General features: G+C 49.7%; 1 pseudogene; it reads left to right on the top strand.

The window, feature by feature from the left end:
• Positions 1 to 16876: 16876 nt before the first annotated feature.
• LOC148161602 (acrosin-like) lies at positions 16877 to 56624 on the top strand (annotated as a pseudogene).
• Positions 56625 to 72089: the final 15465 nt, after the last annotated feature.

Here is a 72089-nt window from a genome sequence, read left to right as displayed (position 1 = left end):
TTTCCAATTAATTGTTTCTTAGCTATTTTTGGAGAAGTTGGGGGGATATTGGGCTCCATTCAGCTTGAATTTTCAGAATTTAATGGCTTCAGCTGGACCCAGGGAGCGAGCAGGTGCTTCCATTGAGCAGGGAGCTCACCTTGTCCTGCACTGCCTCCCCCGCCTGCAGAGGGCGCACGACCCCAGCTCCCGCCCGGAGCCCAGAGCCCGGCCTGCGCAGCCGCCGGGACAGGGGCGGACCTCCTCAGAACCTGAGGTGGAGGCTTCTGGGGGCCGTGGGGCGCGTCCACGCTGACAGGAGCCCGGCCTCCTCAGGACCCGCTCTGGAGGACGTGGGGTCGCGTCCACACGGACAGGAGCCCGGCCTCCTCAGGCCCCGCCGCGGGAGGAGAAGGTGAGGAGAAGCCGTCTGAGCGGGGACCGCGGAGGGGGCCCGAGCTCACAGGACTCAGCGGAGGAAGGGCGGGTGCGCAGACCGTGGGGTGTCCGTGGCTCTGTGTGCGGTGACGTGGGGTCCCCGCGGTGCCGTGCGCGGGGCTGTCGGGGCTCCCCGCTCCGGCCTCCCTGCTGGCGTCCCCAGTCCCCTCTCCTGAGGTGCCCGTCTTGCATTTTCACAGTTCTAACCAGGTTTTGGGGGAGGGTTGAGGAAAATGGGAATTCCAGATCCCACTGCTTCTGCTGCACCCGAGACACTGGGGCTGCTGATTGAATCCTCCCGCGAGTCTCTCGCTACCACGTGGCCTCCTTCAAGGGCCGGTGGGCTCTCCGCGGTGGGGGAACCGGGTCTGGGAGGGCGCGGCCTCCGTCACAGTCTGGTGTCGTCTCTGCTTCCGTGACCTGGTGCCGCCGTGGTGGTTTGAGGAGTCGTGGACTCTGCGGTGATTTCAAAGCGCGGTCAACCGGTCACCGCAGCGCAAATACGCTTTACCTCCACACTCAGACCCCAGCTGTCGTCTCCTTACCACATTTACCACACGGGGTGCTTCAGGGCGTGTTACCCCCGACGGGGACACTGTCCCGCGGAACCACCACATACCCGTAAATGAGGAAACCATTACACTCTCCACATTATAACCCAGACCACAGGCCCACTTCCACTGCCACCACCTGCCCCACATCCGAAATGGCCTTTTCCATTCAGATCCAGTTTTCTTTTTCTGGAACTGCTCCGAGACTTTCCCTTATTTTCACAACCCTGATGGGTTTAAGGATTTAAGGATGGATTTCGAGCCAATTTACAGACGGCGCTAATCTGAGTGGCATTTTCTGTCTGGCTTCTGTCACTTGGGCTGTTTTCAGTGTCCATCCACGTGGTGACATGCATCAGTCCTTCGTCCACTTTTCCACCGTGACTAAACATAAATAACCTTTACCACCTAAACATTTCAGGTACACAATGCTCTGGCCTTAGCTGAGTTCCCACGGTTGTACCTCATTCTCCAGAACATGTTCATTCTCCCCGAGGGAGACTCTGTGTGCATTAAACACCCAACTCCCCGTGATTTCTCTGGAGAAGGGTCTATCCAAGTCCTTTTTCTATTTTAAAATTAGGTTGTCTTTTTGTTGAGGAGTTGCAAAAGCTCTTTACATATTCTGGACAACAGACTCTTACTAGATACATCATGTACAGATATTTCCTTCTGGGGGCTGTCTTTTCACTTTCAGGATAGTCACTTCTGATGTACCAAGATTTGTAATTTTTTCCAACATTTGTTTTAATAGTGAGGGAGAGAGAGTGTGCGAGCGGTCGGGGGCAGAGGGAGAGGGAGAGAGACTTTCAAGCAGGCCCTACCCTGACATGGGGCTTGATATCATGACCTTGAGATCATGATCTGAGCCAAAATTAAGTTAGATGGTTAACTGACTGAGCCAGCCGGGCCTGCTGAAGAGATTTTTAATTTTGAGGATATTATTTTATCTATTTTTTCTTTCTTTTCTTATGCTTTGGTGTCAGAGCTAAAAGCATTGCTAAATCCAAGGTTATGAAGATTTATCCCCATTTATTTCTTCTAGAGTTTATAATTTTACCTCTTACATTTAAGCCTTTACTTATTTTGAGCTAACGTTTCTATGTGGAATGACGTAAGGGTCCAGTTTCATTCCTCTGCACATGGATAACCAATTGTCCCCCAATGTAATGTTGTCCACCCTTGTCAAAATTCAGTGGACCATAGAAGAAGGGGTTTATTTCTGGTCTCACTTAAATCCCACTGATCTGTATGCATACCTTTTTAAAAGGGTATGCAGAACAATAAAAATTGTTATTTTATTTATTTATTTAAAACATTTAATTCAATTAATTAACATATAATGTATTATTTGCTTCAGGGTGAATGCATACCTTTACAACAGTATCACAACGTTTTCTTGACTATTGCTTTTTTATTAGATTTGAACTTTGGAAGTATGACCTTTCACCTTTGATTATCTTTTTCAAGATTGTTCTGGCTAACTTGTGGTCCCTTGAAATTCCATATGACTGTTAGGATTAGCTTGTGCATTTCTTCCCAAAGGCCTTTGTGAATTTTGTTGGGAACACATTGAATTTCCACATCGCCTTGTGTTCTACTGCCATCTTATCAATAGCATGTTTTTTCCTCACCATGGGGTGTCTTCAGAATTATTTAGGTTTCCTTTACTTTCTTTCAGCAATTTTTGTAACATTCAGTGTACAAGATGTGCACCTTGATTACTTCTATACCTAAAAATTTGTTAATGTTGATGTTCCCTAAAATGGAATTGTTTTCTTAAATTCCTTTTCAGATGATTCATTGCTAGTGTATAAAATAAGAGAGATTTTTGTGTATTGATATTTTGTCCTGTAACTGTGCTGAATTAGGTAACTGGCTGTAATCATTTTTGTTGATTATTTAGGAAGCTCTATGCAAGATGATGTTATCCCTGGTCTCTGATTAGACAGAGTTCTAGTGTTTCCTTTCACATGTGGATGCCTTCTTTCTTGGCTTATCCTTCTGGGTAGAACTTTCAGTACAACATTGAGCAACAGGTGAAAACCAACAACCTGTCCTTGTTCCTGATTTCAGAGTAGAGCTGTCCATCTTCAGACTTAAGCATGGTGTTTGCTAGAGATTTAATGAGAAAATTACTCCTTACTCCTGCTTTCGTGAGTATTTATATCAGCAACAGACTTTGGACTTTGGTTAGAACATTTTCTGCATCAATTAATATGACCACATGATTTATTAAAAATTCATTGTGCTGTATAACATTGCTTGTTTCACTCTATTGAATAACCTTTGAGGTGTTTGTGCAGAGCCACTTGCTTAGGGTGCACAGTCTGTTTATGAGCTCTTGGTTTTGCAATTCTTCTGATCTAGCTTCTTACATCTCTTTTAAGAAAGGTACAGGAATGTATTTTGCTGATTTTGTGGGGTTGGTAATAGTGGTTAGGGTTAGGAGTTAGGGATTAGGTTTAGGGTTAGGTTCTCCCTCTCCTCTGCTGCACAGAACCCATTCTCCTCTGTAACTAGAGTGATATTTTCAGAACATAACCTTTGGGCCTTTCTGTGGTCTGCTCCCCTCCTGCCCATCCTCTCCAGCCTCACCTCTTCCACCACAGCCACCCTTCTGTGGGCCACCCAAGTGTGTGGTCGTCCCACATGTGCCCTGGGCCTGACTACAAGCCTTTGCTTTTGCTCTGCCCTCTGCCGGGATCCCTCTTCTATCCCCCTGCTTCATATCTGGCTTGTTCCCCCATTGGCTGGGTCTGGGCTTGCCCTCTGGTGACCTGACTCATGTCTGCTGGTTGAGTGTGCTTATCCCCTATTTAAATGTAGTGCCCGCCTTCCCTGTGTGAGTGATTTACTAACCTGCTGGGTGTGGGGCAGGCACAGGGAAGTAGCCTTAGCGCCTATGCAAAAACATCAGTCTCAGAGGGGCTCACAACGCTTGCCTATAATGGGGGACCTGCTGTCCTCACAGGGGGGAGCAGGTAGTACCCTTAAAGGGCGACCAGCCATGGAACGTGGTTGGACAAGACTTCCAACCTTTTGGGGCCGGGGAGATGTAGACTGGACCTGGAAACTTACACCCTTGGATTCAAGCCTGGGACCAAAGCAAGCCCCCTCTTCTTCCTGGTGTCGTCTTTTGCCTTCCCTGTCCACGGGCTGGACCTGATTCCTGATGTGGCAGAGTTTGAGGGTGACCCCTCCTAGGAATACCAGTGGCTTACTGAGCACCTTGTCAGCAGGATGCCCAGTAGCCTTCCAGGGAGGACCCTACAGGAAGTGGAGACATGTCTGCGGGGGCCAGCGGCAGCCCACTCAAAGCAAAGTGGGACTGGTGTCCGGCCCTGCTGATCCTAGCCGCTCTGTAAGACATAGAAATGAGGGCTGTGCCCAAAGGTGCTTCCTTCCTGGAAGGTGGGGATGGGATTTGCAGGGGGGTGGCCAGTGGAGGGCACCTGCAGGGTTTGCCCAGGAGCTCAGCACAGGCGGAGTGTTCCTGGCTCCAGCATGCTGACTGTGGGGCTGCATGGGTTTCCAGCCTCCAAAGCCTCAGGCTCCCCTTTGGAAGACAGGCTGCTGATGACCCCCATCTCGGGGAACAGATATTAGGGAGGTACTGCTGGCAGATTCCATCAGGAAGGTCAGGAGTTGGCTGTTGCTTAAAGCAGCCCAGGGCCCACCCCCTTGAAGAAGGTGCACATGTCCATGGCCCCCAACTCTGGTGTCCTGCTGCCAGCCTCTTGCAGTGACCCTCTTCCTGCCCTGTCCACTGCCCCTGTGGATACGTGGTCTTCCTGGAGCTGTTCCTGCAGACACCAGAGAAGGACCTCATGGTAGGGCACGGGGTCAACTACTAGGTTTTCACCAATCAGCCGGCTGCCGGGCCCCGTGTGCCCCTCCAGGTAGGCCGAAGGGTGGTGTTCCTCATGGTGGACACAGGGTCACTTACTACGTCTTCACCGACCAGCTGGTTGCTGTGCCCCGTGGGCCACTCTGGGAGGGCCGGAGAGTAGTGGTCCTCGAGGTACACGGCATCCTGCTCTGGCAGGATGTGTCCATGCAGCACAGAGCAATAATCAGCCGCTTCCACGAGCAGCGCTTCTTCTGTGACGTGGAAGACCAGGTGTGCGTGGACGTGGATGCGGGAATGAAGTTCTGGGACCATGTGGGCATGGAGATCCTATCCCCCCTCTTTGGCACCCCACACCCCGTTTTCTACTGGGCAGCCCATGAGGACTTGAGCTACGAGCGCTGGACACAGTCCCAGAGCCACATCCCCAGGGACCAGGGCAACTTTTACTACATGGGGGCCTTTTTTGGGATTTGGTGGTGGAGGTTCCCCGACTGACCTCAGCCTGTCACCAGGTGATGGGGGTCAACTGGCCCAATGGCACTGAGGCCGTGTGGTCCGATAAGTGCCACCTCAAGAGGTACCTGCCAGGCCACAGGCCCACCAAGGTGCTGTCCCTGGAGGACCTGTGAGACCCACGGCTGTTGGGCTGGCCGCCCCATCATTCCCCGGGTCATGAAGAAGCTGAGATCCATGGCTGTGCCCAAGAATCACCAGGACACCCAGAACTCATGAGGAGCTGTCCCCAGAGGAGCTGTGGGACCTGCGGTATTGGGCTGTCCCCTGAAGGACCTGTGGGACCTGCGGCTGATAGGCTGGCCCCTGTCATGAAGAAGCTGAGATTCAGGCCAAGCCCAAGAATCACCAGGACAAACAGAACTCATGAGGGGCTGCCCCCAGAGACCATGCAGGACCCATGGCTGCTGGGCTGGCCCCAGAGGACCTGCGGGACCCGAGCCTGCTGGGCTGGCCCCCCATCATTCCCTGGGTCATGAAGAAGCTGAGATTTGGGCCATGCCCAAGAATCACTAAGATACCCGGAACTCATGAGGGGCTGCCCCCGTCTCCATCAGGAGGTGCTGCCTTGAGCGGAGCCATCAGAGCAGATTCCTACTTCTGTCCCCTTGAGGGAAACAGTGGAACCCAGCACTGCTTGCACGGGCACGCCAGCGCCCCAACCACTCCTGCGCACAGGAGGCCTGCTTGGGGGCATAAGTTCCTCTCTTTGTGGTCACTACATTTTGATCATTTCTGTGTCCTTTACAGCTGTGAACGGCTCCAGTTTTATATCAGATGTTTTTCTGTGTCAATGCTGAGCAACCATCTTAAAAAGAACAATTGAGGGAAAAGGTTTTCTCCGTGGTTCTAAACAGAAATCTCCTGTTGGGGCTGGGAGCAGTCCTGTAGCAGCCATGGACCAGAACAGGTGCTGGCCGGGTCTTCCCTCCCAGTCCTTACACCTCACCGCGGCCATGGGGCTTCAGGGTCAGGGTGCGCCGAGCCACCTCTCAGACCCCCCAGTGCCCTCGCCACCAGAGTCCTTGGCCGTGGCCACTAGCACGGCTTCCAAGAGCGTGGAGTCCCCTGGGCAATATAAGGTTCCCGCCTTGGTTTAAATGGCTATTTCTGTGCTGGTGTTTGTGAAATGTGGGCACTCGCTCCGTCTGGATGTGCGTCCCCTTGGGATTCCTCAGTGCCCACCAGTGGGTTTGCACTTGTGCACTTTCTCTGGACCAGCTGCCTGCACTGTGTCTTAGCAAGCATTTACTGAGCTCAGTCACCCAACAAGGGGCAGAGCATGAGAGCGAGAACTAAGATACAGGCTCCCTGCTCCTGGGCCCTCCAGGGACTCGCGATGGCCTCGACTTCCTGACTCCTTTTGTATTGTGGTATAATGGACATACAGCTGATACCATGAAGCATGTTTCAGTGGCAATAAGTATATTCCCTGTTCTGCACTGGCTACCTCTGTCCATCGCCACAATGTTTTCATCATCCCAAACTGAACCTCTACCCACGAAAGCCTAAACCCCATTCTCCTTCCCCAGCCCCAGCACCCAGCAGCTCCTTCCACCTCTGTGAATGGGAGTGCTCTCCATCCCTCCCAAGTGGGGTCCTCCGGTGTCGGTCCGTTAGGGACTGGCTTATTTCACGTAGCATAATGGCCTCAAGGTCTGTCTCTCTGAGCCTGAACCTGACCCACTTTCCCCCAAAAAGTGTGGCTCAGCCCTCTCCTGTCTGAGCCAAACTTCCTCAGTCCCCTCTGCTCCCCTCACTTTCCTCCTCAGCCTGAAGATGATCCCAGCCAGTCTGCAGCTCTGAAGACCTGTTCAGTCCAGATGCCAGGCACATAACCCGGGGGCCCCGGTCCTCACCTATACCCCATCTGTCTATGTCAGGTTCCTGCTGCCCTCCCCCAACTGACCAGCTGCACCTCCCACAGGTGTCCCCATCTCAGGAGAGGGAAACACCAAGTCCAGACCCTTGGAGTCCTCTGGGACTTCTTGCTTGCTACCAACTCTCCCAGTAGTGAAGTGGCTATTGGAGGACATTCAATGTCCAAAACATTTAAAGGCATACGTGAGTCTCTGCTGCCTAAGGCAATGGATAACAGTTGGGGCAAATAGAAACCAGGCAGAATCACCGGAAGAAAGGCTGAGGAATGAGGAGCTTTAGGGAAGAAGGGTCTGGAAGCTCTGACGGCCCCTACCTGACCTTCAGATGCTCCTCAGTTACTCCTGTGCCTCTGGTATCTTCCTGGAACCCTGACATGGCTGTTTTCAGACAGCTCGTCCAGCAGCACCCTCAGTTTCTGGGAGGTGAATTTGCTGGAATCCACAGTGTGTCCTGCTGCCCCACCGGGATCGCTTTTTGAAGGTGCATCGTCCGGGCCATCTGAGGAGCCAAGACTGTGGGTCTGTGACCTGGAGGGATTCTGAGCAGAACTGGTGGGATGGGAGGGCTGCAAGGCCCAGAGGCAGGTTTCCCGAAAGCCGACTGGGGTCCCCGGCATCCTACTGTTTTCGATTCAAAGCCCTGAGATCTTTAAAATGCCAGCAATGTTACAGCATGGGCCAGAGAAGCAAATGTCCCTGTGCACCCAACACCACCTAAACTATTGGGCATTTCTTGTCACTTGAGCTGAGCACAAAGGATTGGGAGTTGGGGCTTGAGGAGGGTCCTGGGCCAGACTTTGTATTTGGGAGACAAAGACCATCCAGACAAGCTTGTGCTGAGCCTGAGGAGGGGGTCTGTTTGGAGACCCCAGTTGCAGGCACGGCTGTCCACGGATGAGCCCTCAGCCTGCCCCAGTGCACCTGCTGCTGGGGGAGAGCCTGCCCCTCCTCTCTGCCTGAGGGCTCTCTCCTGCACCAGGTGCCTCTTTCCCTGCGAGCCACTGCCATCCTGCAGCCTGGGAGGGTGGATACCCTGAGTTCCTCCAGCTGCTGGGGGGGCACCTGCCCCCTCCTCTCTGCCTGAGGGTTCTCTCCTTCATCAGATGCACCTCCTCTCCTGCCAGTCACTGTCAGCCTACAGCCTCGGTGGGTGGATACCCTGACAACCCCCAGCCCGGTGGCCAGAGCCAGTGTGACATTGTTTCCCAGCAGGCCTTTATGCCATGTCGCCACAGTGCTCACTCTCCTCCTGCAGGCTCACTGTGCCACATCCTCCCTCAGTCTCCCTGGGCCCAAGTCTTCTTCTGCTCGTGGACCATCCTTGACCCAGGCTCTACACGCTGGGACTGGGAGCAGGTTTCTGGACCTTCTGGAATCTTGCTTCCATGCCCATGACATGGGCACAGTCCATCCTCACAGACTGCGCAGAGGAGACCCAGCGCAGGAAGAGGCAGGCCACTACAAGGGAGATGGCAAGTGACCCAAGAGGGAGCACACAGTCCTTGCAAAAAGCACCAGGCTCACAGGACCCAGCATAGGATGTGGGTGTCAGGCCAGAGGGCACAGGGAATCCTGGAGGGGGTGACCCTGTCGGGGAGGCCATGGAAGGGTCCCAGAAGAAGCAGGAGACAAGGAAGACGACAGGACAGAGCTTCCCAAGGAGTTTGTTGGAAGGATCAGAGAATTGCAGAGACCCTTGGGAAAACTCAGACCCTGGAGATGTTGGCTGAAATGCTGGCATTTGGTCCGAAATGTTGGGTCACAACACCGCAGTCGACACTGGATGATTTAGTCTTTGTTGGTTCTAGGAATCAGTAGGTACCTGCCAGTGGAACTCACATTGCATGAAGTCTAAGATATACTTACTTTTCATTACTTTTCAGGACTAGACTTTTCTAGAGGAAGTTCTAAGTTTGGGTCTTCCATTCTTTTCTTTGTGCAACTGGCCTGTGTTTTCAGGAGCCGATTCCTGGTGCTCATCACCACTGCTAGCCCTGAGGACTGCCCCCGTCACCTCCCACAGGGGACGTGACCATGTGGTTTGGGGGGTGCTCACTGATGAAGCCCCAGTGCTCAGTACACAGCAGGGACCCCAGATCCTCTGCTGAATGAGGGAGGAAGGAGGGAGGGAAGGAGGGATGGAGGGAGGGGGAGGGAGGGAGGAAGGGAGGGAGGAGGGGGGGCTGCAGGTGGGGAATGAATGAGGGAGAGAAGGAATGAGGGAGGGAGTAAAACCAGGTCCATAAATCAGGAGTCCTTATTTGGGGTGAGGTCCGAGGGCATCACAGCCTGGGCCCTGGATGGTGGCTCAGGGCACGTCCATCTGTACTCCCAGTGCTGACCTTCCTTCTCCTTGGACCCGCTGTCATCCTGGATCCTCTCCCCCTCCTCCTTAAACAATTCTCAATGTTCCCAGGAGCAGGGTGGCAGGAGGGGTGGGTCTCAGGAGGGGCTTCCCAGATCCTGTGCCCCGGATGACACCGGGACTCTAGCTGCAGGGCATTCTATCATGAGAACTGGGACCGTGGATCCCATCCATCTCCTTGGGCATTAGTGCTGTTCCATTCCCTGCTCTCTCCAGCACCGCTGTGATGAACACTCCTGACAATACGTGTGTGAAAAACCGAGCCAGAGTTTCCGGGGCTGAGTCCAAGGCTGAGGATGGGTGCCCCTGTGGCCTGGGATGGGTGCTGCTCACTGTTCTCCCAGACAGGGGTGCCTGTCACCGTTCTCTCTGGGGGACCTCTACTTCCTCCCATTCTCCCCAGGGCTGCTGGTCCCCAGACCAGACACCTGCCAGTCTGAGGGTGACCAGCGCTGCCTCCATAGGGTTTCCTTTGCCGGAGTCCTTCCCCAGGAGCTCCCGCATCTCTGACACATATTCCCTGCGTGCCTATCCTTCCGCCTTGGACTTGCATGTGTTTGGTCTCCGTCCCTGTGGAACCCAGTGACTGGGAGCGTGGTTGGACCAAAGTCAGGTGAACCCTTTCTCTGGCCTTGGGTTGTGAGCAATGCTTTTGCCCTTTGTGGTGTGCCGTCCAGCTTTCTGCGTTTCCCTGGTTTCTGTGTGGGTCTCAGGAGGAACCGGCCCTGTCCTGTCTGGGATCAGGCTGTGGTGTCCCAGCAGGACCAGGGGTCTCGGCCCTGAGATTGTGCCCACCATTCCCTTTAGGAATTGTAATCTATGTAATCTATGATTACATCTGATGTGTAATCCATCGGGGATGTCAATATCAAATGGGGGAAATTTTATGACAAATAAACACAGAAGAAAACGAGTCCCCTTTGAAAATAGGGGGGCAGACACAAAGGCCCCTATTGTGTGATTCCACTTACAGAAACATCAGGAATAGGTAAAGGAACAGAGAGAGAAAGCAGCTTAGGGGTCACCGGGGTCTGGGCTGTAGGAGAAAAGGGCAAGGAGGGCTTCTGGTTCGGGGACTCCTTTGGGGAATGAGATATTCTGCGGCAATGTTCGGGGGTGTGGTGGCACAGCGTTGGGCATGTACTTAATGCTCAAGACGTGTTCAATTGAAAACAAGTAATTTTATTTAAAACAAATAATACACAGCACATAGGACATGGAAGGATAAAATAACAGTTAATATGTACCAGAGAGAAAGAACATAGGGAGAGGGGATGAGACAATCGGGCGGGGTCTCGGGTTCCAGCGATGGAAATAAGGGTAATTGTACAAGGAGCTCCCCCTGCAGGGCTGTGGGCTCTGGATGTGGCCGTGTGAGCCCTGCAGGAGCAGGAGTAGGGGCAGGGCTCAGGATAGGGACAGGAGCGGGGGCAGGATCTGGGTCCGAGGCAGGAGCAGTGGCTAGGGTGGGGGAAGGGGGAGTGGCAGGAACTGTAGCAGGGGCGGGGCAGGGGCTGGTGCAGGAGCAGGTGCCAGTTCTTCCTGGACAGCTCCAGGCTCTCCGTGGGCAGGTGCCGGGTCACCTGCCGGCTCCTGGTCTCCTCCTGAAGTCACTGCAGGCACTAGCCCTCCCTCCAGATCCGGCTCTAGCTCCTCAGGTGGTGGAGCAGCTGTGAGAGGAGAAAAGCTCACCCCTGTGCCTGCTCTCCGTGGGCCTTTGCAGAGACAGAGCCCAGCCCAGGGTCTCCCAGAGAAGCCACAGCCATGAAGGACCCCTCACGGGGACGTCTCCCCAACTGCAGTCCACCCGCTGTGTGCTCTGTGCCCAGTCGTTGCTCCTGGCCCCACACCAGCCTCTGGGGGCTCCTCCCTGTGGGGCCAGCACCAACCCGTCCCCACACACCACAAACACCCAGCCCCAGGCTTCTCACCCTCGGCCTCGGCCTCTGTGGGCTCCTGCTCCTGGACCACTGTCCGGTGAACAACCCCTTGGGACAGAGGTCCATGTGGTGTCGGAGGTCTTGCCTGGCAATTCCCCAGCACCATTCTCGGGATGCCCGTGGGGTCAACCCCTCTGTCAGGGAGGAGGGCATGTCTGCCAGCTGCCTCTCCATGACCTCCGTGGCCTTCTGCAAAGACAGGGACCGGTAGCCGGCCCCGAGGCATCACAGCCCTGCCCGGCCATCCGCAATGTCCTCCTGCCCAGTCCCCTGCTGCTCCCAGATCAAACACACACCTGTGCGTGCACAGCCCTGCACCCGGGATGCAGTGACCCATCCCTGCAGGGCTATCGGGATAAACCTCGGGCAGAAGGGTCAGCGCCCACACACCCCATCCCACACAGCCAGCCTTGACCTTGAACATGACCTGCCCACTGGGTATCTGACCCCTCATCAGCCTGCTCCTGCTCGGGGTAGCCCCACACCCATGACCCCCCTTTACACACAAACTCACACACAGGCGCACACACTCACACACAGACACACAAACACGCACAGGCACACACCCCCATCCACATACGTGCGCACACACACACACACACACAGACACACGTACGCACACACACACACACACACACACACACACACACACACACACACACACGGAGGGCACCTGGGGCTACACAGGTCATCAGAGCGAGTGGGGCTGGGTGGCCGGCTCTGGGCCTCCTGGTGTCACCTCTGTCCTTCCGGCCAAATGGCCAGAGGTGGTGGGGAGCCCTGACATGAAATCCCCAGCGGAGGACAGCGTATGCAGGGCGCGCTTTCTTCTGCCTACAGCCTCCGGACCTCAGAAAGCAGCATGTGAACATCTTGGTTTGAGGATCTCCAACGAAATGAGCTGGGCAGGGGGCTGCCTGTGGAATGTGGGTGCCTGGTTACTGGGGTTCAAAATTCTGTTGGGCTCTGTTGTCAGGGAAGTGAGGTCACCACTGCCTGGGGTCCCCTTACCCAAATTCTTCCTCACACAGGAGCCCCCCCGAGGAACCCCCTCCCCCGCTACTCAATGCTCACCCTCCCCCCATGCCCCATCCATACAGTGACACCCACACAGCCCACCCACAGCCCCCGGGAAGTCTGGGTGCAGCCAGTGTCCCAGCTGTGAGGGCACAGACCTGGATTCAGACCTGGCTCCTGCGTGTGCCCACGGTTATGACCCTGGACAGACCCTGTGCCTCTCAGGGCCTCCCCAGGCTCCCCATCTGCACATCGGGGTATTCTGGCTTCTACTTCTAGGTTCGCCATTAGGGGTAGGACCTCTATACATGTTCCATACCTACTACCACAGGAGGCTGGTGCACATGTGGCAATGCAAGGATGATCCAGGAGCTGGGCTTGGCATGGAACACAGCTCAGAGGGGCCTGGCTCTGCTCTGGGGTCCAGGCAAAGCCACCCCCCTCCTGCCTATGTCCCAGCCCCCGTGTGAAGGTAGTAATGTACTGATTCTGACCTTGTCCCCTGGTGAAGCAGACTTCCAGGGGCTCCCATTATGGTTAGGCTCAGGTCCCAGGGCCTCGTCTGTGCCCATGTGCTGGGCAGTCCCCACAGTGGCCCCTGGCACCCCTGAATCCTGGTCACACATCCCTGTGGAATCCACTCCCCTCCAGGGTGGATGGCCTGTGTGACGGCGCTCTCAGGAATGGAATGGCACAAAATGCCGGGATGTCATTTCCAAGCTGATGGAGTCTGTGACTTCTCCTGGTTCCCTCTGTCCTGTGTTCATTCTCTGTCTCCTTCTCTGTCTCTGTGTCTGTGTCTCTCACAGGAGCAGGATCTGTGGGTTCCATGGGCGATGTGAGAACCCTCAGAAGCCTCCCTTGTCCCCGTTTCGCTCTCCGGTCCTGGTGCCCCATTCCTTCCTAAGGCCTCCTCACCCTGACCAGAGCAGTGATTCTGGATCCTCTTCCACATGGGGACCCTGAGGCTGCAACAAGGAGGGCCCTGACCTTGGTATCCAGACTGGTGGCCCTGTGCTCTTCCACCTTCTGCGTAGCCAGGTCCTAAGGCCCCCAAGCCCCCAGTCTGTCCTCTGCTGAGAAGGACCTCGAGGGGGTAGAAAACATTTTCCCCAGACTGGGATCACAGGGGGTCGGGGATGGCGATCCAAGGCCAACAGGCTCTTCGACAAGCCTGTGGGACCCTTGGGACACTGCATCTCTGCAGCCCAAGTGACAGAAGAGTAAGCTGAGGTCTTTTGTGCTATAGCCCTCTGGACTTGGGGCTGGGTATCTCTTCCTACTCCCAAGTGCCCAGGGTGGTGGTGGACACCAGAACCCAGACCCTGTCTTTTCCCAGTGCCCTGGCAACCCCCTGGGTCCCTTGGGGAACCCTGACCATCAGCCTGGCCTGTCTCCCCTCCCCATGCTCTGGATCTGGGTCCTTGCCAGGAGTCCTGATGCCCTGCCCCATGGCCCAGCCGTCTCCAACCTCTTTCTTCTTTCCCCCTTGTCCCCACCTCGTTCCCAGGGTGCCCTCCCCTTCTGACCCCCAGCTGGGCAGTCAGAGTGATGTGGGTGTGGGGGTGGGTTTGCAGGTGCGCATGCCTCTACGTCCATCGGATGCCAAGGTCATGTCCCCACATGGGACGGGGTGGGTAGCTATCCCCGAGGATCTGAGGGGCTCTCACCCCCAAAGCGAACCTCATGGGAGGGTTGGGTCTGGCCTAGGACTGGAGAGCAGCCCTGCTCCTTGGGCTCTGCACCCCTCAGTTGTCCTGGGCCAGTCCCTGCCTCTCTTGACCCAGGTTCCCAACTGTCGCTGAGGGTTGGACATGGAAACGCTTGAATGTGGCCGCTCCTCCATGGGTAGGTGGGGGACAGGTGCACCAGGCACCCAGACCTCCCCACCGAGAGGGCCAGCCAGGTGTGTCATGGCCAGGTGTGCAAAGGAGACCTGCACGCAGCACCTGTATGGTGAACCAGCCCTGCAGCGGATGTACATGAGCCCCATGGCTCTGCACCTGACCAGTCCCCCACATTCCCTCACCACAGCCAACTGCTCTGTGGCCCCAAAGTCCACTGGGCCCCGCAATCACACCCACCCTGGGCGGCAGGCCTTAGGGTGCAAGGCCAGGTGGGTAGGACATCTGGGGACACACAGGTCATTGAATACCCCCCACCCAGCTGCCCTGGAATGCAGACTCCCTCTCAGGGTCCAGCTAAGTGCAGGACTGGGCCAGTGAACCTGGAGGCATCAGTGGAGGCCGACTCAGGACAGGGAGAAGATCAGTCTGCCCCTTCCCCTTCTCCTCTCCTCCTTTTGCCTTGTCTTCCTGGCAGGACCCAGGGCAGAGGTCCAGCCTGTCCCTGGCTGCAGCCCTGGCTGGAGTCAGAGGGTCGGGAAGGAGGCCGGGGAGGAGGGGCCCACCAGCAGGATGCCCGAGTGTGAAGGGGGTCGTTAGTGTAATGAGGGACCCCATGGGCATTCAGGGATTTCAGCCCTTTGTAGACATGAGCCGTGGCCCCAGGACTCGGCCCCTGCCCCATCCTTCACTCTCCAGAAGGCCCTGCATCCTCCCCAGCCCAGTCCTGGTCCACAGCCAGTCCTCCCTCCGGCCCCAGAAAATCCAGCTGCTCCAGGGGCTGCAAAATCATTTCAAGCTGGAACCGAGCCATCCCTATGGGGCCTGGTTCCGGGTCCTGCAGCCCCAAAGTGAAGAGAGGTGAGGCCAGGCAGGAGCGGGGAGAGGGCAGAGTGGACTCTCCCTGGGGACCATGGCTCCCTGGTCAGTGCCGACCCTGTTGTGTGCCGGCCCCTAGGGCACCCAGATTCCAGCTCCCAGTCAGGCTCCGGGAGGGAGACCAGAGCGTGGCTCCTGCTAGCTCAGACGTGTCACTCTGTCCTGTAGCTACAGCCTGTCCCACCAGCTGGACTCCCCTCCTAGTCGGCCAGCTCACCTTCACGGTCAAGAACAGGCCATCATGAAGCTCAGGGGCAGGTGCGTGGCTGGGCAGGCAGGGGAGGGCTCGCTCTGGGCTCAAGGGGTCTCTGGCTGGTCTAGCAGGGGTTCTGGAGGGCTGGCCTTCCAGATTCTCTGCTGACTAGCCCTGGGTTAGGGTGAGGGTTAGGGTTAGGTTGAGGGTGAGGGTGAGTTTTAGGTTTAGGGTTAGGGTTTATGGTGAGGGTGAGGGTGAGGGGTGAGGGTTAGGGTTAGGGCTAGGGTTAGGGGTAGGGGTTAGGTTTAGCGTTAGGAGATGATGGCTCCTGATACTCAGGTAAAGATATATAAGACCTACTGGATATTCAGTTGAAGGGCATGTGACCTCCTGAAAGTTATGTGAGCTGAGAAAGTGTGACATTCAGTTAGCGAAGTTAGTAGGAGAATAAAGCTCATTTGACAATCTGAAAACTCATAACACTCAGGAAGAAGCTATGAGGTGTCCTGACACACAGGTAGGCGAGGGACAACCTGTTGATGCTCAGATGGTCTGGTGGAGAACTTACACTCAGGGAGAGGAGGGCACACTGCCCTTCATGCAGGTGGAGGTGTGACCTCCTCACACTCCTACAGGAAGGTGAAACTTCTTAACATGCAGGTATGTGAGGTGAGCATTTGTCATGCTCCCGTCGGTGAGATGCCGTCCCCTGACAATCAGAAAATTGAAACCTCAGGATATTCAGGTTATTGTGGTGAGAATTCCTGACCCTCAGGTATAGGAGACACATCTTCCTGCATGTAGGTCCCAGAGAGGAGACCTGGAGACACTCAGGTAGGAAACCCCAGACCCTGTGATACTCAGCAGTGAATAGAAAGGTGGGCTTTGTAGTCCTAAATTAGAGAAATTCAAGGTGGCTCTTTGAAAAGTGTGCTGATAGTATGTACTTGGAAGAGGGAAAGACAATTTGCCCTACACAGGGTTAAGGATCGATTAATCTGGAGATCCCGACACCCTGTGACCATGACATGCTGCATCATCTTGACACAGAGGGACAGAGCTACCCCTCAACCCATGATTTGTAACAGGAACTGTGGTTGCAGCTTGCATGAGGGGCAGACCCTGACACTGCACAAAACTGGATCCTCAGATGATACAGAGCCTTCAAAGGGTAACTGGGAATGAAGATCCTGGCCTTGGGACAGAGGGAGGGGGTTGCACATGAGCCCCCATCCCCCGAGGGGTGCAGAGGAGCCTGTACAGAAAGCTGGCATCTTGTTTCAGCCTGGACCGGTTAAGCTAAACGGCTCCTGCCTGGCCTGACTATTGGGGTGGGGGAGGGTGGTAGCCATGCTGACTGGTCAGGAGGCCACAGAGGTTTGTGAGGTCACTGGGCTTCCAGGCCGGGCTGGGGCAGGAGTATGGTAGAGATGCTGCCAACTGCCCTTCTGCTGGCCTTGGCAGTGTCTGTGGTTGCCAAAGATAACGCCACGTGTGAGTATGTGTCAGGGACATGTCCGGGGGGTGGAAAGGGTGTTTTCTGAATACCAAACCCCACCCAGACGCCCTCTATCCAGGGCTAGGAAGGAGGCCAAGCTTGGGCCTTAGTAGTCCCCTGGGTCTCACGGGTGTGACCAACATCCCCAACTCAGACCATCCTTGCTCCCAGCTTCATCAGCCGAGAGACCCCAGGGCTGACCCCGGGCTCCTATGCCTCCCGTAGCACAGACGCTGGGGTCCTTCCCTCACCTAGAGACTGACCTCACTGCCTCTTGCACATCAAGTCCCAATTTTTAGAAACCCCTTTCTTCCCACGGATAGTGAGGTGCTCCTCCTGTGGCTGACCCCAAAGACCCCAGGGTATTTTCATGGCATTCTTCTAGGGTCGGGCCTCCACCTTAGACTCTGACAGACCCCAAGTTACCCCCAAACTCTTGTGGCCTCTCCCCAGTTCCCAGAACTTCCACCCCGGAACCCGCTGCTCCCCACACCTGGGATCACTGGAACTGCTGTGGCTACTCTCCCTCCTCCTGCCACCATCCAACCCCACATCGCAGCCCCAACAACCCTGTGGCTGTTTCCTAAGTCTCCCGCCCAGAATTGGCTCTAAAGACCTCAATCCATTACACCTCTCTCTCACCTCCTCTAGCCTCCCCCCTGCCTTGGGATCTCCCATATTTCTAAGGCCCTTATCATCCGTCTTGCTTCCTAGCGCGCCTTCTTTCCTTGACTTGGGGCTTCACCCACAAGACCCCAGAACTCATACTCCTCAAAACCAGTTCTGAAGTCTGCAGCTTCTGGCTTCCCTACCACCCTGACAGCACCTCTCCTCAGCAGCTCCCCCTCGGACCCTCCACACTCCCGGTTGCCCCATTTTGCCCAGCCCCCTAGCCCTGATTCCCCCATCGTGCAGCTGCGAGTACAGGCTGTGCCTCTTCTTGGTTTGAACTGTGCCCCTGGTCTCTCCCCAGTGCCCCCTGTGGGTTATGGTTCAGGCAGAACCCACCGGGAAGTGGAACCCTCGGGCCCTGGCCCTGGATGGTCAGCCTCCAGGTATTCATGTCCCATAATAACCGAATGTACCATGCGTGCAGAGGCACCTTGCTGAACTCCCATTGGCTGCTTACGGCTGCCCACTGCTTCGTCTCCAAAAAGTACGTGTGGGAGCACGTGGAGGGGGGTCTTCAGAAAGGCTCTTCCCAGAAAGGGACATTCTCCAGGGCTCCATGTGCACAGTCTCCCCGGGGCTCTGGGCTTTGTGGCAACCAGACCATGAGTGGGTGGTCCCAGGCCCTTGCTGAGGAGGGCTCTGAGGATCATGATCACCAGAGGTTTCTGTCAAGTCCGTCCTTTCTGAGGATGACCTGGCTTGCCTCTGTGCCCACAGAAAAGTATATGACTGGAGACTGATTTTTGGAACAAGGGAAATTGTGTATGGGAATGAAAAGCCAGTGAAGCTGCCTCAACAGGAGAGATATGTCGAGAAAATCATCATTCATGAGAAATACATCCCCAGTTTAGAGCACGATGACATCGCTCTCATGAAGATCACCCCTCCCGTTCCCTGTGGGCAATTCATTGGAAGGGGCTGCCTGCCCCAATTTAGCACAGGCCCACCTCGAGTTCCCTAGGCCTGCTGGGTGTCTGGCTGGGGATTCCTGAAAGAGAAAGGTGAGTATGGGAGGGGCTCTCACAGGGGTAGGGACACGGCAGGTCATTTCCTCAGTGGTCTCTGAAGTGCAGGGGACATATGTGGTGCCTAGTGGTAATGTCCACCAGAATGCGGGACACTGTCCCCTTTTAGAGCGAGAGAAACTGGCAGCCGAGTCCCCTGTCCACAACCTCACCACTGATGGCTCGTGCGGTCGCTGGGTGGAAGGGTGCATGCAGCCCCAGGAGAACCTGGGCATTTTTCGAATGGGGTATGGGCTGTGGCTCTATCTGGGGCCTGGAACCCCAGTTGCTACCTTCTGGAAATGGGGGATTGTCCCCTGAAACGGCACTTGGAGAAGAGCTCAAGATGGGGTTTTGTGGTTGCGGGCCAACTCCTCCCCTCTCTGGACATCCATTTCCCATCTGTGAGTTGAAGGGACATGTCATGTGCTCTCTGAGCTCTGAGACCCCAGAACCCAGCCCTCCAGACCTCAGTGAACCTCTGCTCCCCACCCTCGCTGGTCACAATGCGAGAATCCACCCCCCTCAATCCGAGTGACTTCGTTTTCTCTGGAGAGAGGGGACAGGGTTCTTGGCAGGCCAGCAGTGGGCAGCAAGGGTTTGACGAGTAGGTTAGGCCTTTCAGCTTTCCACAGGTGACCACATGGACTTTTTACCCAGTCACACTGGGGATGAGAAGAGAGACTGAAAGCTATTCTGTCCGTTGATAATGGAAAACTGAGGGCTCCTAATTCCTGAAATACTTTACCTGTTTTAAATATTTTCATTATTTCAAAAATATTGTTGGATATGAATTTGTGCTTAATATAATGCAAAATGTTATGGTTTAGAGAAGAAAGAATCAAAAATGTTTACTAGAAAAAAAAATGTTCACTAGCCCCATCAAGAATACAAGGATGTTCCAGGGTCATGCTTTCTTACATTAGAAGTACACACTGGTACCAGACTCTGGCCCTATCTCACTGTGACAAGGTGGTCTTCATCCCCTTTGTCTTTAAACCTGGGATGACTCATATGTGATATAAGACCAAATAAATCTCAAATACTTAACTCTATATTCTTTTCACATAAATCACTTAAGCAATATGATGATAACATAGCCACCTATGAAATACTCCCACTTGAGTAAATGCATGTCAGATGCATAATAGAATTCACACTACATAATCATCAAACTGAAATGTATCTCTTTAAATATAATTGCATATTTTCCTTTTCAATATATGTTGTAGGAAACTCATCAAAGCACTCTAATTTCTTTTTTTTATTATTAATTTAATTTTATTATGTTAGTCGCCATACATTATTACATCATTAGTTTTTGATATGGTGATCCATGATTCATTGTTTTTGTATAACACCCAGTGCTCCATGCAGTATGTGCCCTCCTTAATTCCCTCCACCGGGCTAACCCATCCCCCCTCCCCGCTCCCCTCTAAAACCCTGTTTGTTTCTCAGAGTCCATAGTCTCTCATGGTTCAACTCTCCCTCCGATTCTACTCCCCTCATCTTTCCCTTCCTTCTACTAATGTCCTCCCTACTATTCCTTTTGTTCCACAAATAAGTGAAACCATATGATAATTGACTTTCTCTGTTTGACTTATTTCACTTAGCAGAGTCTCCTCCAGTCCCATCCATGCTGATATAAAAGTTGGGTATTCATCCTTTCTGATGGCTGAGTAATATTCCGTTGTATATATGGACCACACCTTCTTTATCCATTCATCTGTTAAAGGGCATCTTGGCTCTTTCCACAGCTTGGCTATTACGGACATTGCTGCTTTGAACATTGGGGTGCACATGGCCCTTTTTTTCACTACATCTGAGTCTTTGCGGTAAATACCCAGGATGCAATTGCTGGGTCATAGGGTCGCTCTATTTTTAATTTTTTGAGACCCTCCACACTGTTTTCCAAAGTGGCTGTGCCAACTTGCATTTCCACCAACAGTGTAAGAGGGTTCCCCTTTCTCCACAACCTCTCCGACATTTGTTGTTTCTTGCCTTGTCCATTTTTGCCATTCTAACTTGTGTAACGTGGTATCTCAATGTGGTTTTGATTTGAATTTCCCTGATGGCTAATGATGATGAACATTTTTTCATGTGTCTGTTAGCCATTTGTATGTCTTCTTTGGAGAAGTGTCTGTTCATATCTTCTGCCCACTTTTTGACTTGATTATTTTTTATGGGTGTTGAGTTTGAGAAGTTCTTTATATATCTTGGATACCAGCCCTTTATCTATAGTGTCATTTGCAAATTTCTTTTCACTTACCTCAGAGGACTCAGCCGATTAAACACCTATCAGATAGCTGAGTGATTGTTACTGTGAAGATTCTTTTCCCTCCACCAAGACAAGACTGTGAAACTAAAGAAGGTATTTCCTACTATATACAGCAAATTTCTCCAACCACATATCCAGCCCAATGCAATCACATCACTGTTCATGGCTGACTTCCTCCCAGCTGGAGGGTAGACTCCCAACCTTACTTAACAAATGCCTGTTTTTCTACCACACGAGACACAGTTTGCATCCACACATTTGGGTGTCTGAGCCCAAAAACCATACCAAGGGAAAGTCAGGAGATCACTTTAGATACAGATGCCCCTTTAAATTCACACAAATAATGACAATATAGACATGGAACAGTATCTGGTTTCCTTTGATCACGTCCTAGGAAGGGAGTAAGAGCAGATGTGTCATGAGGAGAACAGATTAGATAAATCAGTATATCTGATGACATTCTTTCAGGCACACTAAAACCTTGCCGACACATCTGTCCCTTGAATCTTGGACAAAACATCAAGACGGTGGGCTAGAATGTGCCAGCCCTCATTTCCCACAGACACTCCATAAAGCACAACATATGGACAAACATAGTTTTGTCAGAACTCCAGAAACCAGCTAAAAAGGTGCAAAAGCCACGTGAATCCTTAACCAAGAAAAAGTCCTTACTCAAAATGTTGGGAAAGTTTGTGGAATTGTGCCTCCCCTTGCCATACCCCCAGCTGGAGCAGTGTGGTTTAGTCAGGAGGACACTTCTTAATTCTCAGTTCCATCATTTAGACAAAAGAAGAACATACTTGCTTATAAAGTACTGACTTGTGGAGGGATCTCCATATGATTTCTGTCTGTCCCTGGCTCAGAACAGTGATGGGTAAAGTGGCATAGTTGGAAGGCCTCTGATGGCAGGGACAGTTGCAGTGGATCATTAAAGCAACAGTGAGCTACAATTTGTGGGGGAAGCAAGACATTAACAAAGAGACATTTAATACAAATCCAAGAATTCTAGAAAAAAAAATGCAGGGATGAGAGTCTAAGGAAATTTAAAAGTGACTTGTGTGTGGAGAACTTGACCAAAACACACAGAAGTCCACCTTTACTTCTTTTATAAGATTTGAAAAACCAAACCTGAAAATTATTATAAATACATATTAATGGGCCCACACATACAAAAATCTCATCTATGATATCAGTAACGTAATGTATTGTAGAAGTCATTTTTTTGTAATCCACATGTGTTGTGGACTGAATTGGGTCCCCTCTTAATTCATATGTTGAAATCCTAACCTCCATTATTTTATAGTGTCTGTATTTGGAAATAGTACTTCCAATAGGCAATTAAGTCAACATGGATCATATGGGTCACCTTCATCCAATATACGTGATTTCATATAAGTGGAGTTTAAGATACAGACACTTTTAGACTTACAGCCGTGTAAAGACAGACAGAGAAGATGGATGTCTACAAGCCAAGGAAAGGGTTCCCAACAAAATTCAACTCTGCCAACCCCTTGACGTCCATCTTGTAGCCTCCAGAAAAGTGAGAAAATTAACTATTATTAATTACAACCCAGGTTGCGATACTTTGATATGGCAGCCCCAGCAAACAAATACACTATGGTAATGACAAATAAAGTATCAATAAACTACAGACAAAAGGAAATAGGAGGTAAATAAAAGCATCCCATTATTAAAAAAATCAACAAAATGAAGGCATTAAAAAAGGTAATGAGGGACAGCAATAGCTATAACAAGAAAACACTTAACAAAAAGGCATTGAGTTATTTTCCCACCAGTAATCCTATTAAATGTCCCATTCAAAAGATACAGATTGACAGAATGGAATGGATTTAAAAAGAGAAAATAACTATGCTGCCTACAGGATACTCTCCTTAGTTCTAAGGACAGACGTTGATAGATTGTTAATGAAACAATAAAAAAAAATAGACTGTGCTGAAGTAGAAACCGATTGAGATCAGTGGCATTTACACTAAATTCACACAAACATGAAACTGTAAGAAAGCAAAAGGACACATAACAATAATAATGACATTTCACAATTATAAATATATGTATACCAAACCCAGAGATATTAAATATATATAGAAATTTTGGCATGATTTCTAGGGGAACATGGAACATTTTCCAAGATAGACCTTATATAAGAACAATAAACATTTATTAACAATATTTTAAGAAGGGTAAAGTCATACAAACTAGCTTTCCTTATCATAATGAGATAGAATTAAAAATTGGGGCAAGGGCAGCCATAGCAGGTATGACTGCTATTACTGCCCACTTTGGGAGCCTCAAGGCACACGGCAAGGATATCATCCTTCAAGTAGCCCCTGCACATGAGCTTAAGGCAGGCATTTTCCTGACTGCTGTCACCTTCCAACTTCTAGCACATGTTGGAGCAGGCTGGTCCCTTCACAGCACAGGGTCAAAAACCTTCTTGGTGTAACAAGCACAGTTGTCAATTGCAGCCAAATGGACTGAAGGAAACTCTAGTCAGTCATGATAGTAAAGTGCACACAATCCACATAGAGACCTCCTTAGAGTACCTGGTTCTGGTGAACCGGGGCATTGTGCTGCTGGACAACACAGGACCTCTTCTTCAAAAAGCCATGACTGTTAAGGTCAAGAAATGTAGCTTATTTTCCAAATACATAGGAAACAAGCACAGAGGGTTACACATAATAATGAGATGGAGGAATATATCCCAAAAGAACAAGGGCAAAACTGCATCAAATTGCTAAATGAAGAGAAATAATCGATATGACTGTTATAAATTCAAAGTAATGGCTGTAAGATATTCATGGGATTTGAGAAAAGACTGTAGGCTCTCAGTCATACAAAGACAGAACATATTGAAAAGAGACCCAGACTTAGATAAAGAACTCAGGAACTGAAATAAAATACAGTAGAGGGAAGCAATAGCATATAAGATGAGGCAGAGGAATGGATCAGGGAGCTAAAGGAGGATTAATGGAAAACAACAAAGATGAACAGCAAAAAAGAAAGAAAATAAGAATAATAAAGTATGTGACAAGGTGAAGGGAACTCAGCGTATCATCAAGATTGATAACATTCACTTTATAAAGAATCCTGAAGGAGAGAGAGAAAGAGGGGCAGAAAATTTATTTGAAAAAATAATAGCTGAGAATTTCATTAATTTGGGGAAGGAAAGAGGTATCCAGATCCAGGAGGCACAAAGAAACCCTCCCCCCAAAAAATCAAAGCAAGGAGGTGCAAACAAAGACACCTCATGGCAAAATAGTATTGATAAAGTGAGAATTATCTTAAAAAGCACTAGAAAAGAAAACTTGCATATAAGGGAAATGACATAAAACTATCAATAAATTTCTTAGAAACTTTGCAGGCCAGAGAGGTGTGGCATGTTACATTAAAAGTGCTGAAAGATACAAGAAGACGTAAAACAATATATTTTTGCACACAATATAGGAGTACTGAAATACACAAAGCAACTCTTAAGAGCCATAAAGGAAGGTAATCACAGTAATACAATAGAGGACTTCAAGACCTCACTCACATCAATGGATAGATTATCTAGCCAGAAAATCAACAAGGAAACAATGACTTTGAATAACACGATGTACCAGATGGACCTACCGGATATATTCAGAACATTTCATTTAAAAAATATTGGAATACACAATCTTTTCCAGTACATGAGGCATTCTCCAAAATGGATCCTATGTTAGGCCACAAAAAAGTCTCAAATGCAAAAAGATTGAAATTGTATCATGCATTTTTCTCACCACAATGGTATGAAACTAGGAAGCAATTGCAAGAAAAAAAGATGGAAAGAGCACAAATACATGGAGGCTAAATAACATTCTACCAAATATTGAATAGATGAAACAAGAACTAAAAAAGGAAATCAAAAAATATATGGAGAAAAATGAAAATAAACTACAATGATCCAAAATCTTTGGAATGCAGCAAAACTATTCTAAGAGGAGACATTATAACTGTACAGGAATACATCACAGAGCAAGACAAATATCAAATAAAAAACATAATATTACACTTAAAGGAACTAGGAAAACAAAATAAAAACCAAGCCAGTAGAAAGAAAAAAAATAAAGATTAATCAAAAACAAATGAAATTTAAACTATAAACCAACCAAAACCCAAGAAGACCAAATTAATGAATCCAGGAGCTGTTTTTGTTTTGTTTTTTAAAATTTTTTATTGTTATGTTAATCACCATACATTATATCATTAGTTTTTAATGCAGTGTTCCATGATTCACTGTTTGTGCATAACACCCAGTGCTCCACGCAGAACGTGCCCTCTTTAATAGCCATCACCAGGCTACCCATCCCCCCACCCCCCTCCCCTCCAGAACCCTCAGTTTGTTTTTCGGAGTACACCCTCTCTCATGCTTGGTCTCCCCCTCCGATTTCCCCCCTTTCATTCTTCCCCTCCTGCTATCTTCTTCTTTTTATTTTTTCTTAACTTATATTGCATTATTTGTTTTAGAAGTACAGATCTGTGATTCAACAGTCTTGCACAATTCACGGCATTCACCATAGCACATACCCTATGGAATGTCTATCACCCAGCCACCCCATCCCCCCCACCACCCCCACTCCAGCAACCCTCAGTTTGTTTCGTGCGATTAAGAATTCCTCATATCAGTGAGGTCATATGATATATGTCTTTCCCTGATTGACTTATTTCACTCAGCGTAACACCCTCCAGTTCCATCCACGTCGTTGCAAAAGGCAAGATCGCATTCCTTTTGAAGGCTGCATAATATTCCATTGTGTATATATACCACATCTTCTTTATCCATTCATCTGTCGATGGTCGTCTTGGCTCTTTCCACAGTTTGGCTGTTGTGGACATTGCTGCTATAAACATTGGGGTGCACACCCCTTTGGATCCCTACATTTCTATCTTTGTGGTAAATACCCAGTAGTGCAATTGCTGGATCTCCCTTGGGTGGGCAGAGGGGCGGGCCCTGGTCCTGCTGGGCTTCACGCTGAGGATGCAGAGAGAGGACTGAGGGACCCTGGACCCCCGCCCAGCCTCAGTCTGGAAAGGTCCGGGGTGGCAGAGGGGGGGGTGTTGGGAACACGTGGTGAGTCCTGACTTCCGCATCCGGGTCTCAAAGACCCTGGATGCCTTGGCAGAAGGAGAAGGGCCTCCCTCGTTGGGCAGAGGGGAGGCCTCATGTCCTGCTGGACTTTATGGTGAGGATGCAGAGGGAGGAGTGAAGGACCCTGGACCCCAGCACAGCGTCAGTCAGGGAAGGTCCATTGGGGGGAGGGGGGCTGATTGAAACACGGTGAGTCTGGACTTCTGAGTCCGTGTCTCAGAGAGACTGAGGTGAGGCCCTGATGAAAGGAGCAGATGCTCATGTGGGCAGAGGGGAGGGCCCTGGTCAACCATTGCTGGGGGGGTGGCTTGGGGAGGCCAGGGATAAACCCGGCAGGAGAACAGAGGGGAGCCCCGCAGAAGCCCACCCATGATGTCAGTCTAGGGAGCCCCCCCTGGGCGGGATGGGGACACGTGGCCAGTGCGGCGACTTCTGCATCTGGGTCTCCCGAGAACCTGGGGTCCTTGGTGGATCGAAGGAGCAGGGCCTCGCTCAGGGGGCAGAGGGGCAGGCCCAGGTCCTGTTGGGGTTTACGCTGAAGTTGCAGAGGGAGGACTGAGAGACCCTGGACCCCATCCCAGAGTCAGTCCCTAGAGGCCTGAGTGGAGGACGGGGACACCCCGATTGTGTTCGTGCGTGCGCTTGTGTGTCCCCCACTGGCCCATCCGGGTGTCCCAGACACGGGATGCTCCGGTGCCCAGGAGCCGATCCGCAGGCAGTAGGGACAGGCAGAGGCATAGGCACCCAGGGAGTCCTGGTGGAGATCAGAAGAAGGCCCGAGAGACCTAGACGCCCCAACTCAGCCTTGGGAAGCCCTGGGCTTCGTGGCCACACGTGTTAGCCACAGACTTACCCCGGTGGGCTCAGGGCAGGGAGGGCCTTGGTGATGGCAGACCAGCTTGGGGACAGCAGCCAGAGTGGCCTAGGACCTGCCAGGGCTCGAAGCGAGGACCCCCAGGGGACTCCCCAGGGAGCCCGCGGGACCGCGGCCCTGCTTCAGCTACGGGAGACTCCTGGGATGGAAGAGACCACACAGTGCGTGGCCACTTTGGCCTCAGGGCCTCCGAGAACCCCTGGCCGTTTGGATGGAGCACTGCCTCGAGTATGCGGGTGGGGGGCGGTGGCCCACGTGTTGCTGGGTGGCAAGGCAAGGACCGGAAGGAGGACTGCAGGATTGGGGACAGAGAACAGATTCGGTCCCGGGAGGCCCCGGGGCCAGATGGGCACCTAGGGCGTGCCCTGACTTCCCAGCCATGTCTCCTAGAGCCTGGGGTCTGGGTGGAAGGAGCAGGCTTCAGGGCCGCCCAGGCTGAGCCCGGTCCTGCGAGGATGGAAGGGGAGGACCAGAGGGAGGACTGACTGGGCCGCAGTACGGACAGGCCATGGAGGAGGACCCTTGTGGAGGAGGAGCCCACGCCTCCTGTCCGGGGGTCCACATCTGGCTGTTAGAGCCTGAGGGCCTGTGGTGAGAAGGAGCGGGCCTGGGGTGGGGCGGGCCTGTGTGTGTGTGAGGGTGGAGTGCGGGGTCGGGGGGGTGGGGCACAGGTCCGGTTGGGAGTCAGGGTGAGGACCCTGGGGGAGGACTGGCCATACCCCCTCCACCCCATCTCAGCAAAGAAGCCAGGGCACCGGAGTCTGGCTGTGCCCGAACCAGGGAGGATCGGTCAGCGGGGGCCCAACCTGGCACGCATGCTCACTTGTCTCATGGGCCAGAAGGCGGGAGTCCTCGGGGAGCTGAGGTCTTGGTCTGAGGGGCACATGCCTTCTATCTCACGTTGGGGACCTGGAAGAAGCGCAGGCCCTGGCAGGAAGAAAGAAGATTAGCGTCCTGGGGGCCTGAGGGCATCCCCACCCCAGGACAGAGTGGCCCGTCCCTACGACCAGCCCTTTGGGATCTTGCTGGGGGCTGAGGGGGTGGATGGAGACGTGGCCGTGGACGAGGACGTGCTGGCTCCTCACCCTCTTCTCGGAGCTCTCAGGGAGGTGAGGACCATGCTGGGAGAGGTCGGGGTCAGGTCATCTGGGGAAGCGCACCTGGGAGACACACAGGAGTCTCTGCTTCTGCCAAGAATCAGTGTGGGGACACCCGAGGGAGGAGTGAGTGACTCCCCACCCACCCCTCGGGACCAGGAAGGGATGGCCCAGAAGTCTGTGCAGCCCCTACCTGGAGGTCCTGGGAACCCTGGGTGGGGCCTGTCAGGCTGAGTCCCTCCTCCTCTCCAGATCCTTCCTCTCAGGATGGAGAGGGCCCGGGCCTGAGGGTCTGGACTCCGGTAGCAGAGGAGGCAGGTGCCCTGGCTCTGGGTCTGGCCCTGATGGTGGGGGGCAGATGAGAAATGAGGGGATGACTCCCACAGCAGGATCCTTAGGGCCCAGGCATACCCTGTGGCTGCTGCCAGCCATGGGGAGACGGGCGATCGGTGGGCCAAGTTATTTCAACTGACTTTTCCTTCTGGCGTCTCCCAGAGATGAGGCCTTGGCACCAGGAGGGTGGCCTCCGGTCAACACAGGGAGTATTCCCAGGCCTTCCGTGGGGTCAAGGTATAGACGGAGAGGTGCGCCCATCCCAGCACAGATGGCACCCGAGCTTGGCCATCCCTGGGATCCCGAGACGAGCCCTTAGACCTCTGGCAGGCGTGGGCAGAGGTGGGCCCCCTGGCTTACCTTCTGTGGGGTCTTAGGGCTGGGCGGTCTTGCTGTGACCCTGTGGCCTCAGGCTGCAGGGCTCCAGGCCCTGCCAGGGGAAATAGCAGTCCCCTGAGGGGCCAAGGAGGGGACCGCCCAGCTTGGACGGATGGGGACCTCACAGAATCCGAACCAGCCCTCCTGCCCCACTGGGGGCCGTGGGCCGTGCTCTGTGTCTGCACCCTGAAATGACTCCTTTTCTCCTCCAGGGGCTTCCAGAATTCAGAGTCGAGGCCTAGGTCTGAGGCAGGAGCCTCTAAGGTCCCAGAGCAGGGGAGGTGCAGGTGAGTGCCAGTGAACAAGGTGAGGTACTTGCTCTGAGCATGGAGCTAGGCGCTCGTCCATCCCACCCCAGAGGGGACCCCTCAGCACCCAAGTCCGACGCAGCGCACTGTCAGCTCCGGGACTTCAGGCCTCTGCTGCCTGGGCTGCACCCTGAGGAGCCATCCCACCTCTTTCTTCAGGTTCAGCTCGACACAAACACCATGCCCCTGGGTCAGAGGAGTGAGCTCTGGAAGCTGGAGGAAGACCCGGGCCCGGCCCAGGGCCTGGTGGAGGCACAGCTGTTGGGGGCTGGGGAGGAGAAGGTCCCCCGCACCCCCCCCTCCTTCTCCACCTTGGCCTCCTCCCAGTCCGCCGCCCCATCTGGCTCCTGCTCTGCCCTCTTTCTGGTCCCCTCGGAGGAGGGGTCTGCTGCTGGGTTCCAGAGTCGTCCCCAGAGCTCTCTGAGTGCCTGCCCCTCCCCCACTGCCCAAGCAGCCACTGCCTGCAGCCAGCCTGACCAGGGATCCAGCAGCTCCTGACCAGGGCTCCAGCAGCTCTGGTGAGGAGGGCGCCAGCCCCCGCGAGGAGCCCGAAGAAGCCCAGCCGGAGCTCCAAAACCTACTCCAGGGGAAGCTGGCCGAGCTGGTGGAGTTCTTGCTCCTCAAGTATCACATCAAGGAGCCGACCAGCCAGGCAGAGATGCTGGAGATCGTCGGCCAGGATGCTCTGGATGCCTTCCTTGTGATCTTGGGCCAGGCCTCTGAGTGCTTGCAGCTGGTCTTTGGTATGGATGTGAAGGAAGTGGACCCCAGCAACCACTCCTACATTCTGGTCCCCATCCTGGGCCTCACCTATGATGGGATGCTGAGCGGTGAGCATGGAGTGCCCAAGACTGGCATCCTGGTGGTGCTCCTGGGGGTGAGTCTCCTGCATGGCGACTGTGCCCCCGAGAAGGAGGTGTGGGAAATGCTAGGGGTCATGGGGGTGTATGCCGGCCAGGAGCACATCATCTACAGGGAGCCGAGGGAGCTCCTCACCAAGGTCTGGGTGCAAGAAGGGTACGTGGAGTACTGGCAGGTGCCCGGCAGTGACCTTCCTGCTATGAGGTCCCGTGGGGTTCCAGGGCCCACGCCGAAACCAGCAAGTTGCAAATGCTGGAGTATTTGCTACAAGTCAGGTGCGGGCAGCTGGCTTCCTCCCTGGCCCTGTCTGAAGGGACTGTGAGAGATGAGGAAGAGGGGGCCTGAGCCCTGGGGTCCGCCAGGCCCTTTCCAGACTTTGCTGGGTTCGGCAGCCTCTCCTGCAGGGTGCTGGGCATGAAGTGAGGCCACTTGCTGGTTCTTCCCTGTGTGTGTGTGTGTGTGTGCCCGTGAAGACAGAGCCCTGGGCGTTTTAAGGAGTGCAGGGCCACGGAGGGTTGGGAGAAGAAAGCAGGGCAAGGAGCCTCCTGCGGGTGGGGGGGTTGTTTCCTGGGATGACTCCCACATCCAGAGCTTGGTGTCCTTGAGGAAGCTCTCCTGTGGGGTTCCTTGCCATAGAAGGTTTCAGCTGCTTCAGGGGCTGATTGTGTGAGTACCATCCACTCTGCAGCATTTGTTCTTACCCAGTCCAAGAGTTAAGAGTTTTATCATGTTCTTGGGGTGCCTGGGTCCTCTGTTGGTTAAGCGTCTGCCATCGGCTCAGGTCAGGATCTCAGGATCCTGGGATCACACCCCACATGGGGCTCCCCGCTCAGTGGAGACTCTGCTTCTCTCTCTCCCCTGTGTGTGCTTTCTCTTTCTCAAATAAATAAATAGCTTTAAGAAAAAGTTTTTCTTCATGCCCTGGACACCAGCCTGGACACCTTGCCTACTTGCTTGGGCTCTCGACCGAAATCACAGGCCATTGGCCTAGGGATGGGTTGGAAAGGTGCAAGAACGGAAGAAGCAAGGGATGGGGGTCAGAAGCTGAAGAGATAGAAGTTTCCTGGTTCTTGCTTCTGATGCCTTCCCGACCATCGTTGTGCAAATGCCAAAGGCAAGCACGCGCACACAAGCGTGGGGACAGGGGGCAGGAGGGCCCAGGTTCTGTCAGGAGTCAAGGTGACGACCAGAGGGAGGAATGAAGGACCCTGGACCCAGTAGGGAATGTCCTGGGAGGCCTCTGGGTGAGACAACGGTGACATGAGGTGTCTCCTGAATTCTGCTCTGTGTCCCAGACACACTGAGCGCTTGTTGTGAGGAGTGGCCCTCAGGAGCAGGGATGAGGGCACCGGCCATCCAGGGAGTCCAGATGGGGAACAGAGGGTAGGGCTAAGGGACCTGAAGGACCCATCTTGGGGAATCCCTGGACTGTGTAGCCTGATGCGACGTCCACAGTCTTTGCCCGTGGCTCTCATGGCAGTGAGGGCTTTGGTCCGAGGGAAGAGGCCTGGAGACAGCAGAGACAGCATCACCAGTGGTGCTGCGGCTCATGCTGAGATCCCTGAGGGAGGGCTCAGGGAGGGACCTGGACTCCAGAACAGGGACAACGCACTGAGGCCTGCCCCTGCTGTCCGCCCTGGGAGGCCTGTTTGTGCCAAGTCCACAGGCGGTGTGTCAGCACGTCCGCATCCTGGTCTGACAGAGGCTGGGGGCCTGCTTTAAAAAACCGGGGGTCAGGACCTAATGGAGGAAGACCCAGGCCTGGCACAGGGCCTGGTGGAAGCACAGCTGTCGGGGGCTGGGGAAGAGGAGGTCCCAGCAGCTTAGATGAGGAGGGTTCGAGCACCTGGGAGGAGCCGGAAGTCACGCAACCCTCTCTCCAGGACAAACTCCACGTGAAAGTGGCTGCCCTGGTGGAGTTCCTGCTCCTCAAATACCGCAACAAGCAGCCGACCCGCCAGGCAGAGATGCTCGAGATCGTCAGCAAAGATTACCAGGATGACTTCCCAGTGATCTTGGGCCAAGCCTCCGAGTGCATGCGGCTGGTCTTTCTCATGGCCGTGAAGAAAATGGACCGTAGTGACCACTCCTACAACCTGGTCAATGTCCTGGGTCTCATCTGTGATGGGATGCTGAGCGGTGAGCATGGCATGCCCAAGACCGGCCTCCTGGTTTTGGTCCTGGGGGTGAGCCTCCTGCATGGCGACCGTGCCCCCGAGGAGGAGGTGTGGGAAACGCTGGGGGTCATGGGGGTGTATGCCGGTCAGGAGCACATCGTCTATGGGGAGCCGAGGGAGCTCTCACCAAAGTCTCGGTGCAGGAAGGGTACCTGGAGTACCGGCAGGTGCCTGGCAGCGACCCTGACCGCTACGAGTTCCCGTGGGGTCCCAGGGCCCATGCTGAACCAGCAAGGTTCAAGTGCTGGAGTATGTACTCCGGGTCAGGCGTGGGCAGCTGGCTTCCTCCCTGGCCCTGTCTGAAGGAGCTGTGAGAGATGAGGGAGAGGAGGCCTGAGTCCCAGTGGCGGCCAGGCCCTTTCCAGGCTTTGGTGGGGTCGGCAGCTTCTCCTGCGGGGTGCTGGGCATGAAGTGAGGCCACATTTTGGTTCTTCCCTGTGTGTGTGTGAAAAGAGAGAGCCCCGGGAGTTCTAAGTAAGGCAGGGCCAGGGAGGGTTGGGGGAAGAAAGCAGGGTGAAGAGCCAGCCTCTCTGGGGGCCTGTTCTCTGCGATGACTCTGACATCCAGAGCTTGGGTTTCTTGAGGAAGCTCTCAAAAGTTGTTCCTTGGAGTACAAGTTTTAACCAGCTTCGGCAGGTAAATGTGTGCGTGACATCCACCCCACAGCATTTGGACTTACCCAGTTCAAGAGTTTTAAGAGTTTTGTCATGTTCTGGAAATAAGGTGGGAGATCTTCCCTCCTTGTTTGGGTTCTGGAATGAAATCACGGGGCATTGGCATAGGAATTTGTTGGAAAGGTGGAAAAATTGAGCAGTCAAGTGACGGGGTCAGGAAATACGGAAATAAAAGATTATTCATTTTTGCTTCTTACTCCTTCTCGTCTGTCATTCTGCAAATTAACATAGATGCATGCGCCTTCACTCACTTAGTTCTTCAAGAAAGGAGGAGAAATGACATCTCAGCACAGAGGGAGCCCTGCTCACTGGCTCCTTGATTCCCAGACATGGGCTGAGCTCTGCTCTCTGGAAGGCCCTGTGTGTGAGCAGTGAGGACATTAGGAAAAGCAGCACACGTTCCACCCTTAGGGGACAGTCTAGCAGCTGCACTCATGGCAGGAAAGTGGGGAGAGGTGTCCTGAGACCTGCAGAAGAAGTGGAAGAAAGGTGAGGTGGTGCGTCTCCCGGGGCAAGCACTGCAGTGGAAGTGCCCCTGGCCTGGGTGGCTCAGGGTGTCGGGTCACCGTGCTCCCTTCTGTGCAGCTGATCACCGTGAACCCGGGGGGTGACAGTGGCCCTACTTGGAGACAGGGTACCTTAGAGGTGGGAGCAAAGTCTGAAATGGATAATTGCTCTGACATGTTCCTTCTGGATCATGGACAAACCAGGGAGAAATCTCCTCCTGGGGCAGGAAAAGAAGATATCCTGCACTCTCATCCCAAGGCCGTTTAACACAGTGCACAGACTAGGTGTTTTATATCCGTCATCTCCAAGTATTTCTGGAGAAATACAGTGATATTCCTTTGAAGTGGAGCCCAGAAGACTCTAGACTGGCACTCTTGTCCTGACCATGCAAAGCCAGAACCCACTGCTTAAAAAGTCATTTTAGTTTGATTATCTGGAGTGTAGTTTGGACAGCTATAAGTAAGCAAGGTCTAGGTTTTGGTGGGGGGAGAAATGAGTGAAAGGAGTGGTTTGGTGGAAGAGCAGCTGGGAGGGAGGGAAGGAGCTGGTCTTTGACTCACATTCTGGGAGCTTTGTATTGTGTCCAGCTGGGACAGTTCCCTCACACCTGAATGCCACACATATTCCCATATATCTCATATATATCCTCTGATTTAGAAAATGGATTGAGTTTTACTTATGAAGCACCCTCTTTGGCTGATTAGCTATTCCATGTCCTATTGAGCTGCACATTCTCTAACATGACCTCGGTAACAAAAAAAAAAATAAATAAATAAAATAATACCCCAGAGGAGAGAGTGGAAGGCCCTGGGATCAAAACACACTTGAAATCACTGCCATTCATCAAAGTTCCAATATGTGCCAAGCACTGTGCAAGGTGCTTTCCATATATCACATGCATTCCTGCAGTCCTGCAAGACGGGGCTTATCAAACCCACTCACTTAACTCACTCACTTCAGAAAGAACCTGAGGCTCCTGGGACTTAGTCATTTTCCCAGGATCACATGGCTAGTGAGTGACAGGGCAGCGACTAGAACCCGAGTCTGAATTCATGTAGAGTCCACGCTGTTCCCACCCACTGCAGCCTGTGGCCAACCTTCCGAGTCCTACATCATTCCTGAGGACAGCATGGTGTCTTCCAGGTGACAAAAAGAAGGATGCTGTGGCTAAGGTACTAAAAAACCTGTTGCTAAGGAAGGAAGGTGACAATGAGAATCAAACAGGTTTTGGGTACTGTCTGTGGGCTTTATTAACCTAGAGTTCTTCTGCCTGAACCTCAGAGTTCTTTGAGAACTGACTGCCCAGGCGCTGGCATTTTTAGCAGACCTAGCACTTTCCCGAATTACAGCAGCCTTTCCCTGGTATTCCCCCGTGTGCTCTTCTGTCTCACTCTTGAACCTGGCCTGCTAAGGAGCTCATCACTGGTCCCCATGGAACAGCTAGGAATCACCTTCTCTCCCCCAACATAGAACCTTACTCTCTGTAGTAATCCTTTGGTCACTAAATGAAGAAGTGAATCCTCCCTGCTGGGATCACAGAATCGTTTGAAAATTAGATGTCATCCTGTACTTGAAAGTATCTGTCACACAGGAGGTGCTTGAAAATTTCAAAGAATTCCAAGGCAAACTGACCTCAAAAACTCCTCCCCTGGGATGCCTGGGTGGCTCAGTCAGTTAAGCATCTGCCTTTGGCTCAGGTCATGATCCCAGGGTCCTGGGCTCGAGTCCCACATCAGGCTCCCTGCTCAATGGGGAGCCTGCTTCCCTCTGCCCGCTGCTCCCCCTGCTTGTGCAATCTCTTTCTCCCTCTCTCTCACTGACAAATAAATAAGATCTAAAAAAAAAAACTCCTCCCAGCAATAAAGTCAGTCATAACAAATTATAAAGTTGCATTTTGTTAAGCCCCTACTGTGTAACAATACATGGGAGAAACTTTAATGTTCATCCATAGTGTGTCTTGCTTTCCTTCCAGAATACAGGGGACACCACCTTGCCAGTCCCCTTGTAGTTAGGGAGGGTTGTGTGATGACCCTTTGCCATGGAGATGTGAGCAGAAGCATTGTTTCTCACGTCCAGGCGTTTGCGAGCCAGTATGTCCACTCCATGCTGTCTCCCTTGATTCACCAGCAAACATGGTGACCCCGTGTTGAGATAGGGGAGCCACAAGATGAAAGCAACCTGGACCCAGGGTCTAGGAAAAGCAGAGGGCCCCTGCCAAACTGTATCAGAATTTGTGTGCACAAAGATGCACTTCTGTTGTGTTAGCCCTTCAAATGTCACAGTTTGTTGCATCAGTTAGCAGTTACTTTCATGCAGCCGCTTGTTTTGTTAGGCTTCTCTAGCAATTTTACTTAAGAAGGTACTAGTGCATATCTTCCTATTGCAAAAAAACTTCTAGAAATACAGATGAGTCACAATATCCCCTTTTCAAAGTTCCTCCACAATTCAGCCTCCTCCTCAGAAGTCACCATGACTAACAATCTAGTGTGTATTTTTATTTTTTTAATTTAAAATATTTTCTTTTCTTTGAGAGAGAGAAAGAGTGTGTGATGGAGGGAGGGGCAAATAGAGAGAGAGAGAGAGAGAGACCCTCAAGCTGGCCCCATGCAGAGCCCGATTCGGAGCTCGGTCTCAGGACTGAGATCATGACTTGAACCGAAATCAAGAGTCGGACGCTTAACCAGCTGAGCCACCCAGGCGCCCCTAGTGTGTGTTATTCTAAAGGTGACTATGGCTTTTTCATAGATATGCTCTACAAATATATTGTTTTTATTCAACCTAACCCGTAATACTGTGCATATTGATCTGCCACTACCTTTTGTCACTTAATAAAATGGATGCAGGATCTTCCAATAACAGCACATATACACCTACCTCACTTTTGAAAGTATTCCCTGGAATGTTAAAGTTTGTATATACCATAATTAATCACATACACAATTTTTTCCTGGTGGAAACAAGTTGTTTTCCCTTTATCCTATGACTAATAAAATGAAAACAACATCTTTGACCTGAATCCTTGGGTAGATATGAATGTTTTCTAATAAGATACACATACTAACACAGACATTGGGTTAGAGTGGAGAGGATGTGAATTGTTTAACATTTCATAAATGCGTCTGAAATTTTATTCCACAAGTGCTATACCAGTTTGCATTCCCATAATTAATTTCAATAGCTCCAAAATTGCAATACTTAGGTATAAAACTAATAAGATATGCACAGGATCTGTATGCTGAAAACACAGAATGCTGATAAAAGTAATCAAGACTTAAATAGTAAGTTCAGAGATATACTGTGTTCATGGACTGGTAGACTCACATAGTGAAGATGTCAATTCTCACTAAATTGATCTATACATTCAAAACAATCCAATCAAAATTCTACCAGGATGTTTTTGGATATAAACTAGCTGATTCAACAAGTTTATGGAAAGGCAAAGGAAATAGTATAGCGAAAACAACTATGAAAAAGTAGAATAAAGTCAGAAGAATCACACTACTTGATTTTAAGATAAAGCTATGATAATCCAGGTGGTGTGGTATTGGGGGGCGGAGCAAGATGGCGGAGGAGTAGGAGATCTAGATTTTGTCTGGTCTCAGGAATTCAGCTGAACAACGATCAAACCATTCTGAACACCTACGAACTCAACAGGAGATCGAAGAGGAGGGTAGCAACAACTCTCTGAACAAAGAAGCAACTACTTACTGGAAGGTAGGACCTGCGGAGAAGTGAATCCAAGGTGATATTCAGGAGGATAGACGGCGAGGGAGGGGCCTCCACTGGCCGCTTCTGGCAAGTGATAGAGCTGCGGAGCACAAAATCGGAACTTTTAGAAGTTGGCTCGGCGGAGGGACGTCGCTGCAGGGGCTAAGCAGGGGGTGGAACCCTCGCGGGACAGTGTGGTCTCAGGACCCTTGGGGTCAGAGAAAGACCGGGGGTGCCTGAGTGCGCCAGAGCTCCCAGGTATCGGAGCGGAGAAGCTGGCTGCAGAGACGGAGCTGAGGCGCGGGCTCTCAGCTCGGGGTTGCCATAAACTGTGATCCGCGGCCCAGTCAGGCCACTGCTCCTCCAGCAGGGACCCAAGAAGCGGCAGAGCTGGGGAGACTCCCCTTCCTTCCCGGGCAGGAGCGGCGCGGGAGCGCACCGCAGGGATCTGCTGGGTTTGGAAACTCCACACGGGGTCGGGTGCCAGAGATAGCAATGCTCGGTCACAGGCTGGATGAGCACGGAGTGCGGCCGGAGACCAGGGAGTTGGGAGTGACTGCTTTTCTCTGAGGGCACACTGAGGAGCGGGGCCCCGAGTTCTCAGCTCCTCCGGGTGGAGATTGGGAGGCCACCATTTTTGCCCTGGTCCTCCAAGGCTGTACGGAGAGCTTGCAGGGAACAAAAGCTCCTGAGAGCGAACCTGAGCAGCTTCCTTAGCCCGGACCGAAAAGGGTGGGGCAACTTAGCCTCCGGCAAAGACATTTGGAAACCACAGTAACAGGCCCCTCCCCCAGAAGACCAGCACAAACAGCCAGCAAGCCAAGACCAAGTTTACCGATCAAGGAGCACGGGAGAACTCCAGCGCTAGGGGAATACTGCACGTAGAATTCATAGCTATTTTTTACCATGATTCATTATTTCATCAAAGTTAAATTTTGTTAACTGTTTTTTTTTATTTTTCTTTTTCCCTTTTTCAACCAACATCTTATCAATCCCTTTTTAAAAAAAAAACATTTTTTATTTTTCATTTTTAGAGTCATATTTTGTCCTTTCATAGTAGTTACACTTATTTTTGGCATATATATGTAAGTTGTTCTCTCTTTAAAATTTTGAGATACAGTTTCTTCTAACAGATCAAAATATACCCTAAAACACTAGTGTATGGCTTTGTTCTAGTCTCCTGCCTGATCACGTTCTCTCCCTTTTTCTTTTTTTTTTCTTAAATCTTCTTTCTTTTTTCAAACAACTTCTTATCTATTCAAGTCCTTTTATAAAATCTTTTATAATTTTGATCTTTACAGTCATCTTCCATCCCTTCATTGTGTCAACCATTATTTTGTACATATGTCTTTCTTCCTTTAAAATTTTAGGAGGCACTTTTTTTTAACAGACCAAAATACTCCCAAAATCTAGTGTGTGGCACTGATCTATGCACTAGCCTGATCATATTTGATCATATTCTGCTTTTTTCGTATTGTTCTGTTTTTTGTTTTTATCTTTTTTTTTCTCTTTCTTTTTTCTTTCTTTCCCTTTCTTTTCCCCTGGTTTCAGGTCTTTTCTGATTTGTATACAGTATATTTGCTGGGGACGTTGTAAACCTGTTAGCATTTTGTTCTCTCATTCATCTATTCTCCTCTGGACAAAATGACAAGACGAAAAAAATCACCTCAGCAAAATGAACAAGAGGTAGTACCGTCAGCCAGGGACCTACTCAATACGGACATTAGTACGATGTCAGACCTAGAATTCAGAATCATGACTTTAAAGATACTACCTGGGCTTGAAAAAAGCGTGGAAGTTATGAGAGAAACCCTTTCGGGAGAAATAAAAGAACTAAAATCTAACCAAGTCGAAATCAAAAAGGCTATTGATGAGGTGCAATCAAAAATGGGGGCACTAAATGCTATGATAAATGAGGCAGAAGAGAGAATCAGTGATATAGAAGACCAAATGATGGACAATAAAGAGGCTGAGAAAAAGAGAGAGAAACAACTACAGGATCACGAGGGCAGAATTCGAGAGATAAGTGATATGATAAGACGAAACAACATTAGAATAATTGGGATCCCAGAAGAAGAAGAGAGAGAGAGGGGGGCAGAAGGTATATTGGAGCAAATAATAGCAGAGAACTTCCCTAATGTGAGGAAGGAAACAGGCATCAAAATCCAGGAGGCACAGAGAACCCCTCTCAAAATCAGTAATAATAGGTCAACACCCCGACATCTAATAGTAAAACTTATGAGTCTCAGGACAAAGAGAAAACCCTGAAAGCATCTCGGGAGAAGAGATATGTAACCTACAATGGTAGAAACATTACATTGGCAACAGACCTATCCACAGAGACCTGGCAGGCAGGAAAGGACTGGCAAGATATCTTCAGAGCACTAAACGAGAAAAATATGCAGCCAAGAATACTATATCCAGCTAGGCTGTCATCGAAAATAGAAGGAGAGATTAAAAGCTTCCAGAACAAACAAAAACTAAAGGAATTTAGAAACTAAAACAAAGACTGTAATAAGAGATGAGGAAGGACACTATATCCTACTTAAAGAGTCTATCCAACAAAAAGATCTAACAATTGTAAATATCTATGCCCCGAACATGGGAGCAGCCAATTATATAAGGCAATTAATAACAAAAGCAAAGAAACACATTGACAACAATACAATAATAGTGGGGGACTTTAACACCCCCCTGACTGAAATGGACAGCTCATCTAAGCAAAAGATCAACAAGGAAATAAAGACTTTAAATGACACACTGGACCAAATGGACTTCACAGACATATTCAGAACACTCCATCCCAAAGCAACGGAATACACATTCTTCTCTAGTGCCCATGGAATGTTCTCCAGAATTGATCACATCCTAGGTCACAAATCAGGTCTCAACCGGTACCAAAAGACTGGGATCATTCCCTGCATATTTTCAGACCACAATGCTTTGAAACTAGAACTCAATCACAAGAGGAAAGTCGGAAAGAACTCAAATACATGGAGGCTAAAGAGCATCCTACTAAAGAATGAATGGGTCAACCAGGAAATTAAAGAAGAATTAAAAAAATTCATGGAAACCAATGAAAATGAAAACACAACTGTTCAAAATCTTTGGGATACAGCACAGGCAGTCCTGAGAGGAAAGTATATAGCAATACAAGCCTTTCTCTAAATCCCGGAAACAAAAATATCCCTCAAAAGGGGAGCAGATGAACAAACTGTGGCATTTCCAAACTAGGGAGCCCAAAGCAGTGATAAAAAGTCATAAAGTTAGGATAACACCAAACGTGAATGGATTCCAGGCGTATTATCCCAAATGAAACCAAACAACATCACCGGTCACAGCTGTAGGAATTCCCTCATGTAACCAAATGCCAATATATCCAAAATGTAAAACACAGGAGTGAATGCCATGGGCAGGGATGGGTAGCATGAAGGAGATCTTTGGGCTGACAGAGTAGTTCCATATCTGGATTATGCTGTTGAATATATAAATGTCCATGACAAAGTGACAGACCTAGACATGTCCATCATACCACACTGTCAGTTTCCTGGTGCGAATAGTGTGCTGCAGTGATGTAGGATGTTACCTTGGGGCAAAATGTGCCAAGAGTGCCTCTGCGATGGGACATTTCTGTACTATCTGAATCTCTAAATGGACCTAAATCCCTCCCTACCTATAGGATCGCTCTACCTGTCAACACACCTCAGCATAGTTCCCTAAAGCTATCAGTCCCACCCTGGCTCCTGGAAGCTCCAAGCTTCCCCAGGACCCTAATGTGTGGGTGTCAAGCAGCAGTGTAGGAGGCAGGAGGAACCTGGTCTGGTCTGTGACTGGGCAGGTGCTGGGCTGTGATGTGCTGTACCTAAGGGGCAGAGAAGGCCAGGTGTGGGACAGGACAGAGGCAGGACACAGACTGCTCTCCTGAATCTGCTGTTCTGAGTTTGGGAAGGAATCGACGGGGCAAGGACCTGGCTCACAGCCTGCCCTCCCTCCTCTGGACAGCATCCGTCCCCTGGCCTTAGAGATCCCCTCCCCAACCCTGCCGTCTCCTGCATCCTGCTCACACAGCCACCCCCCCCAACGTTGCCGGCATTTTACAGGTGAAGAAATGGTGGATCAAGGAGTCAATTGCTCTGCTACAAACCCCCAAAGTGGGGTCCTAGCACCTCCAAGATCCTGCTGTGTCCAGAAACATGTGTCTGGTAAGTGGGGTCTGAGCAGGTAGCCACTAGAGGTTAGCAGCTCTGGGATCACACTGTGATCCACTTCCCCATCAAATCCAAGTGACCCGGACTGCAGCAGCCTCCCCACTGGCTCCTGAAAGCAGCAGCCCTCCTATAAGTTCAGACACCATCCATCTTAGAGATACTAACCTCTCTCATCCCAAGTCCCCCTCATTTTGACCTTCCCTAAAAGACAGCTTTTTCATGGCTCTAATCAGCTTACGCCCTGGTGCTATGAGCAGAGTGCCTTGAGCTCCACCTTGATTTCCAGAAACCAGGATGTCTAAAAGTGTTGATGGGGATAGGAAGGATGTGTTCAGGGTCAGCTGTGCATAATTCACTTACACTTTCTCAGAGCTGTGGAGGCCACTGCTCACCAACTGGAGAATGTGATGACTTAAAAGGCACAGTAGTGAGAATAATCCAGGCTATACATCACAGTCACACGGGCTGTTTCCTGTACTTATTCTGAAATAATGTTTTTATTTTTATTATTTTTTAAAGATTTTATTTATTTATTTGAGAGAGACTGAGAGATAGAGAGCACGAGAGGGAAGAGGGTCAGAGGGAGAAGCAGACTCCCTGCTGAGCAGGGAGCCCGATGTGGGACTCGATCCCGGGACTCCAGGATCATGACCTGAGCCGAAGGCAGTCGCTTAACCAACTGAGCCACCCAGGCGCCCTGAAATAATGTTTTTAAGTTATTTAGGCCTCTGAAAAATATTAAAACTCTCACTCCTGGAGATGACCAAACTTTTCCAAGCTCCGCATTTATGGCATCTTGGATGGGAGTGTGCAGGGACATCACCACTTGGATGCCGTTGCCTGGGAGGCAAAAGCTTCCAGCAAGTCCTTGATGTACCCAAACAATGTCTCTACCTCATAGACCTGAGCCTGCTTCTCACCCCACGACTTGATTTGTTTTTCTATGGTCTCCACCACTCCTTCCAGGATGGAGCACCTCTCCTTCATCTGGAGGACCTTTGCCAATGTGTCCTCTGTATTCAGGGCCTGGGGTCTCTTCTAGAATTCCCTCCAGTCCCCATCTCGTCTCCTGATATGAGTTCTGTTTCAACCCCCCACCTCATCTCCTGCTATGAGTTCTATTTCAAACTCTCCAAACTTTTGGTTTGACTCCACTTTTTGGCTTGGTATCCTTTCCTCTTGAGGGATATTCCCAAAAAGATGAGGGCTACCCAGGTGACAAGCCACAATGACCTTAAGCTGAAGTCTATCCCAGGGAACTGGTGACTCACTTGTCCTGGGGTCGCCTTAGTTAAAGGGCTTCCAGTCAGTTTAGTGTTCTAGGGACTTCTTGGCGCAGTGCAGAGCTGAGATGGAGGAGTCATGACCACAGGGCTCCCAGCCAACCTCTGTCCTGGGGACCCAATTGTCCTGTGCTCTATGGGGTGGAGGGTTTTGGGTCAGAGGTCTCCTGCTCAGGCTGATGTCCGAGAGACTCGGCACAGTGTCAAGCTGAATCAGAAGGCTTGGCGACCCAGATCTCCCAGTTGGCCTGGTGTTCTTGCGACTCAGTTGCCAGCTGTCTCCTCAGTTGAAGGGCCCCACTTGGAGGGAATCCAGTCATCCTGTTGTTCAAGTGAGTCCTTTGCCCACTGCCAACCTGAGTTGGAGTGTCTGAAGGTTCCTGTTTGGCCCAGTGTTGTGAGGACTCAATTGCCCTCTGCTTTCTTGGGCTGAAGAGCTGCCAGAGAGAGGACTCCCACTCAGCCCAGTGTCCAGGGCACTCCTTTGCCCAGTGTACAACTAGCTTGGTGGTGTCATAGTCTCAGGGCATCTATTGGGCCTGGTGTTCTGGGGAATTCGTTGCCGTTTTCTCAACAGCAGTAGAAGATTCCTCTTCTTTGTCCTAAGTTCCAGGTAGCTCCTTTCTCTGGTGCTGAGTTGGGTAGGGGGGCTTTTGGACTTAAGGCTCCTGCTGGGTCCACTGTCCAGATAATATATTTGTCCACCTCCAGGTCTGGTTGGAGGGGTTTTGGTCAGAGGGCTCCGCAAAATCCTGTGTTTGAGAACCTGATTGCCTTATGCTTTTCTGGGTTGGAGAGCTTTTCTTCTGAGGGCTCCTTTGCAGTCTAGAGTCCAGGTGATTCATTTGCCCGTGCCAGACTGTGTTGGAGAGCTCCTAGCCTAAGTGCTCCTGGTGTTCTGGGGACCTGAATACCCTGTGCTTGGCAGGGATGGTGTCCTCATGATCTCAGGGTGCTTGTGTTCAGCCTGGTGTCCAAGCGATTCTTGTGGCCAGTGCTTGGATATGTTGGAGGGCTCCTCTTCAGAGGACTCTCCCTCAGCCTGGTGTCACTGGTCCTCATTTGGGCAGTGCAGAGCTCGGTTGGAGGTTTCATATTCTTGAGACTCCCAGGAGGCCTGATTTTCTGAGGATTCAATTGCACTGTTCTTTGTTGCATTGGTGGGCATGCACTTGGCCCAGGGTCTTGATGATTCCTTTGCCTTGTACAAAGCTGAGATGGAGGGCCCATGGTCCTAAGGCTCCTGGTCACCCTTCTGTGCAGATGACTTGATTGCCTTGTGCCAAGCTTGGTCGGAGGGGGTTTGGTCCTGGCAAGTCTGGTTTTCTGGGGACTTGACTGCCCTATGTCTCTCCCACAAGTAGACAACAAAAAGAAATAAAAGGTATCTAGGAGGCCCTCCATGGGAGAGTCTGAGCTAACATCATCTTGTGCCTGATTTTTTGACTGCCTGTCTCCACAGGCAGCGCTGGCTTTGCGTTATTTCCCTGTTTTCCCATGCATCATAATGCAGGGCATAAAGTAGGCGCTCAACAAATATTTGTCACATGGTGGTCACTCTTCCCTCTCATAAAGGACATTTTTATTCCCCTTCCCAGCCCAGCCTTCTGTGGGCCACACAGATGCAGTATCTGCCTTGTGGGATGCCTGTCAATGGCTTCCCACCTGACCCAAGCTAAGAGCACTGCCTGTGACTTTCAAGAATAAAAACAACATCCTCACAATGCAGCAGCTGGACTACAGCTGAGTCTGGGAAACCTTGTTTGTCTCAGTGTGAAATAGTCCAAGCAGGTCCAAGAGAGCTCTAGAAAAAGACTTGATAAGACCCTGTGTGAAGTAATGAATGTGCTCTGTGTATGTGTTTTGGGGTGGGGACAATGGTGCGCAGAGCAGAAGAGAAGAAATGCCTGAATTCTAAATGAATGGGAAGGTCAGTCAGAAGAAGGGTGACCCGTCCCTGTACTGTCAAGTAGAGGAATCGTGGTTTGGTAGACAGCTTTGACCCAGGCCATGCACGGCTGCAGGCCATAAGGTGCGTTCGCCTGCAGAGTGAAGAGTCTCTTCGGCTCTGTCCCTTACTAGGATGAGACGCAGGGTAGGGAGGCACCGTGTGGTTGGGGATGCATGCTGTGCACCCAGAGTTCTAACCCTGGTTTCCCCACTGAGTGAGTGGGCAGACAAGCCCGTCAAGCTTACCATCTTTAGAATGGGGGTGATCAAAGCATTATAATGTGCTTAAACAGTGTCTGGTAGGGACACATGGGTGGCTCCATTGGTTAAGCGTCTGCCTTTGGCCCAGGTCATAATCCCAGGATTCTGGGATCGAGTCCCACATCGGGCTCCCTGCTCAGCAGGGAGTCTGCTTCTCCCTCTGCCTCTGCCACTCCCCCCACCCGCGCTCATGCATTTTTGCACTCTCTCTCTCAAGTAAATGAAGTCTTTAAAAAAAAAAACAGCATCTGGTATATAGTAAGTGCTCAATAAATGTTAGCTATTCTTCTGTGATTCTATGACAGAGAGAGAGGGATTTTCCTACAAGTAAGAGATAGAAAGGATCGAGTTTTAATTTTTTTGCAATCATTTAAGGAAAAATATCCAATGAAGTTATCTTCAGGGTACTTTGGCACTCAAAAGATATCACCAGGAAGAAAAATTACAATTATAATTCTGTACTATTTTAACAGTATAATTGTGTATTTTTTTTGAAAAAATGTTTTGTGGAAGTGCCAAGTCAATAAGCCATGATCTCAACTTGAGTTCAAGGGTACCCTAGCTTTCATTATGGGTTCCTCAGAAAAACTACAGAAAACGTCATTGGGGTTCAGTCCCCTAGGGCAACACGCTGGGTAATAGAGTGAGCATTTAGTTCTCAAACTGGTATTTGTGCGTCCAGAGACTGCGATCTCCTGAGACCCCGGCCCAGAGGGTCTTGGTGGCCAGCGATGTGGGCAGAATACAACCTCTCCCCAAAGCACAATGTTTAAGTAAGCACTGGTGGGGTGGGGCTACGGCAACGAACAAGGGAAACAGATACTAGCAGAGTTTCTCAAAAGCTCTGGAATTTTTTTTAAGAGTTATTCTTTTGAGAGAGAGAGAGAATGTAAGAGCTCAAGCAGAGGGAGGGACAGAGGGAGAGAATCTCCAGCAGACCCTCCCTGGGGCACGGAGCTCCACACGGGGCTTGGCTCTATCCCACAACCCCAAGAACGTGACCTAAGCCGAAACCAAGAGTTGGACGCTCAGCCAACTGAGGCACCCAGGAGCCCCTGGAACTAATTGTTTTAAAATAATATTTTGAGGTGAAATTCACATACAATAAACCGTTTCAGAGCAAACAATTCAGTGGCATTTAGTATAATTCCCAGTGTTGTGCAACCACCAGCTCTGCGTAGTTCCAGAACCTCTCTGTGCCCCACAGTAAAATCCCACACCCATGTAACAGCTTCTCCCAATTCCACCCTCTCCCAGCCCCTGGAACCACCAGTCTGCTGTCTTTATGGATTTGTGTGCTCTGAATATTCCACGTAAGTGGAACCACACGGTGTGTGACTGTTTTATTGTGCTGAAATACATACAACATACATTTTATTCGTTCAAACCATTCATCCTTACAGCCCCTTCCATCCTGTGACTCTGAAACTCTGTCGCTATTACACAGTGACTCCGACTCTCCCCCTAGCCCCTGACTGCCAACTTTACGTCCTGTCCTCATGGGTGTGACTACACCAAGGGCCTCATATAGTTAGAATCACACAGTATTTGTCTTTTTGGGATTGGTTTATTTAACTTACCGTAAAGTCCTCAAGATTTTATCCATGTTGTAGTATGTGTCAAAAATTTCTTCCTTTTTAAGGCCAAATATTATTCCATTGCATGGATATACCACTATTTGTGTATCCATTTTTCTGTTGATGGACATTTGTACTGTTTCCATCTTTTGGCTTTTGCAAATAGTGCTGCTATGAGCATGTGTTTACACGTTTTTGTGTGTGCAATATTTTCATTTCTTTGAGTATATACCTAAGAGTAGAATTTCAGGTTCATATGGTAATTCTATGTTTAACTGTTTAATCAGCCACCAAACTGTTTTCCACAGTAGCTGAACCATTTTACATTCCCACCGGTAATGTACGAGGGTTCCAATTTTTCCACACCCTTACCAAGAGTTGTTATTTTCTTTTTTTAAATTATTGTAGTCATTCTAATGAGTATGAAGTGATATTTCATTGTAGTTTTGGTGTGCATTTCCCTAATGACTACTGATGCTGGGTATCTTTTTGCATATTTGTTGGAAAAAAAAGTCTATTCAAGTTCTTTGCCCATCTTTAAATTGGGCTGTTTATATTTTTGTTGTTGTGTCCTAAGAGTTCTTTATATATTCTGGATATTAGACTCCTCAGATATATGATTTGCAAATATTTTGTTCCTTTCGCTTTCTTGATAGTGTCCTTTGATGCACAAAATTTTTATTTTTAATGAACTTAAATTTATATATTTTTTGTTGTTCATGCTTTTGGTATCATATCTAAGAAATTGTTCCATCTGCAAGATCGTGAAGGTTTACCTTTATGTTTTCTTCTAAGAGTTTTATTTTAGTACTTATATTCATATCATTGATCCACTGTAGTTAATTTTTGTGTATGATATGAGATAGGGAGCCAACTTTCTTCTTTGTATGGGGATATCCACTTTTACCAGCACCATTTGTTGAAAAAAATCATTTTTTCCTTATTGAATAGTCTTGGAACCCAGGTTGAAAGCCAATTGGCTGTAGTTGTAGAGGTTTATTTCCAGATCTTCAATCCTTTTGTTGGTCTGTATGTCTGTCTTTATGCTAGAATCACACGGTTTTAATTACTGTAGTTTTGTAGTGGGTTTTGAAATCAGGAAGTGTGAGTCCTCCAACTTTGTTCTTCTTCTTTAAATTTTTTTATTCTTATGTTAGTCACCACACATCATTATTTTTAATTTAAATTTTTTGTTATGTTAATCACCATACATCATTAGTTGGATGTAGTGTTCCATGATTCATTGTTTGTGCATAACACCCACTGCTCCACGCAGAACGTGCCCTCTTTAATACCCATCAACAGGATATCCCCTCCCCTCTAGAACCCTCAGTTTGTTTTTGAGAGTCCATCATATCTCATGGTTCATCTCCCCCTCCGATTTACTCCCCTTTATTCTTCCCCTCCTGCTATCTTCTTCTTTTTTTTTTCCTTAACATATATTGCATTATTTGTTTCAGAGGTACAGATCTGTTGACTGCTTTGGGAATTATGGACACTTTCACAGTATTAATTATTCCAGTCCATGAGCATAGTATGTATTTCCATTTGCTTGTGTCATCTTTAGTTTGTTTGTTTGTTTGTTTTAATCAAGGTCTGATAGTTTTCAGAGTACAAGTCTTTCATTTCCTTGGTTAAATTGATCCCTAAAGTATTTTATTATTTTTGGTACATCCGTAAATGGGATTTTTTTTCTAAATTTCTCTTGCTGCCACTTTGTTATGGGTGTTCATATTCTTAAACTACTTCTTGCTTCAGTTTTGGAAGGTTGGGTGTTTTGAGTATTTTGTCTATTTCATATAAGTTGTCCCATTTATTAGTGTAAAGTTGGGTATGATATCCCCTAAAAGGCTTTCCAGGGGATCTATGGTGATGCCTCCCTTTTTATTCCTGATATTGATAATGTGCATTTTCTTTGCTTTATTCTTTTTTTTTTAAGATTTTATTTATTTATTTGACAGAGAGCGAGAGGGCACAAGCAGGGGGAGCAGGAGAGGGAGAGGGAGAAGCAGCCTCCCCACAGAGCAGGGAGCCTGATGCGGGGGATCCGTGGGATCATGACCTGAGCCAAAGGCAGACGCTTAACCGACTGAACCACCCAGGCACCCTTCTTTGTTTTATTCTCGTTCATGTCTTGTAAGGGTTTAATATTTAAAAATGACTTCAAAGAACCAACGTTTGGCTTTGTTAATATTTTCTTTTCTTCTGTTTTCAGTTTCATTGATTTCTGCTTTTCCGTTCTTCTACTCTGGTTTTAATTTATAACTTTTCACAACAGAAGCTTAAATCACTGATTATAAACCTTTCTGAGAAGTTTTCAAATACATGCTTTGAGAAGTATAAATTTTCCTCGTGACTGCTCTATTTGCATCCTGCCATTTCCTGCATATTGTCTTGTTTCATTCACTTCCGATATTGTCCAATTCCCTTTATTTAGAATTGTACTTAATCTCCAAATATTTGAGAACTTTCTATTAGTCTTTTGTCATTAATTTCAGATTTCATTTCTTTGGGGACAGATGGTATACTTGAAATTTATTGAGACGTGTTATACTCTTTTCTTAAAGTCCTGAATATACTTTAAAAGAGTGTGCATTCAGCGGTTGGATGATGTTTCCATAAATATCAGTCAGGTTGAGTGGATTAAATAGTGTTTATATTCTTACTCATCATTTTTGTCTTCTTGCTGTGTTAATTATGGAGAGAAATTTGTTGAAATCTACAACTGTGACTGTCTATTTCTCCTTTTAGTTTTGTTAAATTTTGCTTAATGAATTTTGAAATTGTGTTAGATATACATGTTTAGTATTAAGTCTTTTTGTCAAATTGACTCTCTTATTATTATGTATTGTCTGTCTTTATCCCTGGTAACACTCCCTGTCTTAGAGTTTATTTTCGGCACAATATGTCTTTTTTCCAGTCCCTTTGCTTTTGATGTTTGTGTCCTTATATTTCAGGGTCTCTTATAAACAAGACATAGCTGTGTCTTGGTGGTTTTTTCTTTAATCCAGGCTGACAGTCTGCCTTTAAATTAGAGGATTTAGTCTATTTACATTTAGTATAATTACTAATATGGTTGAGTCTAACTCCACCATCTTGATATTTTTTTTTTAGAGATTTTATTTATTTATTAGAGAGAGAGAATGAGAGAAAGCACGAGAGGGAAGAGGATCAGAGGGAGAAGCAGACTCCCTGCTGAGCAGGAAGCCTGATATGGCACTCAATCCCGGGACTCCAGGATCATGACCTGAGCCAAAGGCAGTTGCTTAACCAACTGAGCCACACAGGTGCCCTTGATATTTATTTTCTGTTGATAGCATTTGATCTTTGTTCCTTTGCTTTTCTTTTCCTGCTTCCTTTTTTTTTTTTTTTTTTTTTTTTTTGCTACAAGGTAGATCTCTTTGTATTCATGGGTACGTTACAGTGGTGCCATCCACTGTGGTAGCCACTAGTCACATGTAGTTAAGTTGAAAATTCAGTCCCTCGTTATATCAGCCACACTCTGGATGCCCAGTAGCCACACATGCTTGTTACCACGTTGGAAAGGAGAGATTACGGCAGAAAGTTCCAGATTGAGGTCAGGATTTATTTTGAGTCAGAATTACCCAGGGTCCAATGTGAAAAGGGCATCGTTCTAGTCAGGAGACATGTGTTCATGTTTTGTGTTTACTACTGATGGGCTTTGTGTCCGTAGGCCTACGAGACGCTGCTCTTAGCCTCAGTTTTCTTTTCTAAAACACACGGATAGTAATTCCTGCTCTTCCACTTCACGGAGTGCTTGTGGAAAAGAACACTACAAAATGGTTAACAGTTTTCAGGAAAACATTAAAACTCAGTTGACTGTGTTTCTGTGTTTTGTTTGGTCTTTTAGGTTACTGACGGAGCTGGAGTCCCCTTCTTGGTGGCCCTTTAGCTCCAAGCTTTGGAAGATGCCAGCAGAAACAACGCCCAAGGGGGGCACCTCAACGGCTAGTCCCAAAGCTCTTGGAAAAGAAGGGGTAGTGGTCCGAATTCCTGCTGTTATCTCCCAGGGAACAGCATCTCATGTTAAAGCAGGAAGTCTTACCATCCTTGTGTCCAGGTTGGAAATCCATGACTCGAGTTCTTTACTCATGCACAGATTTGAAAGAGAAGATATAGACGACATTACGGTTCACACACCTTATGAATTTAGAATCCAGAAACAGCCTCACAGAAGTAGGGCCAACTGATTTTTAACAAAGGTGCAAAAGCAATTCAATGGAGGAATGACAGCCTTTTCAACAAATGGTGCCAATGGAATATCTTTAAGGAAGAAAATAACCCTTTACTCTACACCCTCACAACTTAAACAAAAGTTAGTTCAAAACTAATCACAGACTTAAGTATAAAATGTAAAAATGTAAAACTTTTAGAAGAAAACAGGAAAAAGAAGCTTTGGAGCCAGGGCTTGGCGAAGACCAGAGTCCATGATTTTGTTAACACCAAAAGCATGATCCGTAAAAGAAACAAGTGGCAAACTGGACTTCATGGAAAGTAAAACCTTCTGCTTTATGAGAAACCCTGTTATAACAGTGGGAAGACAACTCTAGATGGGAAGAACATGTCTGCAAATAGCACATCGAACAAAGACCAGTTCCTGGGAAAGTAAACAATTACCAATACTCTACAGTTAAAAAAAAAGCTCATTTAGAAAATGTGCAGACACGAAGAGACATTTAACCAAAGAGGAATGTACACGTGGCAAATAAGCCTAGGAGAAGGTGTTCCACGCCACCAAGCACCAGGGAAATAGAAACTGAGACCACAGTGAGCTATGATTACACGCCTGTCACAACGGCTAGGATAAAAAATAGCAACAACACTAAACGTTGGCAGGGGTGTAGGAAAACCATGCCTTTCATACATTGCTGGTGGGAAAACAGACATTCTGGAAAAAAATCTGAGTTTCTTAACAAATGAAACATAAACTCACTGTATGACTAAGCCATGAAATGAAAACTCATGTCCATACAAAAATCTACACACCTGTTCGCAGCAGTTTCTTTGTAATAGCCAAGACCCAGAATCAACCGAACTGTCACTTAACAGGTGACTGGAACAGTCTAGAAAACCATACTGTGGCCGTCTACACCATGGACTACTACTCAGCAACAAAAAGGAACAAAGTATTGATAGCGCAACAACCTGGATGGGTCTTAAGGGTATTACTCTGTGGAGTTTTGTATAATTCCATTTATACAATGTTGCCAAGATGACATGATTATAGAGATGCCGAACAGATTGGTGGTTACAGGGGTCAGTGGTGGTGGGAAGTGAGGTGGGGTGGGTGTGACTAGAAGCAGGTAGCATGACCAAAGTTTTGTATCTTGATTCCAACAATGGTTACAGAAAACTGCACATGTGATAAAATGACAGAATTATACATGCACTAAGCCAATGCCAATGTCCTGATTTTGATGTTCTACAGTTACCTAAGATATTATCACTGGGGCAGCTCGTGAGGGGTGCACAAGCCCTCTGTACTCTATTTGCAACATCCTGTGAATCTCTATTATTTCAAAATGAAAAGTTAAGAAAAAAAAAGCAAACAAAAACCACACAGACAGGGAGAAGATATATGCAATGCGGACAACTGACAAGAATTAATATACAGAAAATATAAATGGCTCTGAGAAGAGAACACACAAACAACCTGTGTACTTAGAATATGAACAGATGAATGGATAACAAATATATAAAAAGATGCTCAATGGGGCGCCTGGGTGGCTCAGATGGTTGAGCCATCTGCCTTTGGCTCAGGTCATGGTCCTGGGGTCCTGGGATCAAGTCCCGCATTGGGTTCCCTGCTCCTTGGGAGCCTACTTCTGCCTCTCTCTCTCTCTCTCTTTCTCTCATGAATAAATAAAAATCTAAAAAAAAAAGATGCTCAATGTTTTAATGTAACAATTTAATCATTTTATTACAAATTAAAACAGAATGAAGTAGCACTCACAGCCCTATATAGACTGGCAAAATTCAGAAAGTCACATGACATCAAACGTTGGGGATTTTATGGAGCAACAGAAACTCTTATACCATCCTGGCAGGAGTGCACACGTAACATAACTATTTTGGTGAGCAATACGGGTATCTTAAAGTTTGAGCTAACCCTAAAACTAGGCAATTTCCCCGCAGGCCTAGGTGTGTACCCAACATGGTAAGCACAAAAATATTCACTGTGGCATTGTTTTTAATATCATAAAAATAACATCATAAATGTTCTTCAGAAGAATAGACAAGTCATTTTAGTATAAACTAGTTAAATTTACTGAGCGCTTACCACGTGCCAGACACTATGCTAGGTGCCATGACATAACACTGAACTAAATAGATGAAGATCCCTATCTTCACGGAGCTTACATTGTAGCAGATGAAGACAGACACTAAATAAGCCCTTAAAATATATGCAGCCAACGTGTGGTCATGGCATTTAGAACAAAGGCATCACTATGATTCAATGGGGTCGAGAACTGTTTCATCAATTAATGGTGTCCAAGAAACTGAATATGCTTGGGAAAAAAATGAACCTTGAGGCCGTTAACCAAATGGTGGAGTAGGAAGTTCTGGAGGTCAACCCCCAACTGATATAGCCAGTAAACCAGAAAAAATTGATCAGAATCAACTGTTTCCACACTCTGGAACCTGACTGGACACACAGCAAGCAGAAGAGCACTAAGTGAAAGCGGAGAGCTGGTCCCAGGTGGAAGAGTGACACAGGCAAGCAGCTGCCACCACCCATCCCTCGGGCCTGCTGTGCTGACCTCGTGACCTGGGCTCCAGAACCAGGCTAGGGCCAGGGGTGGCGGTAGAAAGACTGCCCTCAAAAAGTCTGGGTTGCATATTTTGCACATTTAGGTCTCAGCTCTCTCAGGCTTCAGGGTTGCCTTGCTGGCATCTGTCAGTGATTTCAAGAGCTAGGAACACCTTTGCTTTTCCTTCCATTTTTGGAGCCAGAAACTTAAGGAAATCTCTGTCAGTTCACTGTGGTCTGACCACATATAACAGAACAGAAACATCAGCGACCACACACAACAAGGGTTATACACTTTGCAAAAACAGTTCGGAAAAGTTACAGACAGATGACTGTAGCCCCAAACAAGCACAAACCAGCAATCCCTGAGGAGTGGGAGAACCTGATTTCTAAAGTTACCACATTAAGATACTCAGAATGCCTAATTCTCATTAAAAAAAAAAAAAAGCCAAAGCAAACAAAGAAATGAGAAGATATGGCCCATTCTCATGAAACAAAGAATTGGACAGAAACAATCCCAGAAGAAATACAGACATTGGAATTATCTTAAATGTGTTCAAAGAGCTAAAGGAATTTATGGACAAATAATTAAAGGAAATCAGGAAATGATATATGAACAAAATGAGATTAATAAAAAGACGGAAATTATGAAAAGGAACCCACAAAACTTCTGGAGCTGAAAAGCAAGTTAAAAAAAAAAAAACCTCACTAGAGGTTTCCAACAACATACTTAAGCAGGCGGAAGACAGGATCAACAAACTTGAGATAAGGCAATTGAAATTACCCAGTTGGAGAGGGGAAAAAAAAAGAGAATGAAAATGAACAGGGCCGGGGCACCTGGGTCGTTCAGTCATTAAGCATCTGCCTTCGGCTCAGGTCATGATCCCAGGGTCCTGGGATTGAGCCCCGCATCGAGCTCCCTCCTCCGTGGGAAGCCTGTTTCTCCCTCTCCCAATCCCCCTGCTTGTGTTCCCTCCTTGGCTGTGTCTCTGTCAACCAAATAAATAAAATCTTAAAAAAAAAAAAGAAAAACTTAAAAAAGAAAAAAAGAAAATGAACAGGGCCTAAGGAACGTGTGGGACAACATAAAGCATACCGATATATGCATCGTAAAGAGAAGAGAGAGATTTGAAAAAATAATGCCTAAAAACTTCCCAAACCTGCGGTATCTGGATGGCTCAGTCGATTGGGAATCCAACTCTTGATTTCAGCTCAGGTCATGATCTCAGTGTTATGAGATCCAGCCCCACATCAGACTCTGTGCTCAGCACGGAGTCTGCTGTGCCTCTCCCGGTGCACACACACACACACGTCTGCATAGGCTCTCTCAAATAAATCTTTAAAAACAAAAAAATAAAAAAAAACCCAAAACACTTCCCAAACTTGATGCAAGGCATGAGTACACACACCTAGCAAGCTTAATAAACTCCAAGCAGGATAAACCCAGAGGTCAACACTGAGACAGATTATAGGCAAACTGGTGAAACTTAAAGATAAAATCTTTGATAAGACAAACAGCCACTTTCTCATCAGACACCCCTAACGTCAGAAGGCAGTGGGATGACATTTAAAAAGCTGTCAACCAGGATTTCTACATCCAGGAAATGATCCTTCAAGAATGAAGTTAAGACTCCTCCTTCTTTATAACTTCAAAACAGATGGGAGGCACGTGGGGAGGGACTCATCTGCCCAACTCCAGCAGATCCTGTCCAGAACTGAGCTGAGGGGTTTAACGGGGGACAATGAGGGGGACTTAGAGCCGTACTGTGGGGAAATGAAATGTGTGTCCTGGATTTGAGTGTAGAGAGGAAAACCTTGGTCCAAATCCAGGACACACCATATCCCTACCATCATGTTTGGGCAAGTGGTGCTCCAGGCTCTTGATTGGAGGCAAGGTGAGTCACAGCGCTTAACACAGGGGGTCACTGTGGGGTGTAAATGAGGTGACACATACTGGCTGTAGCTGTGAATAATCATCTGGCATCAACACACATTCCTGTAGCCACATCTGTTCATCCTCCATGCACTGCCCCTCCTCTTCACCTGCATATGCCTCCAACACCCCACATCCTTCACATGTGTCTGAGGAGAGGCCAGGGGCATTGACTTTCATGGATTTTAGGTTGAAGTAGAGCATTTCAGGATGATGGGGGTTCCGTGGAGGGAGGAGGCAGGGCTTTCCCGAAACGTGTCTTCTGTGATCGATGACCACCGAGCCGCCTGGCTGTAGCCTACAGGATCGCACCTACACTGCAGGAGGCCCGTGTGAACCTCATCGACCTCAAATTATGTAACTCCACCCAGTGGTACAACGGGTGCATTCGTTCAATGTGTGTGTGCAGGGTACCCTGAAGGCAAGATCGACACCTGCCAGGTAACTTCCCTTGGGCGCCCCTTTCCCTGCCAACACCTCTTTTGTGAATCCCTGAACTCCTCTCCCTCCAGGGCCTTGCTTCAGTGACCCTTTCCCTGGTCCCATCTTTTTTTTTTCTTAAAGATTTTATTTATTTGAGAGAGAGAATGAGATAGAGAGCATGAGAGGGGAGAGGGTCAGAGTGAGCAGACTCCCCGCTGAGCAGGGAGCCCAATGTGGGACTCGATCCCGGGACTCCAGGATCATGACCTGAGGCGAAGGCAGTCGCTTAACCAACTGAGCCACCCAGGTGCCCACCCTGGTCCCATCTTGTAGCAGTGAGGATGGGAGGTGATACCTGGGGCCCCTACAAAGAACCAGTCACCACACAGAGAGCTTTATCCCACCGTGACACAGAGATCATATCACCCGAACACAACCCTTGAAGAGAATGCTTACCTCTCCTCACCAGAATACAAAACCTTTCAATCCACTTGTGCACACATGCCCATGCATGCATACAGCCTCATACATGGACACATGGGTCACTTATCTTCCCTCCTCACTGCAAGGAGACCCGTGACAATCCATCCCCTTCTCACATCCACCTGAAGCTGTTGATACCAACTCAAAGTTTACCACCACCACTTGTGTTCATGGCAGCAAGAAGACATGTGACTGAACAAACTGTCCTTCCAGAGCCTATGGCCCTCCTGAGCAGGGGAAAAGTGGCCCAGAGAGTGACTTCTGTGTCCTTCTGGGCAGGGGGACAGCGGCGGGCCTCTCATGTGCAGAGACAACGCGGCCAACACCTATGTAGTCGTGGGAGTCACAAGCTGGGGGGTACGCTGTGCCCGAACTAAGCGCCCCGGAGTCTACATGGCCACCTGGCCCTATCTGAACTGGACTGCTTCCAAGATCGGTTCTAATGCCTTGCACATGGCTCAATCACCCACCCCTCCCCATCCGACTTCTCAAGCAATCCCGGCTAGACAACCCTCTGCCCGCCCTTCTGCTCGCCCTCCTTGGTACTTCCAATGCCCTCCTTGACCTCCTCCCAGCCCCCCTGCATCTCGACCTCGACCCAAACCCCTGGCCCCAACCCCACCCCTCCCGCACCTATCACTAAAGCTCCCCAAGTACTTTCTTTTGCCAAGGGACTACAGCAACTCACAGAGATCTTGAAGGGGAAGACCTTTTCTAATGCAAAGGGGTATTAGGAAATGGAGACCACAGATTTCCCAGAACTGACTGCCGCCTCCTGATCCAACCCCACTCCCAACAGACCCAGTGAGCCCTTTACTCCCAAGAAAACAAAGATGAAATAAATACATATAAATATAGGTATATAATTCTTTCTGGACTTCTTCCTACCTGCCCTCCCCAACTCAATCCAAACCCTCCCCCAGCAAATCTGTCCTCCCTCTGTCACCCTCCAACAAGGTGGAATTGCTCGTATGTCAGTGGCTATTGTGGTTTCCTAAATCTTGATTTTTGAAGTTGGAACAAGGCGATCTGGGGTGACAGGCCAGGTATGGTCTGGATCTCACACTCAGAGTCTCTGCTTATTAAATCAGTGCAGGTGGGCCCTGGAGCACTTCTGTGAGGTGAGCTGACTCAGAAGGAGGGGTATGGGTCTGAGTGCATTGGAAGAATGACCCCAGTCTGAAGTTTTGTAGCGTGGCCCTCTGATGCTCAGTCCACATGGCCAACCCCAGGCAGGAGTCTGCCCTCAACCAGAATTGCTTATGTCCATCTGTGAATTCCTGAGAAAGAGATTTCGATGACCTCAGGTCAACTGCCCACTCTGGTCAGGGCCCAGATCAAGCCTAAATGCTGGATTAGCCACTTGAGAATTAAAGATGGCAGGCTCCAGAAAGAAACCCCCGGGCTCCTGGCTGGGCCGTTGCTGCAACAAGCAACAGTCTCATACCTGTTCACCTGTTCACTGTGTGCACGTTTCAAGTGCAAGATGGTCCTATGTTCTGGTTGCAAAGACAGATGGCAGAGGGTACAAGAGCATGAGGGAGGAACTTTGGGTGAGGAAGACCAAGGACGCTGTCTTTTCCTGCTGGGGTTGCAACAGGGGCTGATGAAGCAGGCATGAGTATTTTCAGGATTCGTCAGTCTGTCTGGGTTCAAACACACCCCCTGCTTTACCCTCATCAGCTATGTGGCCACAGGACCCAGAGTTCCCTGACGGTACCGCTGCTCAGGTAGGGCTGAGCCTTGTTGACCCAGGTACCCTCATCTCATGACCCGTGCATGGCAAGCGGTAGGTGGTTGGTGAGCATAGCGAGGGGCTGCCCCTTCCATCTCCCCCTGGAGCAGAGGGACCTGCTCCAAAGCCAAACCCAGACCTAAACTCCAGGCTCGAAGACCGTCAACAGCTGGCGCTCCGCCATCCACCTCGCAAGGCCTCTCTCATTCGACCAACATCTTTTGGGCACCCGACACATCTGGGAACCAACCTTCCCCGTCAGGCTGGACTGCCCTCGCCCCCACACCGCGGAATGAACCCAGCGATCCGTGCTTCTCCCGCCCGGGGCCCAAGGACGGTGGATCCCAAGGCTGGGCCTGCCACCTGAGGGAAACGAGGTGCGACCCCGGACTCCCCCGGTGGGCCCGCCGGCGGCCAGCCATGTCCCCGTCGGCGCCCGTCCCCCGCCCCACCCCGCCCCGGTCCGCCCCGTCCCCGGTCCCGCTCCGCCCCGGTCCCGCCCCGGAGCCCTCCGCCCAGCCGGGTTCTCTGGGCGCCGCACTCCGCTTCCGGCTCCGTTCGCGTCCTCGCAGCTGCTAGGCAACCGCACAAGGACCCGCAGGAGGGCTGCCCGGCCCGAGGCCTGAAGGACCCCTCCGCGGTACGGGCTGGCTAGCGCGGTGCCGGGAGGGAGGGCGGGAGGTGCCCGGGATGGCCGGGCCGGGGTAGGGCTTGTTGGCCGCTGGGTCGGCGGGCGGCGGGCGGGCCTCCTGCGGTGCTGAGGGGCGGGGACACGGGTAAATGCAGCTGGGCCGTGTTTCCCTCTTTGGTGTAGGCATTTGTAGTTTGTGGCCTTTTCGTGTCTTCTTTAGTAAAATACTTAGAAATCCCAGGGCGCCTGGGTGGCTCAGTCTGTTAAGCCTCGGACTTCAGCTCAGGTCAGGATCTCCAGGTCCAGGGCCGGAGCCCCGCCGGGCTCCCAGGTCAGTGGAGAGCCTGCTTCTCCCTCTCCCCCGCCCCTCCCCCTGCTCACTCTCTATTCCAAATACATAAAAATCTTTAAAAAATATTTAGACATCCTGCACTTGAAAGTTTCCTCAGTTATCAGTGGCTGTATGAAGCAAAGACTAAAAGTACACATGAAAATTGTAAAAACAAATTTGCATTTGGTTTGGTTGAATAACTTGCTCCTGATTATGTCCTCATCAAGGACGCGCAAGTCCTGTGCTGCATTATTTGGTTGTCACTTTCGGTTTTGTTAAATAGCCGAGGCCCTTGTAACTCTTACCACGTGCTGTCGGGCTGGGTCACTGTGTCTATGTCTGAAAATCTCTATATGAAGCACTAAAGTAGGATAAGAAATTACAGCAGCACCATTTTGATGAGTCCAAATGTACATATTCCCCCTAAAGGCCCAGCTGGAGGAAGCTGCACATCCTTGCCATTATGGGGCTCCACAGACTCGCTGGGGTACCCTTCAATGAAACAGCTGGGAGCACTGATTGCTGTGCAACTCAGCATCCCCAGTGTGCAATCAGTCCAAACGTGGAAATCTACCACCACACAACGATTTTCAGGGGTGTGCCCCCTCCTTTCAGAAGGTCAATTTGTTGTGGAGGTCGGAACTCCACTGGCTTGTAGGGTCCTGGACACACAAAACTGGTTGATCACTGCATACTGCACACACACGTCCCACACAGGGATGTACCCAGGGATCTGTACAGCGAGAAGTTCAGAAGAAGCCTGGTTTCAGGAGCGGGCTGTTGGGGGTACGTGGAATCTATCCATTTCCAAGCCTGTACTAACTCAAATGTACCTATTTCCTTTGAAGGCTGAGCTGGAGGAGAGTGGGCTTCCTTGGCCGGTGCAGCGGATTAAATGTTAGATAACATGTTATCTCCGTATAGTAGACACCTGTGAGGACTGACGAAGCTGGGGATCGAACAGGCAGACGGTCCTGGGGCTGATAGTCACATTAAAACTGCTGCCAAAGAAATAGTTGTGGGGCTTTGATCCCAACAGCCAGGTGACCAGCAGATGGGTTGGGACCAGGTTGTCCTCCACAGGCCTGAGAGACCCCAGCTGACATTGGCAGGCTGGGGAGGTACCTACTGCTTATGCACAAAATATGGAGGTCCAGATAGGCAGGAACCTGGAACAGGGCAAGAATCTTGAAAGGCTGGGTCTTGGGAGGGGGCTCTTGGGCCCACAAGAACTTACCCTATCCAACAAAAATGTGCTTTGAGACTGAAGGAGAGTGGACTGCCTTTCCAGGACCGAGACGACTTGGGCTGCAGGAGTAATCCTCATGGGTACACCTGGGAGCTTTAATTACAGGTAAGCCCTAGAACCTAAGGCAACCATTCTGAATGGGACTGAGCTGTGCAGATTTAAAACTGAGACTCAGAAATATTTTAGGGGGATGAACTTTCCATGGAACGGAGACTATGCACATGGTTGGGAACAAGGAAACTCCAGGCCAGGGAAAAAGAAGAAAGGGGTTAAAGTTCAGGGTTTTGGTTACAGTTTTGGATAGCATCAGGGATAGGATTTATGGTTTGGGGGTAGGATTTAATGTTAGGGTACGGGTTAGGGTATGGTTTAGGGTACGGGTTAGGGTTAGGCTACAGGCTAGTGTACGGGTTAGGATTAGGGTATGGGTTAGGGTTAAGGTACGGGTTAGGGTACGGGTTGGGGTACGGGTTAGGGGTTAGGGTTTAGGTGACGGGTACGGGTTAGCGTTAGGGTATGGGTTAGCGTTAGGGTACGAGTTAGGGTTAGGGTATGGGTTAGGGTTACAGTATGGGTTAGGGTTAGGGTACGGGTTAGTCTCTGGACCGAGACTTGTGGGAATAAAGCAGTCAGGACCCCACCTAGGGTTGGGGTTAGGGCCTAGGGGCATGGCAGGTAGAGCTCTCCTGCTCTCAATGCTTTCAGAAGTGTCAAATGGTGCATTTTGCTTTATGGTGTCAGTCTGTGTCCTCCTGTAATGCTCAGGTGGCCCAAATCCCTGGGGCATGGAGCCAGGGACCTAGGGAGAGACCTCTCAGAAGCCACGTGATGGTTAGGGTTAGGGCCCAGGTGCACGGCACCCCTGGTCTGCGGGAACTGTGGCGAGCTTGGGATGGGCAGTGTGTCTTGAGGGCGGGAGTCAGGTTGAGTGTCAGGCTCAGGGTTTGCCTCCAGGCGGTGCAGAAAGTTCAGTTTCGCCGGGATGGGCATTCAGAGTTCTGCTCTGAGCGTTTCCCAGAGTTCCCAGTGGTGTGGTTTCCTTCTGGGTGGCAGCCCGAATCCCTTGATAATGCTCGGCTGTCCCGAATACCTGGTGCTATGGAGCAAGGCTCTGGGGAGAGACGCTCAGAAGCCAACCTAGGGTTAGGCTTAGGGCTTAGGGGCATGACAGGCCTTATGTGCTGGTGCTGTGAATGGCCTCAGTGGTCTGAGTTGAGGCCATGGGTCGGGGGGGACTGTCAGGCTCAAGGACTGCGGCCTGGGCACGCTGAAGTCGGGGTTCATTGGGATGGACCGGCGCAGTTCTCCTGCTTGGAATGCTTACTGGAGTTCCCCATGGCACGTTTTCCTTTTTAGTGGCAGGCTGAGTCCTCTGGCCCTGGTCAGGTGTCTGAAGTCCCTGGGGCTTTGGAGCCAGGCTCTGGAGACAGACCGCTCAGAAGCCAACCTAGGGTGAGCCTTAGGGCTGAGGGGCATGACAGGCCTGATGTGCCGGCGCTGTGATGAGCTTCCCTGGTCTGGCTGAGGCTGTGGGTCGGGGGGAGTGTCAGGCTCAGGGATTGCAGTGTGGGCACGTTGAACTTGGGTTTTGTTGGGATGGACCAGCACAGTTCTCCTGCTCGGAATGCTTACCGGAGTTCCCAATGGCACGTTTTCCTTTGAGGTGGCAGGTTGAGTCCTCTGATACTTGTCAGGTGTCCCAAATCCCTGTGGCTTTGGAGCTAGTTCTAGGGACAGAGCGCTCAGAAGCCAACCTAGGGTGAGGCTTAGGGCTTAGGGGCATGACAGGCCTGATGTGCCAACACTGTGATGAGCTTCCTGGGGACTGAGTTGAGGCTGTGGGTCAGGGGGGAGTATCAGGCTAAGGGATTGCGGCCTGGGAACATTGAGATCGGGGTTCGTTGGGATGGACCGGCACAGTTCTCCTGCTCGGAATGCTTACCGGAGTTTCCAATGGCATGTTTTCCATTTTAGTGTCAGGTTGTGTCCTCTGGCACTGGTCAGGTGTCCCCAGTCCCTAGGGCTTTGGAGCCAGGCCCCTTGGGGGACAGACCCTTCAGAAACATCCATAGGGTCACCATTAGGGCCTAGGGGCATGGCAGGCCTGACGTGCAAGGTTGTAGCCAGCTCTGGGAGGTTTATTTTGAGGGCGAGGGTCAGGTTGAGCATCAGATTCAGGGTTCGCCGCCAGAGGGCGCCAAATTTGTGCATTCGCTAGGTTGGGCATTCGGATTTCTCCGGTTCTGAATGCTTTCCGAAATTGAAAGTAGTGTGTTTGAATTCTTTTTGACGTTTGAGTCCTCTAGTGTTGCTCAGTTACAGCCACCCCTGGGACTCCGTAGCCAGGGTCCGAGGACAGTCCACTCCGTTGCCAAGCTAGGGTGAGGCTTAGGGCCTAGGGATGTGACAGGCCTGATGTGCCGGCACTGTGATGAGCTTCCTGGGGTCTGAGTTGAGGCCGTGGGTCAGTGGGGAGTGTCAGGCTCAGGGATTGTGGCCTGGGCACGTTGAACTCGGGGTTCGTTGGGATGGACCGACACAGTTCTCCTGCTCAGAAAGCTTTCCGGAGTTCCCAATGGCACTTTTTCCTGTTTATTGGCAGGCTTAGTCCTCTGGCCCTGGTCAGGTCTCCCCAGTCCCTGGGGCTTTGGAGCCAGGCCCCTGGGGACAGACCCTTCAGAAGCCTCTGTAGGGTCACGGATAGGGCCCAGGGGCATGGCAGGCCTGACGTGCAAGCACCGTAGCCTGCTCTGGGGGGTCTGTCTTGAGGGAGTGGGCCAGGTTTAGTATCAGGCTGAGGGTTGGCCACCTGAGGGCACCAAATTTGTGCGTTGGCTGGGATGTGCATTCTGAATTCTCTTATTCGGAACACTCTCCGGAGTTGCAAGTAGTGCGTTTGAATTCTTTTTGGCATTTGAGTCCTCTGATGTCGCTCACTTACTGCCATCCCTGGGGCTTTGGAGGCAGGCTTCTGGATACAGAAACTTAGAAGCCACACTAGGGATAGACTTAGGGCCTAGGGTCATTGGAGTCCTGATTTGGCCACTCTGGGGCAAGCTTTGGGGTACGGGGGATCCAAGTTGGGGGTGTGGGTCAGGATGAGTTTCAGGCTCAGGGTTTGTGGGCAGGGGGCCTTTGAAAGTGGCATTTCGCTGCGATGGGCACGCAGGATTCTCCTACTCGGAAAGCTTTGCCCTGAGTTCCCAATGGTGCGTTTTCCTTCTGGGAGACAGGCTGCATCCTCTGGTATTCCTCAGGTGCCTCCGATCCCTGTGGCTTTAGAGCCAGGCCTCTGGGGCCATAGCCCTCAGAAGCCAGCGAGGGATAGGGTGCGGGCCTAGGGGCACGGCAGGCCCGACGTGCCAGCACTGTGGCTTGCTTCTCAGGGGTTTGTCTTGAGGGCGTGGGTCAGGTTGAGTGTCAGGCTCAGAGTTGGCTGCCAGAAGGTGCAAAATTTGTGCGTTCCTTGGGCTGGGCATTCAGAGTTCTGTTCCGAATGCTTTCCCGAGTTCCCAATGGCGCGTTTTCCTTCCGGGTGGCAGCCTGAGTCCCTCGATATTGCTCAGGTGTCCCGAATCTTTGGGACTTTGGAGACAGGTTCTGGGGACTGACCCCTGAGCAGCCAACCCAGGGTGAGGGTTAGGACATAGGGGCACGGGACGTCTGATGTGCCAGCGCTGCGTTGAGGTTCCCGGAGGTGAGGGTCGAGGGTGTGGGTCAGCGTGAGTGTCTTTAGTCAGCGTGAGTGTCTTGCTCTTCTTTTCGGCCAGGGGACCGCTGAAAGTGTGGGTTCGCTGGGGTGGGCATGCAGCGCTCTCCTGCTGTGAATCCTTTCCGGGGTTCCAACCAGCGGGGTTTCTTTCTTGGTGGCAAGCTGAGTCCTCTGGTATTGCTCAGGTGTGCCCTGTCCGTGGGGCTCTGGAGCGAGACCTGCGGAAACAAGGCACTCAGGAGCCCACCTAGGGTCGGGGTTAGGGCCCAGGGGTACGGCAGGCATAGCTCTCCTGCTCTCAGCGCTTTCAGAAGTGCCAAATGGTGCATTTTGCTTTGTGGTGTCAGTCTGTGTCCTCCAGTATTGCTTAGGTGGCGCAAATCCCTGGGGCATGGAGCCAGGGACCTAGGGAGAGATCTCTCAGAAGCCACGTGAGGTTTAGGGTTAGGGTTAGGGTTAGGGCCCAGGTGCACGGCACTCCTGGTCTGTGGGAACTGTGGCGAGCTGGGATGGGCAGTGTGTCTTGAGGGTGGGATCAGGTTGGGAGTCAGGCTCAGGGTTTGCCGCCAGGCGGCACAGAAAGTGCAGTTTCGCAGGGATGGGCGTTCGGAGTTCTGCTCTGAGTGCTTTCCAGAGTTCACATTGGTGCGGTTTCCTTCCAGGTGGCAGCCCGAATCCCTTGATACTGCTCGGGTGTCCCGGATACCTGGTGCTTTGGAGCAAGGCTCTGGGAAGAGATGCTCAATAGCCAACCTGGGGTTAGGCTTAGAGCTTAGGGGCATGACAGGCCTGATGTGCTGGTGCTGTGAATGGCCTCAGTGGTCTGAGTTGAGGCCGTGGGTCAGGGGGGAGTGTCAGGTTCAAGGACTGCGGCCTGGGCACGGTGAAGTCTGGGTCCCAGATGTGTACTATTTCATGCAGATGAGTGTGCTCCTGGATGCCTGGGCCTGTTCTGGGTGCTGGAGATGTGGTCATCAAGAGACAAGTTGCGTCCTGTCCAGATGCAGTACTTGTCCCAGTGTGAGAGCACGGCAGCCAATCAGAGGGCAACAGCACCCGAGGGCGAGTGTTGTCTCTTAAATGAGGTGGTCAGAGAAAGCTTCTCTCAAACGTGGCCACTGGCAAACAACAAAGACAAAAATTACCCAAAATACCATCAATTGCTAAGCATGGGCCATGCTCTGGAGTCTTCTTCCTAAAACCATCAACCCAGGACCATGAGACAACATGAGACAAGAGTGCAATCACGACACGGTGTACAAAACCTCAGCACGCCTCCTACGCGCCGTCGAGACCTTCAGAGTAAGGAGAGCCCAGGGAGACACCACCCGTCGTGGGGGACTCCAGACGGTGTCCTGCAACGGCAAGCACGAGGGGATCTAGACAGAGCTCAGACAGGCTCGTCAGCTGTGACAGTGAGGATGGCAGCCACGGGGGACTCTCCTCCCAGCTCTTCCTCAAGTCTGAATCCACGCTAAGATGTAAAGGGTATCCTAAAGATGCTGTGCAAGAAAACAGCCATTTTCCACTGCTCTTCCCCAGGGTGAACGCAGGCCACCTGTGTCATTCCCAGCCCCTGAAGCCCAGGAGACCCCTGGGGCCAGTCGCTGCCCGGGCCACCTACACTGCACAGGACTGCAGAGGTCTCTGGAAAGTTCTTCCCCACACTGACGCAAGGCAAACCCGGTCCTGTGGTGACACTGCCCCCCGCTGGCCACACAGCTACCAACACGGCTTCTGGAGGACGGGGTAAATTTCTGAGATGTCAAGTCATGATTTCCACCCCCACCGCTTCTGCATTTTCCACTGTGGGACAGTGAAAACACAGGTGCTGGAAACAACATCAGAGGTGACAGAGAGGGCCCGCCCAGGCCTCCCGTGAAGTCCCCAGCAAGCCAGACGCAGTCCTGCTATTCTGCTCCCAAGCCCACGTGCTGGCCTCTCCCCTGCCTCCCCTCCTCATCACCTGCGCCCTCATCCACTCCCGGGGCAGGGTGGCCTCACCGAGGGAGCGTGGCACCTCTTGCTCCATGCAGATGCAGACATGCTGTGGGAACCCCTCCACCCCAGAGGCTAAAGTGAGCACCAGGATGAAAACCCATCTGTCATCGTGGAGGTGGTCCCACTCCTTCCACACACACACCGTCTGTGACTGACAGGCGAGGCCACACATCCTGAATCTAGGTGCTGCTGAGAACGTGTCTCTGGATGTGGCGAAGGCCCAGCACCAGCTGACTTTATGTGAGGCTTCCCTGAGGAGGAAGACGTGCAGCCTGTGGTCAACAGCCTTGGCCTGTGCCCTTCCTGATGGCGGGCCCTGTGGAATCCACACTCACCTAGGCTCCTGCTGCTGGACCACGGCCACAGAGGCCCTGGCACGCACTTCCTGCTCCTCTCCAGCCCTGTCTGCACCTGGACATTCGGGGTCAGAGCAGGCCCAGCAAGCCTCTTATCCCCTGCATAGAGTGTGCTGGCATCCCGCAACTGGCACGCAACACTCTCTCCAAAACCACCAGGTACACAGAAAACCCACGAATGTCGTGGAGCTCCATGACAAGAGGGACTGTGGGGGCCCGGCACTGTGCCTGGCACGGGGAGTTCTCCATCAGCAGAATCAATGGCTGAAGGCGTTCTGTGTCAGGCCTAACAGCCCCAGGTCCCCTCACTGACCAGCCCCAGCCCCCCAGGGGCAAACCGCAGGGTGGGGGCACCGACGGCCTGGCCTGACGCCTCCCTCATCAGGGTCTTGGGCTCCCTTCTACTGCCCACCCTTCTCGGCCCCTTTACGGGCTTCCCAGTCCTGCCTTGAGAAGGGCCAAAGAAAAATCTGGAAATGCCAAAAAATTACCTGTTTACATTAACACTTCCAAAATTTTGGTGCTTATGGGACAGATCTATTTTCAGGTAAATTTCTTTTGAAACGTGAAGCCATGTAGAATAACATCAAAATATTCTTGTGTTAGGGAACCAGGTTACATATTAGCACTGAAATCAATCACTTCAGAACAAAAAGAAGCAAACATATCTCTTATTGTAACAGACATCCAGCAATCAAAGTCAATAAGGAAAGCCTACTAGCCTGTTAGAAAAATCACAGTAACACAGACATAAGATCACCTATGGGAAAATAAGGTATTTTATGACTTTGGGATTTCTTAAGATGGGTGCAGAAACAAACTCAAGGGGAATTTACCCAATTAAGGATTTCTGTAACGGACAATGACAGTCTGGCAGAGGTGGTAGCTTCTAAAGCCAACAGGGATGCATACCTACAACATGGACTAAACAAACAGCACAGCAGAATAAAAAAACAAAAACCACAGAATAGGCAATCCACAGAGAAACATGTGAAGCCCAAAAGCAATAAGGAGCGTCAGATGCTCCACGTCAGACATGAAAATAAAGACACCAGCAAGATGCCACCGGATACCATCAGGACGGCAAATCTGAGAAGTCAGATGACCCCAGGCTGCTGTGGGCGAGGCTGGGGCTGGGCCTGCGACCTGGGACCCTTGCGACCCCTGGCCATGCCCAGCTCCGTGCTCCCCAGAGACACTCGGAGGACAGCACACCTCACCGACGGTGGAGGCCTGCAAACCCACAAAAACTATGCTGCAGTTTTCAGAGATTCTGATTCCTAAACATGTCCCTGGAAGGTGGGCTGGGATGTCCCAGACTGATGCCAAGGTCAGGGGTGGAGGGACTGGACACCCACCAGGGTGGGCAGCTAGGTGCCCTGAGTCACACAGAGGAAAGGGGGAATCGCCTACCTTGGAGCCTTCCTCTGTTCTGAAAGTGCCACTGAGCCTTGCTGAGCTCAGGGGAAACCCACACAGCCGTCCAGTGTGTGATACACCCGCGCTCCGGGACTCACACAGTCTGAGGTTGCAGGTATTGAGGAAAACGGTCTGAAGTGTTCTCATTTACAAACAAATGGACAGTCTGCAGTGGTGCACAGAACCAGCAGATGCTCTCAGTGACACAGCACGTTAACGGTGTACCACAGGCCGTGCCCCTGAAGACCGACGCGCACTCACCCACCTGCCAGACATAGCAGCCCTTCTCTGCTGGGGAAGATGTGCTGGCACTTCCGGGTGTCAAGCCACCTTCTAACAACTCCATCTTCTTGCTGAACTGCACCTCCAAAATGGGGACAGCCTCGGGCATCTTGGCGGATATCAGGTGATAAGCTATGTCTGGCTTCCCGATGAACCATTGGAGGATGCTAATTTCATAAGGTGTGTGAACCTTAATGTCGTCTATATCTTCTCTTTCAAATCTGTGCATGAGCAAAGAACTCGAGTCATGGATTTCCAACCCGGACACAAGGATGGTAGGACTTCCTGCTTTAACATGAGATGCTGTTCCCTGGGAGATAACAGCAGGAATTTGGACCACTACCCCTTCTTTTTCAAGAGCTTTGGGACTAGCCGTTGAGGTGCCCCCCTTGGGCGTTGTTTCTGCTGGCATCTTCCAAAGCTTGGAGCTAAAGGGCCACCAAGGGGACTCCAGCTCTGTCAGCAACCTAAAAGACCAAACAAAACACAGAAACACAGTCAACTGAGTTTTAATGTTTTCCTGAAAACTGTTAACCATTTTGTAGTGTTCTTTTCCACAAGCACTGCGTGAAGCGGAAGAGCAGGAATTACTATCCGTGTGTTTTAGAAAAGAAAACTGAGGCTAAGAGCAGGATCTCGTAGGCCTACGGACACAAAGCCCATCAGTAGTAAACACAAAACATGAACACACGTCTTCTGACTAGAACGATGCCCTTTTCACATTGGACCCTGGGTAATTCTGACTCAAAATAAATCCTGACCTCAATCTGGAACTTTCTGCAGTAATCTCTCCTTTCCAATGTGGTAACAAGCATGTGTGGCTACTGGGCATCCAGAGTGTGGCTGATATCACGAGGGACTGAATTTTCAACTTAAGTACATGTGGCTAGTGGCTACCACAGTGGATGGCACCACTGTAAAATACCCACAAATACAAACAGATTGACCTTGTAGCAAAAGTAAAAAAGGAAGCAGGAAAGAAAAGCAAAGGAACAAAGATCAAATGGTATCAACAGAAAATAAATATCAAGATGGTGGAGTTAGACTCAACCATATTAGTAATTATACTAAATGTAAATAGACTAAATCCTCTAATTTAAAGGCAGACTGTCAGCCTGGATTAAAGAAAAAACCACCAAGACACAGCTATGTCTTGTTTATAAGAAACACTGAAATATAAGGACACAGAAACATCAAAAGCAAAGGGACTGGAAAAAAGACATATTGTGCCGAAAATAAACTCTAAGTCAGGGAGTGTTACCAGGGATAAAGACAGAGAATACATAATAATAAGAGAGTCAATTTGACAAAAAGACTTAATACTAAACATGTATATCTAACACAATTTCAAAATTCATTAAGCAAAAATTAACAAAACTAAAAGGAGAAATAGACAATCACAGTTGTAGATTTCAACAAATTTCACTCCATAATTAACACAGCAAGAAGACAAAAATGATGAGTAAGAATATAAACACTATTTAATCCACTCTGGCTGACTGGTATTTATGGAAACATCATCCAACCGCTGAATACACACTCTTTTAAAGTATATTCAGAACTTTAAGAAAAGAGTATAACACGTCTCAATAAATTTCAAGTATACCATCTGTCCCCAAAGAAATGAAATCTGAAATTAATGACAAAAGACTAATAGAAAGTTCTCAAATATTTGGAGATTAAGTACAATTCTAAATAAAGGGAATTGGACAATATCGGAAGTGAATGAAACAAAACAATATGCAGGAAATGGCAGGATGCAAATAGAGCAGTCACGAGGAAAATTTATAGTTCTCAATGTGTGTATTTGAAAACTTCTCAGAAAGGTTTATAATCAGTGATTTAAGCTTCTGTTGTGAAAAGTTATAAATTAAACCCAGAGTAGAAGAACGGAAAAGCAGAAATCAATGAAACTGAAAACAGAAGAAAAGAAAATATTAACAAAGCCAAAAGTTGGTTCTTTGAAGTAATTTTTAAAAATTAAACCCTTACAAGACATGAACAAGAATAAAACAAAGAGGGCTGCCTAGGTGGTTCAGTCGGTTAAGCATCTGCCTTTGGCTCAGGTCATGATCCCACGGTCCTGGGATCCCCCGCATCAGGCTCCCTGCTCTGTGGGGAGGCTGCTTCTCCCTCTCCCTCTGCTGCTCCCCCTGCTTGTGCTCTCTCGCTCTCTGTCAAATAAATAAATAAAATCTTAAAAAAAAGAATAAAGCAAAGAAAATGCACATTACCAAGATCAGGAATAAAAAGGGAGGCATCACCATAGATTCTTTTAGCCCTGGAAAGCCTTCTAGGGGATATCATACCCAACTTTACACCAATAAATGGGACAACTTATATGAAATAGACAAAATACTCAAAACACCCAACATTCCAAAACTGAAGCAAGAAGTAGTTTAAGAATATGAACACCCATAACAAAGTGGCAACAAGAGAAATTTAGAAAAGAAAATCCCATTTACGAATGTACCAAAAATAATAAAATACCTTAGGGATAAATTTAACCAAGGAAATGAAAGACTTCTACTCTGAAAACTATCAGACCTTGATTAAAAACAAACAAACAAACAAAGATGACACAAGCAAATTGAAATACATACTATGCTCATGGACCAGAATAATTTATACTGTGAAAATGTCCATAATTCCCAGAGCAATCAACCGATTTAACGCAATCCCTATCAAAATACCAAGAGCATTTTCCACAGAACTAGAATAATACTAAAATTTGTATGGAACCACAAAAGACCTCAACTAGCCAAAGTGATCTTGAGAAAGAAGAACAAAGCTGGAGGTAGAGGTATCAGAATCCCAGATTTCAGGATATACTACCAAGTTGTAGTAATCATAACAGTACGCAGTACTGACACAAAAGCAGACACACCGATCAAAGGAATACAACAGAGAGCCCAGAAATACACCCACACTTACACTGTCAATTAATCTATGACGAAGGAGGCAAGAATATACAACAGGGAAAGGACAGTCTCTTCAACAAATGGTGGTGTGAAAACTAGACAGCCACATGCAAAAGAATGAAATAGGACTCTTTCTTACACCATACACAAAAATTAGCTCAAAATGGATTAAAGGATTAAATGTGCGACTTGAATCCATAAAACTCCTAAAAGAAAACATATACAGTAAAATCGCCTTGACATCCGCCTTGGTAACATATTTATGGATATGTCTCTTTAGGCAATGGAAAGAAAAGTGAAAACAAACTGTTGGGACTACATCAAAATAAAAAGCTTCTGCACGGCAAAGGAAATCATTGACAAAACAAAAAGGCAATCTACTGAATGGGAAACGTTATTGGCAAACGATATATCTGATAAGAGGTTAATATCCAAAATATATAAAGAACTTATACAATTCATCACCAAAACAAATGGACAATCCAATTAAAAAATGGGCAGAGGATCTGAATAGGCCTTTTCCCATAGAACACATCCATGTGGCCAAAAGACACATGAAAAGATCTCAACATCACTCATCATCAGGGAAATACAAATGAAAACCACATTGAGATATCACCTCACACCGGTCTGAATGGCTAAAATTAACAACACAGGAGACAACAGGTGTTGGTGAGAATGCAGAGAAAGGTGAACCCTCTTGCACTGCTGATGGGAATGCAAACTGGTACAGTCACTCTGGAAAACAGTAAGGAGGTTCCTCAAAAATTAAAAACAGAATTACCATATGATCCAATAATTCCACTCCTGGGTATTTACCCAAAGAAAATAAAAACACTAGTGATAAATATATCTACACCCCTATCTCTACTGCAGCATTATTTACAATATCCAAAATACGGAGGTAACCCAAGGGTCTCCCTAGATGGATAATGAAGATGTCACACACACACACACACACACACACACACACACACACACACACAGTGGAATATTACTCAGCCACAAAAAAGAATGAAGTCTTGCCTTTTGCAAGCATGTGGATGGAGCTAGAGGGTATTAATGGTAAGTGAAATAAGACAGAGAAAGACAAACACTACATGACTTCACTTATATGTAGAACCTAAAAAACTAAGCAAACGAACAAACAAAAAGCAGAAACAGACCCATAAATACAGAGAACTGATGGCTGCCAGAGGGGAGAGGGTTGGGGGAGGGGCAAAATGGATGAAGGGGAGTGGGTGATATAGGCTTCCAGTATGGAACAAATAAATCATGGAGAGAAAAGGTACAGCATAGGGAACATGGTCAACGGTATTTTAATACCAACACAGATGGAAGCTACACTTGTGTTGAGTATATCATTAATTTGTCAAATCACTATGTTGTACATCTGAAATTAACAGAGCATTGTGTATCAACTATACTTCGACTAAAAAAAGGGTGGCATGGATGTCCACCCTCAGTCAGCTATACTGTGGTGTGCTTTCCCCAACTGGAGCAGTGTCAGAAAAAGTACCTGAGGAGCCTCGACATCCACCCTTACCTGGCTGCAGGAGCACTCCTTCCCCTAAGTGGGATGGTGGTAGCGAAGGCCACATGAAGAG

Source organism: Eumetopias jubatus, unplaced genomic scaffold, assembly GCF_037043125.1.
Source record: "Eumetopias jubatus isolate StellerSeaLion01/CBP00866 unplaced genomic scaffold, mEumJub1_p1.0 scaffold_119, whole genome shotgun sequence".
Taxonomy (NCBI): Eukaryota; Metazoa; Chordata; class Mammalia; order Carnivora; family Otariidae; genus Eumetopias; species Eumetopias jubatus.
The sequence above is the reverse complement of the archived record's forward strand: the minus strand, read 5'-3'. Positions and strand labels throughout refer to the sequence as shown.